At 38.0% G+C, this 72,089-nt stretch overlaps 3 protein-coding genes across 6 annotated transcripts; 1 reads left to right on the forward strand and 2 right to left on the reverse strand.

Moving 5' to 3' along the window:
* The first annotated feature begins 1,799 nt into the window (after nt 1–1,799).
* On the forward strand, nt 1,800–7,613 carry LOC144705780 (putative magnesium transporter NIPA4). 2 transcript variants are annotated; one of them, XM_078578604.1, is made up of 9 exons: nt 1,800–2,210; nt 4,554–4,610; nt 4,770–4,860; nt 4,942–5,102; nt 5,189–5,316; nt 5,408–5,545; nt 6,140–6,232; nt 6,983–7,088; nt 7,222–7,613. In XM_078578604.1, exons 1-9 carry the CDS (start codon nt 2,042–2,044, stop codon nt 7,335–7,337), a joined length of 1,059 nt encoding a protein of 352 aa, XP_078434730.1. In that variant the 5' UTR covers nt 1,800–2,041; the 3' UTR covers nt 7,338–7,613. The 2 variants fall into 2 exon arrangements, with proteins under 2 accessions (XP_078434730.1, XP_078434731.1); XM_078578605.1 differs by having other exon boundaries at nt 2,150–2,210; nt 4,538–4,610.
* A 1,167-nt stretch (nt 7,614–8,780) lies between these two features.
* Nucleotides 8,781–25,303, reverse strand: EFS (histone-lysine N-methyltransferase). Of its 2 annotated transcripts, XM_078578602.1 has the most exons (18): nt 25,165–25,303; nt 22,202–24,886; nt 21,960–22,116; nt 21,437–21,600; nt 21,201–21,280; nt 20,089–20,220; nt 19,892–20,008; nt 14,639–14,731; nt 13,720–13,797; nt 13,580–13,636; nt 12,931–13,465; nt 12,800–12,855; nt 11,626–11,705; nt 11,467–11,549; nt 11,300–11,379; nt 10,604–10,683; nt 9,639–9,684; nt 8,781–9,549 (listed from the first exon to the last, which is right to left on the reverse strand). In XM_078578602.1, the coding sequence occupies exons 2-18, from the start codon at nt 24,798–24,800 to the stop codon at nt 8,914–8,916; spliced, it is 5,073 nt and encodes a 1,690-aa protein (XP_078434728.1). In that variant the 5' UTR covers nt 24,801–24,886; nt 25,165–25,303; the 3' UTR covers nt 8,781–8,913. The 2 variants fall into 2 exon arrangements, with proteins under 2 accessions (XP_078434728.1, XP_078434729.1); XM_078578603.1 differs by lacking the exons at nt 8,781–9,549; nt 9,639–9,684 and having other exon boundaries at nt 10,604–10,731.
* A 31,882-nt stretch (nt 25,304–57,185) lies between these two features.
* On the reverse strand, nt 57,186–62,852 carry NADK2 (NAD kinase 2). Of its 2 annotated transcripts, XM_078577792.1 has the most exons (9): nt 62,697–62,849; nt 62,343–62,627; nt 60,305–62,053; nt 59,714–59,835; nt 59,482–59,623; nt 59,190–59,414; nt 58,950–59,024; nt 58,678–58,779; nt 57,186–57,532 (listed from the first exon to the last, which is right to left on the reverse strand). In XM_078577792.1, the coding sequence occupies exons 2-9, from the start codon at nt 62,550–62,552 to the stop codon at nt 57,329–57,331; spliced, it is 2,829 nt and encodes a 942-aa protein (XP_078433918.1). In that variant the 5' UTR covers nt 62,553–62,627; nt 62,697–62,849; the 3' UTR covers nt 57,186–57,328. The 2 variants fall into 2 exon arrangements, with proteins under 2 accessions (XP_078433918.1, XP_078433917.1); XM_078577791.1 differs by having other exon boundaries at nt 62,343–62,852.
* Between the last annotated feature and the right edge of the window lie 9,237 nt (nt 62,853–72,089).

Below are 72,089 nucleotides of genomic sequence, written 5' to 3' on the forward strand. Positions count from 1 at the left end.
ACAGTGTAGATTCTGAAAAATATGTTTATCTCAAGGAATGACCTTGGATCTTTCATAAAATATTTTCAGGCTAATCATAGATTATACAAAGATCTGAATTCATAGAACATTTAAACTAGTTTAATTATTTTTTCCTGGACAGTTGGACACATTATTGGCACCAACAGTTATAATTCACCTTTGTACTGTCTTGCCAACAATCTATCAACTTTGATGACTATATATATATATATATATATATATATATATATATATATATATATATATATATATATATGTTTGTGCATGTATCTACCCATTTGTTCATCATTCTATCTGCCTATCGATCTATCTGGTTATCTATCAATCTTTTTGTATCTTTATCTATTATTTATTTGGTTATACATCTATCCATCCATCCATATATCTATCTTCCTACATATCTAGTTATCTAGATCTGTTTGTTGTTTGTCTATCTGTCTATTAATTTCTGTTTGCATGTCTATATTTATGTTTATTTATGTTCTTCTATATATTTTTGTTATTTGTATAATACATTTATTGGTTCTTTAGCAAAATCATTTTCTCAAATACATGACTTTTTTCATCAATGAAAAAATCAGTTTTTTAGTACCCTTTTTCTTATTTATAAATTATAGTTGGGTGAGTAGTAGATCATGAATCAAATACTACTAGAACATTATGATTTAAATATAGAACATAGTGCTCCCCCTCTCCCATCTATTTATTTTGGCTTCCCTGTGTTGCCTTCCCTCATGGTTTGACTCCACCACTATTTCCACAGCCCAATCAATCTTACTGTTTAAATAAATAATAAATACAACTCATTATTCGAATTACCTTTCGCCGAGGATAATGAAAATTTTCCTCACTTGGGGAAACTTTTTGCTTTGAACAGCCTAACTTTCCTAATTTTATAGCTTTTCAAGTCAAGGCATTTGTTAAAACTATGGGTTCGAAAATGACAGGATTAATTGGAAGGAGGTTTTCTTTACCTGAAACAAAGGCACTTGAAATATTTCAATAAGGTTCGTCTTCATTTGAATTTACTTTCTCTCTCTCTGTCTAGCCATATATAGTGTTGAAATATTTTTCAGCAATCTTATTCCTAATCCTTACTACCCAAATGCCCAATATCAACATATTTCGTTCTGGTCATCTCTTCCTATATTTTTTTCTAACTCTCACCTGCTTCTCTCTCTACCAATGATGAGTGATGTGATGGGTAGCTGTAGCATTTTAAAAAATGCCAAACTCATCAAGGCACTTCAGTAGATGAGTAATGAGTCTCTCTCTTCCCATCTCTTGAAAGTCATAGTCTAATCTTCATCACGTACCTTATCTTGATTAAATATAATCTTCGTTACTCGATTGGAAATGTCACATAGAATATATACATACCTCATACAAGGAATATTAATTTGTCTACATCTATTAATGTGGGCCTATTTAATTTAAGTCATTAAGTTATCCACTAACTAGTTGGTTGGACGCGTTTATTTTTCCAAATATCTTCGATTTCATTCTCTGATTACTCAAACTTATGTAAACTAGCAGAATTTAAAAGAAAAAAGGCTATTGCTATAAAAAAAATCATTTATTAAACTAATAGTTTACTTATTTATTTATCTGGTTACTCAGAGCTTTATGAAAAAACTTTATCTGAGAGAGGAAATATCCCGGTTGTATTTTTAACTGTGAAAGTGAATTTAATTAAATGTAGTAATTTATTTTTATCTATCTCTCTTCTCTTCTGTCACTCTCCCGAGTCTATTGTGTATATGACTTTGAGTATTTATATCTCTCTCTCCAAAATTCTAGTCTTTGGGGCAGCGATCTTGATAGAAAAAATCGTCTCTATCCGCAATTCTTGAGCCAGATCTGGAGCAGAATTGGAGCGGCGTTGGATCTGCGCTGCAATTCCAGCTTTAATTTTGTGGCGGATGTAGTTCTTGAAGATGAATGTCGTCGGATGATGGAATTTGCGAGTTGAAATTCGCGAATTTATGATATTAACTGTAGGCGAATTGGAATTGGCGAGATGGAGGCGAAGTCGGCGGATAGTGGCGAGGGATGGACCTATCGAGGAATGTCCTCTGACAATATCAAGGGATTGGTCTTGGCTTTGTCGTCCAGCTTCTTCATCGGGGCCAGTTTCATCGTGAAGAAGAAGGGATTGAAGAAGGCCGGTGCATCGGGTGTAAGGGCAGGTACGTCTCTATAATTCGACGTGTTAATTTTTCTAGAATTGGAGGACACTTTTGGATCTGGTGAAATTTTGAATCGGAGATCCTTTTATCAGTGTTCCATGATTGGATTTGCGCTTGTTTATGTCTCCCAATTCTCTGGTCTGCTTCCTCCGACCTCGACAATGATGAGAGGATCCCTTGTAAGAAAGGCGTCGAGTAATTCAAAAATTCAGAATGAAAATACTCTAAATTGAGGGAAGATCTGAAAGGCTATGCTGTTGTTTCGCTGATCCGATTTTCCTGTGTATCTTCATGTAAAATACTAGATGTCCTTTTTGATAACTATGGAGTCAATCGTAATGACAATCTCTGGTTTTTCCAAAGCGGTATGGACTCTTGAAATGTCATGAAGTACCTTGTATGTACCTTCCTCCTCGATCCACAAAAAACAAGCTTGGGTTTCCTCATGTTTGTGGTGATATTGTACTTTACATTAAATTGATCTGGATTTTCAACATAGGAATCATGGGAATCATTGCCTCCCTGTTATCCTTTCACTTGCTTTTTCAGAAACCTCTGTAGACTGATTGCGAGTTGGTTATTTTATTTCTTTAAGATTGGCGCTGTTACCTCTGAATATCCTTCGGCTTTGTTCAAATTTCCCTCACAATGCTTCCCCCAAGAATTTCCTTTCATGAGCTCTGTTCAAAATTCCTCTTTTTTTTGAATTTTTTCATTTGCTTTGCTATTCCTCTTGTTCTTACAAGTTGATTCAATCATACTTTCAATTTCAAATGACTTTTGTTAGCCGAGTTTAGGATCTATGTTTCTATTCTGTGTTTAACCACCGAAAATTTTCTGCTGGGATATTCTGTATCCTATCAGAATGGTCCATTCATCTCCAACTCCAAACCCCATGTCATAGTCCGTTTGGATTTATCGTTACAAGAAAAATTTGTCATTTTTCATTGTGCCCGTCGCTGTAGGCTGCTAAGAGGACAATGACTATGACAAATTTATTATTTTCATCATCGCAGTCGTAGTTGTGGACAAGTGACAATGACGATGGCGACTTTGTCATCATCTCCATCATCCTGGTGTGGATGAATGATAAATATGATGACGACTCATAATTGCTCTCTTATCATAGTCATTGAGGAAGGTGAACCCCATAATACATCGCTTCCACGAGACATCCTGATACACCGTTATTAGTGTTACATGGTCGATGTACAATCATGGTAGTATTGTCTCTACTCATTCTTATTTAATATTCTAGGGTTTTGTCGTGGTAGGATCCTTGATGCTAACCTGAGAAACTAGATTGGATGGAAGAGATATGGCTGGTGGAAAAATGGCATGGTTTAAATGACATATAGATTCAAGAGGAATAGTCTTTGATTAGAACCAGGGTGTCCTTATCGCGAAAAGATGGGGGTTGAGGAGAACTGATGGTAGGATCATCACCAAGAACTCATAGAGAGAGGGTAAATGCCGGAAAGATCATTGACAGAGGGAGGTAAGCGGCGGGAAGAGCGTCGACGGAGAAGGAGAATTGGGAAGCAATAAATTCCATATATTTCTTCTCTGCCTTCCTAAAGAGGGCAGCCCTAATTATAGAGACATACATGTAGTGTGGAAATAATGAAAGTAACCCTAGCAGGTAAAATGACAAGAATTCCCGGCAAATAATGGGGATCATATCAGTCTTCAGAGTAGTCTAGTCCACAAGGCTCTGCAGGATCCATAAATCTCCTCGGTAGGAACTTCTATACTTCGTACTCTCTTCCTGGTTACCCCTCTCCATGTTGGAAATAGAATTCCTAACCTTCTTTTCTCCCTACTCTCAGAACCCTATTGTCCCTGCACCTGAGCATTCTGATACAAGCGTCTACCCTCTTGGGTCACTCGGGACATTTAGTCTTTTCCCATGCATATGTTTTCGTTTAAATTAGATAGCCCTCTGTTTAGGATTGTGGGTAAGATGAAATATAGAAGTTGTGTTAGTGTCCCCAATTTCCTTTTTCCCTGGCAAAGTCCATCCTTCCACCGCTATCTTTCTTTTTGCAGCATCCATGTTGTGAGATCTCTTCCTCTCCCTCTATCTCTTTCCATTAGGTTTAGGGTTTTTTTTATCTCGCATAGATCAAATTTCCCTATTTATTTTAACTTCTCTATTTTTTCTGAGAAATAGAAAAAAAGTTATTCTGATCGCTTGTTTGTTGAGGAACCTTAATATCCCTCTTGGAAAAGGTATTAGGGTACCTAAATTGTGGTTTATCGTCAATCTATTCTCGCGAGACTCTTTTGTAATCTTAGTAAACCTTTTTCTTCTATTTCATCATCAGATCATTTTTCCAACAGGATATGGTGGGTACTCTTATTTATATGAGCCTCTCTGGTGGGCAGGAATGATTACGAGTGAGTTTGTTCTATCTTAAACTTTTTTTTTGAAGAACTTACCTTTTAGATATAATGGAATTTCTCTTTCTGGTAACTTTTCCTCAATCTTGTCTTTTCAGTGGACTTTTTTCATAGGCTTTGGGATGTTTCGTACTTATGTGTTATCAATTTTCTCAGTGATAGTTGGGGAAATCGCTAACTTTGCTGCCTATGCTTTCGCGCCTGCAATCCTTGTTACTCCTCTTGGTGCGCTTAGCATAATAATCAGGCATGAAAATCAGTTATATATATCATATTAAGCTTTAGTCTCAGTGAATATACATTAAAAACTATTTACTTCATAGGACAGCGCTGCACTTGCTCATGTTATTTTGCATGAGAGGCTGCACATCTTTGGGATGCTCGGCTGTGCCTTGTGCGTTGTGGGCTCCACCACGATTGTCCTTCATGCACCTCAGGAACGTCAAATTGAGTCGGTCAGCGAAGTATGGGCTCTAGCCCTAGAACCAGGTTTGACTTAAAGACATTTATTTGACTATTCCTACCGTCTGTTTAAACTTATAATGATAGCTTCAATTTCCATCTTCTCTTTGCAGCTTTCCTCTTGTACACAGCCATCGTCATCATTGTTGTTTTAATAATTATATTCAAGTATATTCCACATTACGGGGAGACACATTTAATGGCATATATTGGCGTTTGTTCTCTAGTTGGTTCTCTATCAGTAAGCCCATGCATCTTCTCTATTATTAATCTTGTGTTGATAAACTCATTCTGTTGTCTTGATTTTTTATGTTTGGTTTATTTTTTGGCAGGTTATGGGCGTGAAGGCGTTGGGGATTGCCCTAAAGTTGACTTTTTCGGGGATGAATCAGTTGACTTACCCACAAACTTGGGTCTTTGCCATTGTTGTGGGCATTTGTGTGGTGACCCAGATGAATTATTTGAACAAGGTGGGAGAAAAGATCTTTGTTTTTCTTTACCAGCTTCAATGTTTTCTCTTCGTCAGCTGTTGTCACTGTTCAGAAATTATTCATCGAATTTGTTTATTTATATATTTTAAATTGTAAACATACCACTCTAAGACCCCCAAAAAAGGAATCTTCTCAATTGATTTGTTATGAGGTCTCTCTCTCTCTCTCTCTCTCTCTCTCTCTCTCTCTCTCTCTCTCTCCGGGCCTCATCGACATTCCATCTGCTGCATCGACCTTTATGCTTCGTCACAACTCAGTCACTAGCAATCCAAATCGAGGCAATGTATCTGCTGCTCACTGGATTTACATTTAACTTTTTTTTTTTTTTGAAATTATTTACATTAACTTTTCCTTCAGGGCTCCTGAAAAATGAAGAAAATATTATCCCTACGTTCAGATTTTGACTAGATCTCCCATCGACATATCTCAATGTTTCTCTCGTTTATTTTTCTATTTCTAACTTTTTCTTTTGTAATAATTCCATTTAACTCATCTACTTTGCCTTTTTTGTTTTTTTTCATTTTTTCTTTTCTTTTCTAATTGGTATTTTCACATATCTGTGTCAATCCGCAGGCCCTTGACACATTCAACACGGCTGTGGTTTCCCCCATCTACTTCGTGATGTTCACATCCCTGACCATTCTGGCCAGTGTAATAATGTTCAAGGTTAGCCAAAACTATTTCTCTTATATCAGACCTGCCCATTGAGGTCAATTTTTACAAACACTATCATAAAAAACATCCTTTCATGTCCCTTTTTCTCCACAGCCTCTAATCATTTTGTTTGTGTTCTCTCCGTCAATTTAGCCTCCTTCTTTCATTACACTCTTCACGCTTCTCAGAAATTGGTATCTGTGACGATCCCCGTCCCCTATCAGGGGTATTTTAGAGATTTTTGCATTTATTTTAGTTCCCTTCAAATACTTTTGGGTAATGTTCGTGGGAGGATGAGTCACCTGTCCGGATCTCGGAATAGACACGGAACAAAATCCCTTAAAGGCTCCTGTTCTGTTCCATTCCATTTCGTTCCATCATCAAACGCTGCTCAATTTCATTAATTTTACGCGTCCCCTGTCTAGTCCGTCATCCGTTCCGCTCACCTCCTCGGACGGGAACAGAACATAACGCGACAACAAGCCCTGCAACAGACGACTGAATGAAAACCTGTTCTTTCCTGATCTGTCCATCCCGTTCATCTACTAGCCCTGTCAGCCCTTAAACTATTTCAGTCATATATGTGTTCTGATTGTACATATTTTCTATTGTTAATGGTATCAGGTTGACCACCAATTAAGGGTGGTCTTCCTTATTTTCTTCAAAAAAAAAAAGTCTTTATCTCGTCTATAAGTAACACTAGGCTTGCTGTTTTCGGTTTTTGGATCAAGAATTTGATACTCACTCGCATTCGTCGCCCAGGATTGGGACCGACAGAGTCCAACCCAGATCGTCACGGAGATGTGCGGGTTCGTGACCATCCTCTCCGGCACATTTCTCCTACATAAAACAAAGGACATGGTCGACGGTATCGTCATCCTCTATCACCTTTTTTTCTCCAAAAAAAAAAGAAAAAAAATCCTCCATTTATCCATTTAAATAAATTCTTTGGACCCATCATCATAAAACATAGGATTAATTGAAAGAGTTGAAATTTTCAGGAGGGTCCCCTCCCATGCATGCTCGAAAACACGTAGATGACGACAATGACGATGACGGCTTCTCATTAGAGGGCATCCCCCTCAGATGCCAGGAATCAACAATGGGGACCCTTTGAATTTTATCAACATATTGAAGCAGAAACACACGTCTCCATTCATTATTATGGGGGGCAATATTATCTAATCAGGGCCCTCTAGAGAGAGAAAGAAGCCCCAGCCGGGTTTAAGTGAGATCAAAAATATTTGACTGTTTGTTTCACATTGGAAACTGGAAGAGCGAGCTGGATGGTTCTTGGGGCCCCTGCATAATGTTCATAGGAGTATCCTGCTTGTACCTGTATTTTGTAATTTTTTTTTCTCTTATTTTTTTATGAATTCCACTCGATTGGTTATTGTTTTTGCCGAAAGAGGGGTGATGTCTTCCGGACCGGCACAGTCGGATTCTGTATTCGAGGTATCTTTCTTTCTTTTTTTTATTTTTTATTTTTTTTGTCAGAAGGATGGTGAAATCTTGGCTTGGTTCCACCTAAGAGACCTTCCATGAGGAGAAGTCATTCCCTAGAACTCGAGGGTAGCTCTCTCTCTCTCTCTCTCTCTCTCTCTCTCTCTCTCTCTCTTTTTCTTTCTTTCACTCGCCCTCTCTCTCTTTTCTTTCTCTCGCGCTCTCTCTCTCTTTCTCTCTCTTTTTTTCTTTCTTTCACTTGCCTTCTCTCTCTCTTTCTCTCTCTTTTTTCTTTCTCTCGCCCTCTCTCTCTTTTTCCCTTTGCCTCTCGGCTTCTCTCTCTTTCTCTCCTTTTTTCTTTCTTTCACTCGCCCTCTCTCTCTTTCTCTCTCTTTTCTTTCTCTCGCTTACTCTCTCTCTTTTTCCCTTTGTTTCTCGGCTTCTCTCTCTTTCTCTCTCCTTTTCTCTTTACATCTTTCGTTCTCTCTCTTTCTCTCTCTTTTTTCTCTTTCTGTCTCTCTCCCTCTTTCCCTCCCTCTCTCTGCAACTCTCTCTTTCTCTCTCTTTTTCTCTTTCTGTCTCTCTCCCTCTTTCCCTCCCTCTCTCTGCCTCTCCCTCTCTCTCTCTCTCTCTCTCTCTCTCTCTTTTTCTCTTTCTGTCTCTCTCCCTCTTTCCCTCCCTCTCTCTGCAACTCTCTCTCTCTCTTCCTCTCTCTTTTTCTCTTTCTGTCTCTCTCCCTCTTCTCTCTCTCTGCAACTCTCTTTCTCCTTTCTCTCTCTCTCCCTCCCTCCTTCCCTGCAACTCTCTCTTTTTCTCTTTCTGTCTCTCTCCTCTTTCCCTCCCTCTCTCTCTCTCTCTTCCTCTCTCTTTTTCTCTTTCTGTCTCTCTCCCTCTTCCCCCCTCTCTCTCTTTCTCCTTTCTCTCTCTCTCCCTCCCTCCTTCCCTGCAACTCTCTTTCTCTTTCTCCTTTCTCTCTCTCTGCGACTCTCTTTCTCCTTTCTCTCTCTCTGCATCTCTCTCTCTCATGCTTCCCCCCCCATCTCTCTGCATCTCTCTATCTCTCTCATCCCCCCCCCCCCCTCTCTCTCTCTGCACCTCTCTCTCAGACTGAAAAAAATACGCATGAAGGGGGCATACATTTGCAGCCCCACAAATAATAATCAGTGTTCCCAGCACCAATTGGAACGAACCAATAACACAACAACTCGCGCCCCTCGATCCGCAGATCAACGGTCACGATCAAAGCCGCTCTATCCTGCCTTCTGTTGATTTCTCCGTGATTCTCCACTAACACTGACCAATTGGGTTTCACCACGTGGCACCGACTCTCCCGGAGACGACGGCACAAGCTCCCGACGCGGCATAGGTGGCAGAGGTGGGAACGGGTGGAACGGCATCCCCGGCCCCACCTGCCACATCAACACCCGTTGACTCGAGTCAACTGCCGTCCCGAGCTGCTCAGCCAGGGCCAGCGGAATCCCATACGACACTGTCAGGTGGGGCCGGAACCGGTCCTGAAGATCACCCGCCGCCGCTGACCGTCGGATTGCACTGAGATCGGTCTGGATCAACGACTGCAGTGGCCCAAACCCTGGTGGTGCCTCCTCGACCATTGACTCAGGCTCCAACATGGATGGGTTGACTTTGGTTGACTCGGACGGGCCCACTTCGTCCCAACGGCTCTTTCGCTTCCGAGGCCGGGGCAAGCTGGGGGTAAGATCGTCATTTCTATCCCGCCGCTGCGTGGGGTCCGCACTGCCTCGCCTTGGAGTGAACCGGTCAAACCGGTCAGAATAGGACCGGCCCGAGTCTCGGTTGGACGTTTTTGCCCTCCGGCTCGGCCGAGGAAGCCACTTGTTCCGGAAATTCCTTGCCATATGATGAACCTGCCGAAGGACGGGCCTGGTTTTGTTAAATATTTTTTAAGGCGGGGGAATGCGCAAGAAGGGTATATCTCAAAGACGAAGAGAAGTGCCTGCGGATCATTGTGGTAGGTCAATTCGATGATGGATTCCTTGAAACTGCAAAAATTAAGTGGCAATTGAAAGATTATAAGAAATGGGCATCTGATCTATCACATGGTAATAATAAATGAGATGAAAGAAAATTGGAAAAGTTGCAAAAAAAAGTTTATGATTATGGTTGTTGGCATGCACATGTCTCAAATAAATTGATTAATCTTTGTAACTGAAATGGCCAGAAAATGGATGTAGAGATAAAATGGGGAAAGATATTGACAGAGAGGGAGAAGAAGAGAGAATTAATGAGAAAAATTATGCTAAAAGAAGACTATGGGTTTATGATAAAGTACTGATGAAATACAACATCCTGCTCAAAAATGAAAAACAGCCTCCGAGCAAGTATTAGGGGGTAAAAATAAAGAAAACACTGGGAAAATATAAACAGAAATAACATGGAAACTGGAGAAAATAACCAAGTTTTTCATGGGATATTCATCATAAACTTCCTACTGAATATTATTTTTCTTGCTGAAAAAACCTCGGAAAAAGTAATCTACAATACCTCTTCAATATTCATAAAAGAAAAAAAATAGGAAGAGTAGTCCTAGAGAGAAGAACAAGGGACCACTGACCCCATCATTTCATTCGATTAAAAATGTAATTTTCTTCACAAACAGTAATGCAGTACCATAACTTCTGACAAAAAACGAAGAAACGTATTATTAATGCGTTTCTACATCCATACTGAAAAGAAGTCACTGAACTTAACCACTGGAGAACATCATTCAACACAGAGGAAGAGTCATAGCGAGAAAAACAGAAAGCGAAGATGATTAACAACATTACTTTCATTTAAATACGAAACAGAACTCCACAAAATGCCCGCAATTGGAATGCATTGATTTGTTTCTCTAGTTATGCAAGAATATGACAGAAAGAGTGAGGATCTGGATCTGATACCATCCAATCCCATAGTTACCTCTCTACTTCTGCATTTGATGGTAAACTTCTCATGTGATAAGGGGTAATTATCTGCTTAACGGCCAAAAACTCGAGCACCTGGGGGATGAAAAATATTCACATATAGCTCTCCCACATGTAACTACACTGAAAATTTAAAAAGTCCAAAAAAGTCACAATAAAATTCGAAATATGATGAACTGGTCTGACTTCAATATTTTCTATATGATCCTGAGTCAGATCAACAAGCAGAAGAAATCCCGAAAAAATGAGCTGGCCAAATCTGGAGATCTGGCAAACTAACACAGCAACTTAAGCATGCTCAACAGGAATTGAGACATAAGTAACCCTAGCTGTCATCTCTCTCTCTCTCTCTCTCTCTCTCTCTCTCTCTCTCTCTCTCTCTCTCTCTCTCTCTCTCTCTCTCTCTCTCTCTCTCTCTCTCTCTCTCTCTCGTAACTCCTCTCCTTGCTCTACAAACTCGAGAACGTTCTCTTGAGAGGAGCGACCCTTCCATCGGCGATCCTTCATCATCCACACCCATTCAAGTTCTTCTCACTCAATCTCTCTATCTAATGGACGTGAAAAAGTAGGGCAAACCTCACAATCGATAGATACACCCATCAGGGTTGTACCAGTTTTCTGTGAAACTAAGAAAATATTTTATGACATTGAAATTAGGCGAATTCTGCAAAAATTGTAAAAATCACATCACCTTAAGAAGCTTACGAATAACAGGAATTTTGTTAAAATTTCTCCTGTTTTGCTTCATGATGTTGTGCAACATCTGCAATCCTGATAAGCCAAAAGAACATTATATTACAACGTTCTTAATAAATTAAGCAATTTAAAAGTTGGGTTTGATAGCAGTAGAGACCATACCATTTTTGTTGACCACATCGACCAAGACGGTCCTTGATTTTGTCTTCAGGAGAGCGTCAAGAATCAATGAAAGATCCCTCGTGCTGAAAGATGACCAAAATAATAAGATAGAAAAAAATATTATAAGCTGACTGAAATCAGAGGGCTTATCGAAATTACCTTTGAGAGGCTTCGCTTTTCATGTCATCTCCTGATGTAGCGGAAAAGAACAAAAGCTTCAAGTAACCCTTCGTAGCATCCTGGTGATGGGAAAGAAAACCATAAGTGCCCAACAATTAACGGTTTACAAAATAAGTAAGATACGTCAATATCAAGTCAAATCAATAAAAGCTAGGCCAGATCAAAATTAGATCCATCTGATCAAAAAAGATAAACCCGGCCCTTACAATGAACAGGGTCCATATTATCGATGATGGCTGACCCCTAGTAAGAACATCTGAAAGACTTGGTTGTTTTTAAGCGTCATTCATATTTATAACTGGCGAAATAAATTAATTAAGCCATGACAATGGTAGGCATATAGGAGTACAATCCTGAGACCTCAAGTTATGCAGATCATCCATGTATAAAACTGGATAAATATATTATAATTCATAAAAATACAGGAATAAACAAATACAAGCCCTAGACTGGAAGCCGTCGAGACTTAAAACAAGACACCGGTTCCCAGACTCCATATCACGAGTATGTAACTCAAAATAAAAGTGTAAAATAAAACATCTGGAGCCCTGATGTTTAAAAGGTATCAGTAAAAAAAAGGATTCAAAAATTTAATAGAGCACCGAAACCCTAAACAGCGTAAATTATGCTATTTGAGATGTGGTAATAAATGAAATAAAAATCGCTCTGTGAGCTCCAGAGAGCGAAACATAGTCTTGTGATCTAGACTCCTAAACCATCTGATTCCTTAAAATCCAAACATCATAGCCCAAACATGATTGTTCACGATAAGTACTGTAAAAGAATAAATGTGTACGAACAAACAACCCATGTAGGATTCAGGATCCAGGAAGACGATGACCAATTGTCATACATCTGTCATTGTATCATCTCATCATTTGTCTTGTACAAAAATGGATGACGACGATGAGTTTGTCATGGTCTACCAATCCTAAACACAAGCCATGAAAAATTAAAATTCAACCTTCATTTCGCTGATTTCCGAACCCTAGACGTGCAATCCAAAACCCTAGAATTTATAATCTGCCATAAGTGACGGGAGCCTCCTAAATCCTAAACCCTAATCTGAAGCCTAAGAGCATGTTGTCATCAAAGCGAGAGCCCAAAAGCAAAATTTGAGGATTATAGGAAGAAATCAAAAAACATAAAATACCCTCTGTTTCTTGATGCCTCCACGAGAATCAAGCAGTTCATTGAGTTTTTCTTCCACTGCAAAGGGAAAATAATTTAAGACACTGAAAACGAGAAAAATGGAAAAATGACAGTGAACTACGACAACATTACCCCCTTCATGAACAGATTGGTATACTTCTTGTTGAGATTGCGACACTACTAATGTCGTTTTCTCTTTATGCGCCACATATTTCTTTGTCTTCAATCTTCCTTTTTTCACTCCAGAACTCACTCGAGATGATTTTAAATCAGCAGTTATTTTTGAGGACGAAGGTTTCTCAGAGTCTTTTGATACTGACGTCATGTCCTTCTCCGAAGATTGCTGGAGAGAAACTCTCAGAACGACATTATCGTTCACCAGTGAGGACAAGTCAACTGTAGGGTCAACATTATCTCCCGTCTGCACTTTCTCCTCAATTAAATGATCTGATTCAGAATTTGCCTCCTCCACTTCAATGTTGAGGTCTCCGTTTTCAGCTATCATCACAGGTTCTGGGTGTTCTTCGTCCGAGTCACTCTGAATGAGTACCTCGTTTGAGGGATCACCGCCGATGTAGCCACGACAATTGGTAGAGCTGCATAAGCACTTTTTGGCAGCCGCTCCAAAAACTCGGACATAGTTGTAATCAAATGTAACTTCTTCTCCCTAGAAAAGAACGGCATCGCCATCAAGATGAAATTGATGAATAGAACTAAACGGCACCATCAAGTTTAATTTCTGCAAAAATTAAGTTCATAGCCGGATTTATATGAAATGTACCTTTTTCAAGTCTCGCGTTGCAAAAAGCCCAACGCAAACTTCTCCATTTATCATCCACTGATTTAAATAACATTTCATCAGTAAATTCACTTGAAGAAGGCATTTGAAAAGGAATTTATGGGCCAGAATTAGATCAAGACCTTTTCTGTCCGACAGTTGGGATCACAGCTATGATTAATGAAACGCCCTAGGTTTCCTTTGGCACAAGCATCAATAACCTGAAATTTCACTTGAGGCAATAACTTCACTGAAGATAGAAAAACTACCCATAATTCTAGAACTCAAGAAATAATTTATTTAGACAAGTTAATTTTTTTTGAAGAAAATAGTCAACTTAAACTTTGGATCATTGACAGTTGGGTTAGGGTAAAAAAAAATCATGGGACTGTAAATCAGTGATCTTCATAAAAAATAAAGAATCAGATTACGCATGCAAGCCAGTCCAACTTCGATTAAACCTGAATTTAAATAATTTTAACGAAAATAGCATGCTCCCATTTATAATAGTTCTAGCTGTATCAGCGACAAAACAAGAACTTCTATCCACTGGCTTTGACCACAAATTAGAAACATTTTTCTAATACGATCCCCTTAGTATCTATGATTAATTTTGTAATTTCATCCTGTTAGGCAACCCTGCCTTAAAGAAGGCAGATGGGAAAGTATTCCCATCAAAATAGGCGACCCTTCCTTTAAGAGGGCAGATGGGGAAGTATAATCAAGTTGGTTTCTCTCTCTCGCCAACATGCGATGTTCATCCTGCCAGTAATCCTGATGAGAACTCAAGAGTTCTTACCAATTTCCCATCGACAGATGAATTGACCCAATTAGCACTTGGAAAAATGAGTAGAAGCGAGTATTGCACTACTCACGAACATATCCTTGAATGAACTTAAATTTATTAAGCTTTCTATCAAAATATTGTACCAAAGAATAAATTGCAATATGTTATAAAACAATATGGATAGATAAACCCCAAACATAGATGATTATATTGCAGGAGAATTCGTCAATAAGCAAAACACGACAGACTATATAAAAAAATTAATGAAGAGCGACCTCATTGCCGTTCAACGTCATGAAATAGAAATGCTTCTGACCCCTGAAGGCGTATTCTCTTTGACGGGCCTCATAACCAACCATATCGAGCACCTATTTTGAGAAAAGAAGTAGCAAAAGAAGATATTTTTAATCAAATAGAGTATTAGGCCAATAGATACGGTGAGCATGAAATATGCAAAGGCGACAAATGAAAAATAAAAGTTTAAAACTCAAGAGCATGATCAATCATTTGGAGAAGAGAATGATGATTTTTATGCCCTCCTAGAATTGTAAGCATGAGTCTGCTTGACACCTTTTTTGGAAAAAACCCTTTCCCTTAATATTTATTTCTATCCATAGAGATCTAATTTTAATCAACTCCAAGACACTTGTAAGTATACACAAACTCAATGTGTAAACCCATATTTATCGTGGGGAACCTTCTATGGAATCCACTTAGAGGTTTTTTCTTTTCCTTTACCCACATTTGTGTGGCACCTAAGGCGAGTTCAGACAAGCCAGGAGTAGGTACAGCTCTGCCAAAGAGAGACCAGCCAACAGCCAACAAGAATGAAGATATGATCTTGCACCGTTGTGAAGCAAGCACTCACTTGGATTGATTTGATTCCATTTGAAATGAGGATATGGAATATCACAAATTGATCGATCAAACAGAGATTCAGCAACTAAAAGAAAGATTGTTTCTTTTCCAATCCTTACTTTAGTTAAAGGGAATGAAAAGAAACAGAATCATATCGAGTCCCAATATGCCTTTCGGTTCTTCCTCACTATCTCCACTACTCAGGGAATGTGAGAAGCTGATAAATAATCATCTGCTTCCACTATCACTTATGTGAATTGGAAGAAAGTTTCAGCACCTACACTTAACGCATCACAAACCTGAAGTTACAGACTCAGTTTCTCAGCTCAAGCCATCATAACGATTTCAGGAACCTTATTGAACTGCTTTCTCAATTATTTGTCTACTGCCATCTCCTTGGCAGCTTTTGTAGGAATCGCTTCTTCTCACTAACTGATACGAGCATATCAAATTGTTGAGCATGAAAATTACAAGCCGATGTGGAAGGGCACATGCCATCACCCCACCAAAACGTTTACTTGGGAAGTACATGACGTTACCCTCCCCCCCCCCTCCTCCCCGATGCATCTGGGGAACATGAGCCGTTGCCTTGTTAGGGGGACCTCTCACATTATCAGAAACATCTAGAAGTCGGACCCTGCCACAACCGTGCTTGCCAAAGAAAGACATACCGTTTTTGTTTATTTCTGAATTTCCTCCTCGATTTGTTGCACTTTCTATTTTTTCTTCCCTCCAAAGGTTCTATGAGAACCTAGTCATGTTGTAGGTTTTGGTGATGATTTGAATAGAGGAAATCTTCAGTTATGTCTCAGTAGTTTCCACGCCCCCCCTTCCAACCAGTAGCCACTGTAGCCTTCAATTAGAGTGCACCTCGGCACATCCCCCTGTGTCATGTACACTGTTTACCTGCACGTCACCCGCACGCTGCAGGCAAACTGCTCTGTTCGCCGCTGCAGTTTGTGAACAAGCCATGGTCTGCCCATGTGGTGGCTACCGACAACCTTTCCTCATGTATGCGCTGCATGCAGGCCATGTACTGCTGCCATCTCATAACATGCCCACTGAGCATCAACCACTGACAGTTGCTTTTCTAGCCCAGCTTTGGTAGATAAAAAGAAAAATGGAGGATACAGAATCTGCAATGATTATCGAGCGTTGAATCGTATCACAGTGCCAAATCGTTATCCCATTCCCATAGTAGAGGAATTATTTGAAGAACTTTATGGAATGGCTGTGTTTTCAAAACTGGATTTAAAGTCCGGATACTACAAGATAAGGATGTATAGCAACGATATCTACAAGACAGCTTTCAAAACCCATCAAGGGCATTTCGAATTTAATGTGATGCCCTTTGGTCTGTCAAATGCTCCAGCAACATTCCAATCGTTGATGAACACCATATTCAAGCCATATTTGAAAAAAATTTGTGTTAGTATTCTTTGACGATATTATGATTTATACTCCAGACGACTGCCAGCATGAGCAACACTTGAAGTTGGTGTTCAAAATTCTCTCCAAGAATCATCGTTTCGTGAATCCACAAGAATGTCAGTTTGGGCACCAACACATCGAGTACTTGGGACACAGAATATCCTCCATAGGGGTGTCAACCGATCCATCCAAGATTGAAGCTGTTCAGAAGAGGAAAACTCCTACAAATATCAAACAATTAAGAGGATTTTAGGTTTGGCAGGTTACTATCGCAGGTTTGTCAAGAACTATGCATTAATTGCTCAACCATTGACAGCTTTACTGAAAAAGAATTCCTTCCAGTGGTCTGATGAAGCAGAAAAATCCATTAAAGCCCTCAAAAAGGCCTTATCAAATGCACTGGTATAATGGTTACCGAATATTTCATTACCCTTTACAGTCGAGACTGATGCATCTGACCAAGCTGTAGGCGCCGTACTCCAAGAGTCACAGCCCATTGCATACGCAGCAAACCACTACTCACACACGCTCAACAGAAATCGGCTTATGGAAGGGAGTTGATTGCAGTAGTATGGGCCGTACAAAAATGGAAACATTATTTGATGTTCCAGAAGTTTTATATACACACCGATCAATTTAGTTTGAAGTTTTTGTCCGGTCAGAAGGAAATTCCCTTGCATTACATAAATGGTTATCCAAATTGCCGGAGTTCAACTTTGAAATCAAGTATAAAACTGGAAAGAGAAATGTTGTGGCTGACGCTTTATCCAGGGCCCTAACTGAAATTGAGGAAGCACAATATTGATCATTAACCATGATCCGTTGGCTCGACAAGCCTACCATTGAACAAGAAATTGAGAGTGACTCCAAGCTGTCATCCATCAAAAGGGCAGTTTTGAAAGACCCTGCTTCACACCCCTCATACTCAGTTCGGCAAGGATTGCTTTGCTACAAATCAAGGATTATTATACCTCCAACATCATCACTTATTCCAATAATTTGACAGGAATTTCACTACTCAACTATCCAGGGACATGGTGGATTCCACTGCACTTTCAAAAGAATTAATCAACAATTTTTTTGGGCAGGGATGAGAAAATCTATTAACCCTATGTGAATAAGTGCCAGGTCTGCCAAAAACACAAGGCATCCACATTGGAACCCTCGGGTTTATTACAGCCACTACCTATTCCCAATCAAGTATGGGAAGACATCACGATGGATTTCGTAGGACTACCAACTTCAGATGGTTTTGACACCATTATGGTTACAGTGGACCGACTCACAAAATATGGCCATTACATTGCCATGAAACATCCATCGACTACCAAGACAGTAGCTGACATATTTTCGAAGGAAATAGTGCGACTACATGGGATTCCTAGTTCCATTGTATCGGATCGAGGAAGCATTTTCACCAGTCAATTCTGGAAGGAACTACATTGATTACAAGGTACTCAATTGAAGCTCAGTTTATCGTACCACCCTGAAACAGACAGTCAGACTGAAGTCACTAACAGGAGTCTGGAGTATTACCTAAGGTGTTTTACTTCTGAGAATCCAAGAAAACGGCACAGGTGGCTGCATTGGGCTGAGTACAACTATAACATTTCTCACCATTCAGGGATAAAGATGTCCCCATTTCAAGCCTTATATGGATGCCAACCACTGACATTACTTTGATATGGATCCCCTGCTACACCTTTTGACTCTCTGGACAAACTCTTAAGTGAACGAGATTCCACGTTACATTCACTCAAGTTGCACTTAAGTAAAGCTCAATCCCGAATGAAAGCACAAGCTGATAAACATCGACACGATGAACAATTTGAGGAAGGACAGATGGTATTATTAAAGATCAGACTCTATCGCATGAAGTCCCTGGCAAGACGACCTTTTGAAAAACTTTGTCCAAAGTACTTTAGACCCTATAAAATTCTTAAAAGAATTGGTCAGGTGGCATACAGACTTGAACTCCCAAGTGACGCAAATATCCACCCAGTATTTCATGCATCGTTACTCAAGTTCAGTGTTAGCAAAAGTCCAAGTTGGGAATGGCAGGTTTACCTGGAAGCGGTCCTGAAAACGAGATCCACTTCAGCGGGCCCAGAAGTGCTGATTCAATGGAAGAACATGACTGAAGCTGAAGACACCTGGGAGTCAGTATCCCAATTGCACAGGTCTTTACCTTCATTTCAATTTAAAGGCAAGTTTGCTGCCCAAGGATAGAGTATTGATACGTTCTTTTCAAGAACGTACAAGAGACGTGCCACCAAGAGGCAATGTTAAGTCAGGTCGCACATGCGACCCAACTATAAATAAGCCATGACGGGGCAAGCAAGGTAGTTATTCATATTTTGATTTGACAGCTTGAACTGCGGCTGGAGCGGAAAGCCGTCCGCAACCAGAAAGGGGAGAGAGGGAGCTAGGTTCCGATCTTCATTGTCATTTTCCACTCTTCTTATCTTCTCCATCTTCTCCTGAACTCTTGTACTCGTTCTCATCTTATCCTTGTGACAATTTGGAACTACGCATCTAGCACTGGTGATTGCGATTCAAGGAAACTTCTTGGGATATTACATTCAAGATACTTGATCGGTATCACCCAACAGCAGACATCCTCCCTTAAGTCATTAAGTCTTTTTTGTGATTCCTCTTTAGCACTCATAACGGCCCTCTGTTATGTGCTGGGTGAGTTGCCGGATCTCGAGTGTAAGGCTCGAGGACAGACAGTAGACAACTGTTTCAGACCGACGGAACAGGACTGAACGGCTTTCTATTCAGTCAACCATTACATTGCTGGTTGTTTTGTTCCGTTCCTGTCCGGGAGTTGGACGGAATTGATGATGAACAGGACGGCGTTATGATTAAAAATTAGACTCATTAGGCAGTGATTGATGTCTAAACAGAATGAACTCAGAAGGCATGGGAACCAGCAAGGGATTCTGAGCTCAGGACAGATGACCGATGGCGGATTGGATTCCATCCCATTCTATTCGGCATTTGTCCATGAGCTTTATTAAAATGTGTGACAAAGACAACAGTACCACTACGATACCCAAGATACATTCCACAACATTGTTATGTGTAACATCTAGATACTCTACCTACCCTGTAACATGTTTTACTTGTTTCCATATGTCAAGATTAGAAAGGCTTTATGTGAGCAAGAAGATAGTGTTTAATACATCAGCATACAAATAAAATTCCATATAAATACAAAACCATCAAAACATTACCTCCCCCACGTATTCAATTAGAAACTGCCCTTGTCTTGCGTCTTCCAACAACCTTAGCCCGAACCCTTTCTTTCCACAGCGAAAATACTTAAATTTTGCATATTCACGTTTCTGGAACTGCAACAGTTAATCACAAATATAATGAAGATGATTGTAACCCGCCAACAGTGTGAACTTTTGATACGATGAGGGCGGACCTGTTGATTTGAGCAAAGATTGCCACAAGGACAAGTTTCTGGTGTACACTCAATGTTAAGCATTCGGTTCAGGCATTCATCTCCACAACCCATGCTACCGTCTTGAGGAGGTTTACATTGGCAAACCATGACCTGACTCGTTCAGAGAGGAAACTCATTACGAATAGATAAAACCATTTTGAGGTAGAACCGTTCGGAAACATGTTCAATTAAGTTGAAGTAGGACAATATATATTCAAAAGAGGGGCAAACAATGGATAATTATTATTTTTCTAATGTGAGAGATAACATGATCCAAACATATCTTTAACGGATTAGCTCACATAAGCAACTAACACATTATAATGGCGCCTAAAACTAATCACTAGTGATTATTATTTTGCAGAGAGTGCCAGCTATCAAAAAAACCTTTTTATCTGATGAGTTATTCCTCTTTGATACCACCAGTTGGGATAAAATCACAATGATAGGCTCTTTGTTTTCTGTTAATGACAGCAGAAGACCAATTGCCCCTACATTTATGTTTTTAGTTTACTATTTTCTGTTTATCTGTAAATGTGGGCCCCATACATAAGAGGCCCACTAATTCACTAATCCGCTAGCACACTTATATGGGCCGGCCCATTTACTTGTAAGTCTCTGGGTTTTAAACCAGAGAAACCCAAGGAATGGGTTAATGAAGTTTCTTTTTTTTGTTTTCCTCTCTCGTTCTGACTGGCGGCTAGGTTAACAGCCGACCATGGAACAAGCTGACAGTTAACCATAAAGACTAAATAGAAACAGAAGGGCACAAATCTACTAATAAATGTAAAACTCAAGAAAGCATGCAGACCTGGAGAAGAAGCGAGAGGTCGAAAAAATATTGCATACGTGATTCTTGTAATTCAAAGAGTAATGAGAACGTAAATTTCCTGCCCATAATATCTATTTTCTTGCCTCATGGAAGTCACCATGAAACATGAGGTTCAGAAAGGCGTCATTATGTTCAAATTGACTATTCCAAGCTAGATCCCGAAACTATGTTAAAGAGAAGAAATTCTGCATTTAAGTCTGCCCAAAAGATCTTCCAGCAAAACAAATGATACTAAAACTAAAATACTAAAATCTCGAACCTCATCAATTGTCTGCAATTTACGAGCTCTGTGAAGAAATACGTTAGTTTTGATCTGAACCCACGCCGATTGTTGAAAAGCTGAAAATTTAAGAAAAGTTAAATATTACTTAGAAATACAGTCACAATTTTCTTTAGAAAAAATACATTCGGAAATTAAGTTCGCAAAAACTAAATAATACGTTAAATAAATGAACTTCAATTCTATTGTGTTTGCCATGATCAGAGTCAAGGTACCTGATGGCTTGAGATCAGATACCAAAGCAAACCGTTTCTCCTTGTAGACATCTTCCTCGCATGAATCATCTGATATTTCCAACTCAGCGTTGATCTCTGCATTTGACTTCGCCTGAGGCACAGAACAATCAGCAAATCCCTTGTCCTTATTGTCTTTACATGTCCTTCAACAGAAAAGAGGGAGCTGAATTTAGTCCAAAACCGAGGAGGTTAGGAATCTAAGAGTTTCTCTTTCCTTGTAGCAAATTCTCATTCAGACGACGTTAGGAATCTAATTGTCATTGTGAAATCAGATGCACATGGTCAAACAAAAACAAATGAAAAAGTAACCAATGCAAATAAACAGATTTGAACGAGTTAATTATTTCCAGAAAGAGGAGATCGAGTAAATTATAAGTTTCATGCACTGATAGACTATAAAATAACAATTAGTGGAAGCACTGAAGCACCACTGCACTGCACCACATTTTTTGGCTCATAGTAAACTCAAACATGCCAATGAAAGAAAACGCAAAGTCCTCACCATCTGCACCCTTTTTCATCAATGGCGTCAGCAAGTTCAACCGCAATAGACCGCCATTTATGACAATCATCACAACAGACCCATGCTGCTCGATCTCGTAAAGTTTGACTTTCTGAACCACGGTTTGATTCAGCTGCCAGTACCTCATTATTGCCACCTGGTCAAGGGTTTTAAACCAATAAAAGGTTGTTTAATAGCAATTGAATAAAAGAATTGACAATGGTAAAACATTAGAACCTCACCGCTTGCACCATCAGGGTTGCCTTCAGAAATCCTAATATTCAGTTCTGAATTAAGCTGAGAATTATTTTTTCTCTGTTCTTGATGGGCAACATGTGCCAGTGACTCGACTGTTATGGCCGACAGAACATGAGGAATTTTTTTATTGGATCTTCTCTTGCCAGCGGACTTTTTCGAACCACTTTTCTTTCCAATTGCACCTTTCTGAGTTCTGGCATCTGCAAAGTCTACTTTTAAACTCTGCTGCTGACTAGAAGAACAGGAGGGAAGGTTCTGTAGCATATTGCAACCTTTATTTACAATGGTTGGGTCTACTGCAGAAAACGATGAATTTTCAGGGGAAAATCTGACTTTGCACAACAGATGAGGCTTTTCAACCGCAGTGGACCCATCGTCTTTGATTCTTTGGCAATTACGTGTTTTCTTTGCAGCAGGTCTACCTTTCTTCTTTAGCCCTAAACTCTTCCTAGATGGCTTCTTGTTTTTTCTAAGGTCAGATGGCATTGTAGATGTTCCTTCAGAGGAATAACCAGAGAGACTGCATCCATTTTCCCCAGTTTTGGCATTGGCAACTCTCTTATCTCTTTTACTTTCGGTTTGCAGTTGCACACATCGAGGAGACACTGAAGTCGCTGCATCTGCATGAAAGTTCTCTTGTGCCGGAGACCTTGATTCACAAATATGGTAGCCAAAAGTGCCATCTTTCGATTTGATGTCATTGAGCACCACGCACTCACCTTTTGCATTTCCATCATCAACAGTGGGATGAACAACGCCTGAGTCAGGAGATCTATTTCCAGCATCTAAGAGCAATCTCTCAGAAAAAGATTCGACTGATTCTCCCTTTGCTCCTTGAAATCGAGTTCCAAGGCAATCACTTGCGATGTTCTCTCCAGAATTCTCTTGAGTGAGGCTGCTCTCCAGCTCCGGAACTTTGGTTTCATCTCCCTGCTCATTGGCCTCAAGCTTGCTTACTGTTTGACATGTTGACCTTTGATTTACAGGACTACACTGATCAGGAGCAAGAAAATTCTGAAAAAAAGTTTCAGGTTTTACTGAAATAGCTTCATTAACTGCAGGAGCAAGGGACTTCCCTCCTTTCTTCTTCTGACACATACCCCTCTTCAATTCCTTACGCTTTAGTTGGCAAGGCTTTTCAGAAACTTTAAATAGATCAAAGATATTTGGCAGAGCCCCCCAGACAGAAAGTCGTGCTTTTTTCAGGGAACGGCATCTTTTCTTGGTGACAACCCTTGACGAGATCCTTAACACTTCCATGAGCGACACACGGATTTTGGGTGCACTGTTGGATTTTTTCTTTAACTTCCTTGGCTTTGGTGCTTTCCCAATTAGCGTGGTAAGCTGGGTATTTCTAGATGATGCAGTACGGGCAGGATTTCTTCGTCTTTCCGTAAAAGGAAGGGGATCAAAATTGACACAGATATTAGATGAAGGAAGGGACGATGATTCTTCTGAAACTTTCTTCAAAGCCATGTCGCCAAGACCTAGACCTTCACAAGAAATATCCTCAATTGGTAATGCTTGTGGCACCTCTTTATTAGACTCTTCCAGCAATCCGTCAGTTTCTTTATCCAGAGCACTGAAAATTTGAAGGTTCTTTTCGTCTTCATTTGAGATCACAGTTTCCACATCAAGACCTTCATCAGAAACATCCTCAATTGGTAATGCTTGTGGCACCTCTTTATTAGACTCTTCCAGCAATCCGTCAGTTTCTTTATCCAGAGCACTGAAAATTTGAAGGTTCTTTTCGTCTTCATTTGAGATCACAGTTTCCACATCAAGACCTTCATCAGAAACATCCTCGACTGGTAATGCTTGCGGCACCTCTTTATTAAAGTCTTCCAGCTTAACGTCAGTTTCTCTATCCACAGAACTGAAAATTTGAGGGTTCTCTTCGTCATCATTTGAGATCGCAGTTTCCACATCTAGACCTTCATCAGAAACATCCTCAACTGGCAATGCTTGTGGCACCTCTTTATTAAAATCTTCCAGCATAACGTCAGTTTCTCTATCCACAGAATTGAAAATCTGAGGCTTCTTTTCGTTATCATTTAAGAACACAGTTCCCGCCCCTTCTCTAGTCAATTCATCGACTTTAAGAAGGATTTGAACTGGTTCCTCTGAAGTATTGTAAGCTACATCATTCCCTTCAGTTCCACAGCTGACTAGAACATCATCCTTGCCGTTCGGACACAGTTGAACAACTGCAATCTCTTTTGATGACTCAGTACAGACTTCAGTTGAAGACTGAGATGATGCTTCATTTGAAGAATTCCCTGGTCTGCTAAGGCCATTTATCCCAGCGGAAAATGTCTTTCTAGCGTATATTTCAACGCAATTCTTGACATCATTTAGAGCAGCGTGGTTTTCTATTGGAGGGCATGATTTTAGGGCTGCATTTGTTGACAAGGTATGTACTCCCATTGAATGTTCTTCGCTGGCATTCATCACATTAGAGTCGCAGTCAACACCGCTTCCAACAGTGCAAATCTGGAGACCTGCTTCTCTAACTGAAAACTCGGAGTTTGTTGCATCCGGCAAGGCAACTACCCGATACTGATCCAACCCCCCGTCCCACATTACCAGCACATCAAACAAATTCGCCGGGAGGAGAGTCAAAGAGCGATCAGGAACGAGAATCGCGCCATTGTCTAGGAATTAACGCCCTGCATCACATCAAAAAATTTATCCTCCAAACATTAAAATCATAGATCTACTTAAAAATCATAATTAACTAAAAAATACGACGAGTGTGCAGAAGAACCCTAGAACAAATATCGCCATCGACATGCATAGCCGCAAAACAGTCCAAATCGACGAGGAATGAGATTAAAAATAATTTCACATGTAAGGAGATCTAGAGCACGGGAAATTCCACAAATGCGTACACAATATCGTTCCCGGCGGATTAAAAAAGGGAAAATGCGATAGAATGGATAATTACCCCCACGAAAACAGCGCAAAAAACCCCTCTCTTGAATCCGCTCTAGAAATTCTACTTTTCGTACTACTTCTTCGTCTTCTCTTCTACTTCCCCGTCGAGAAGCGAAAATTCTTCCTCCCCGCGTCAGAAACACTGTTACGACTAGCGACGTCGTTTGGGAAGTATTGCTCGAATATAAATATTTAAATTATTTATTCACACACCCTGACTTTTCCAAATATACCATTCTAAGCCAGCATTCTATTAAAATTGTATTCGCAGAAAAATTTCCGTGCCGGGACGGCCCTCCTCTTCGTCATCGTCCCGTCCCGTCCCGTCTTTAATCGTCCTGGATGAGAAGATTGGAAAGTTTTTCTTTAGAGTTTGTCAGTCCATCTTCTGGACTTTTATGTAATTTGTATAAATATTTTGTCCAGGGGTTTTATTTTTACCCTTGGCTTTATCTGGGTAATCGCGTTGTCTGTTTCTTTCGTCATCAACGATGCTGTATCCGTGTTGAGATCTATATTGTTGGGCCTATCAAAAGCTTTTGGGGCCCATTAAGCTCCAAATTATTTATATTTTTGGACCCAGTCAAACAAGAAAGGACATTTTTCTCATAAAGTGTGAAAGAGGACACTTTTTGTTTGGTATTAGACAATCATGTCCCTTTCAATATTTTTGGACCTCAAAAATCATAGTTTTTTATTCATTCTAGGAAAGAGATTTGGGCTGCAGGAAGCCCAAAAGGTTGTTCAACTTAGATTATTAGGGAATAATAAATTCAAGATGTACCTTTTCAAGACAAAAGAGAATAGAATTCATATGTATTACAAAAGAGAATGAATTTTAAATTTAATAATAAAGAGAATAGAATTCATATGTATTGCCGGAGTATTATTTACAATCTAATAGATACCATAAGTCTATGCAGGAATGAAAACCTAAGCGCTTTAGGTCCATAGACTCTTTGAACCTGACTTAAAATTTGAATTTTATTGAGGGTTGTAATAGGAGTCAACCTCTCACTGTAGAGCCTTCCCAAAGACAGCAAAACACAATAGAAAAACTCTCAAATGGCCACAGGTAAATTTTTTATAAAATTTTGGGAAAATCCGCACACATAAACTGAAGATCATGTGTTATTTGGTCTATCAGATCAATACACCAGGGTCAATAATTTTGTAAGAGCCTACTTATACTACTTTTCCATCATGAAGCCCATGATGTTCAAAAATACAACATTGATGAAACCTAAAATGAGGCATGAAATTAAACATATTTGAAGGTCATTTTAGCATCATTTTATTAATGTTACCTCCATCTTTATATGAATTTTCATCCCATGTATTAAATATAGCATTTGGTTAAATAATACACTTTAATGTAATTTTTGAATAATTTACAAGTCCATTAAATTTATAAATTTTAATGAGTTAAATTATCTCTAGTGGTTATTCTACATTTTCCAGGATAAATAAAAAAAATAAAAAGAGAAAGGGGTTTTTTAGTTGTGAGTAGCCAAGCGCCAAGCGCCCACGGTAGAGCACTCAAGCCACCAATAGGTTGGCGAGTGCAGGAGCGCTCAAGCCCGCCTGCAACCAGCAAGCTCTGCACGCAAGCACAAGGAGTATCAAGAGTCCCACCAAACCCACAAAAAGGAGCCCACATAGGTCCACGGTAGTCAAGTGCACGAATGCACGCAGAAGGAGAAGTTATTTTTATTCAATATTGATGCCCACTCAGCATTTATATAGTACCTTTACTTTTTAAAGTTTTTTATATGGGATAATTGCTAATAAGTTCTTTTAAGTTGTGCGTTGGATTTAGCCGACAAGCGATAAGATGGATTGTGGCCCAACGGGCTGTGAACATAAGAAAAAATAGAGAGAAATCATGATCGGGGTTAGAGTCAACGTGGCTTGAAGCCCCTGTTATAACGGGCTGATTAAGGCGCGGGATATGATCTCAGTCGTCTGATCTTCTTAAATAATATCGGAAGATGAAATTTAAAATAGATGATTTTAATAATATTTATTTCAGAAAATTATGCTTTAAGGGCATTTTAGTAAAATCCTTTAATGTATGTTTTGATGAATGTCCAAAGTAATTCATGCCTCAACAAGGGTTGTGATGAAAAAAAAATAGGCCCTCATTCAATAAACGAAGATAAAATAGCGGCCTTAGGTTATATTAAAAGGCTACTTAGTGGTGAACAAGTCAAACCATGTATTTAGGACTTGCATTTTCTATGACATGAAGATAAACATATTATCTAACATTATTCAAATATTTATCTGAATTTGACTTTCATTTGATTGGTTCAAATTTCCCAATTACTACCTTCGAGTATTTAAGCCTGAATTTACTGATAATTTGAAAAAAATTAATTACATGAAAATATTACTATACAATGGTAATGTCTTGATTAAAATGACGTGGCAAACATACTGAAAAGTTTTAGATTATTTTAAAGTCAAAATCCTTGGCATAACGGCTAGTTTTTGCTCTTAACACTTGAGAGGTATTTTCAACTTATGGCAAAATAATAAATTAAAAAATTAAAACTAAAATGATAAATTTTTATATTGGCTAATCATAATCAATGGATATGACTGTTGGGCTGTTGAAAATTACTATTATGCCCTTTCATATCTCTAAGTCTATTTATACAGTTTTGAGCCCTAATTTCAAACTCTCTCCTTCATGCCCTTTCAAAATTGCAGTCCAAATGCAGAGAGATCTTTCAATCACTGGAAAAATTTTCTAGCAGTTTTTTAGCATTATTTGAAACATTTGTTGCTAAGATCAATCCAAGTCTATAGAACTTGGAACTGTGGTTTTTGGTGAAGGGTATTTCAAGATTCAAAAGACAGAAGGCTGGCTTCCAAAATTCATACATGCTTGACCTTGTGATAATTTTAAGAACTCGTAATTGTATCTTCTGTTTGATTTTGAAAGAGTTATATGGTTTGAACTTGGACGCGAAGGAATTGGACGATCAATTAAATGTGGAATGATTGATCTCTGGAGATTTATATGATTCAATTTTGAAAATTTTGTGTGATATAACATTGTGCAAAACTGAGCCACAAAACCGTTTAGGGGGAATTGTCTCATTTGGTGCAGGAATAAAAAAGATATTTGAGTTTTAAGCACTAAAGGTCACATATGAATCAGGAATTTCATCCAAAGAGAAAAATGGAGGATAGAACAACCACAAATAAGGAGGTATTCTTGCATGGAATTCATAATTACATTTATGAATATTTTTTCTCTGGATTTAATAAATTTATGATCTAAGAATATTCATGTTGAAATACATTAAATTAGACCTTATTTTGAATACTACTTAAGAAGTTGTCATACTACGTGTTGTTGAGGAGAAGATATTATTCAAAAATATATTGTTCTTGCTTGATCTTTGTGGTTATTGAGGTTGAGGCTTTGGGGGCTATTAGAAGAAGGCTTTTGGGGCCAAGTTGAAGTAGGTCAAGCAATGTTGTTCCATTGAAGACTTTGGGGGTGTAGGACGACAGAGCTTCATCAACCTTTTCCTTTTTTAGTATCCTTATTCAGTCTTATTTCTAATGATTTTCTTGGGGGGGCTGCTAACATGCATTTCTAGTGCCTTATATTATTATATTTACATTTTTTATGTACTAAATTACTCATATTTCCATGTTATCAAGCTTAAACTAATTAAATCTATTTTTAGAATAAATTTCTTAATTTTCTATATTTTTTGGGATTTTTCTAACAATATATTATAAAATAATATAATTTTGAGATGAAATATGATGTTTATGGAATTTTTTGACATCAAATTTGGAAATATATGATTTTTATGAGTCAAAATATATATTTATATTTATTTTTTGGCATTTTATTTTATTTAATATGAAATTTAAGTATTTTGGTTTTTTTATGGCATAGGGTGATGTGGCGCGCTGACGCGCCACCACGCCAAAGTCGAGAATGAGGTTTTTTTCCTTTGTTTTTTGTCCTTTTGTCATGTACACATGGCACAAAATACGAAAAGCCACGGAAAACGAAAACCACATAAAACAAAAAGCCACAGAAAACAAAAAAACACGGAATACGAAAAGCCATGGAATACAAAAAGCCACAAAATACGAAAAGCCACTGAATACCAAAATCCACAGAATAACAAGTGCTTTGACTTCTTAACAGGCACGAAACCGATGACATTGATGAGGAGAGACAAGAAAATAAAGGCTAGGATTGCTTCAACTTCAAACGGCCATAACTTTTGATCTACCGCTCCGATTGAGCTGAAATTTTCAGTGTTGCTTCATCTTCCCTCCTCTTTCTATCCATATCCTCTGATTTATAAATAGAGGCCTGGATCACTATAAAAATCATCTTGAACTTGCTTCCTACTTTTGTGGGCTGATTGAAAGATAACGAGTTTTGAGATCCATCAAGAGTGTTCTTGGTGTCCTGGGTGTGTAGGGAGAGGCATTAGAGAACAGGGGGTACTTACCGGCACTCGTAAATCACCGTGATCCTAGCAGAACATAAGGATATAAGGTAAGTATCTTTGCCTTAAATTGTCTCTTTCCCAATGCCATAGTTAATGTAATTAGGGTCTATCATTGTTCTTTCACTCTCATTTTACTCTCTTTTCTTATCTTTTCATCCTCAGCACCATACCTCTACAAATTCATTCACTATCCTTGTTCATACCATTGTCCATCACCGTGTCTGTCACATTCACTTTCTCTTTTCTTTAAGTTAAATTAACACATAACATACATATTTTTAATCAATATCACCAACTCATATCTTCGAATCTTTTCCTAATCTATCCTCTCATTGATCATCACTAGCATAAGAAATTAAATCCTTAATCATCATTCCCTGTGGAGACGATTCGTACTCATCACTAACTAAGTATTTTTAAGTACGGTTAAATATATTTTTATAGAATAATCTCAATCACCAACGACAAATTTTAAGCTTAGAATTGAGATTATCAGGGGCATTCATACAAACAGGGTTAGTGCGCATCATCACCTTAGACGGATACCCACGAACAACACTAAGGATTAGCCTATGCTGTCTAGAAAAATAATTGTGTCTCCCGTTTCCTCTACCTCGTTTCTTATGTAGAAAAATCCTAGGTTAATTAAAAAATAAAAAATAATATAAATAGAGAATCTAATCCACCCCCCTTCTTAGGTTATTCCTTAACCACTTAAGCTGACACACCTATTACTTATGTTTTAAATAACTAGTAATATACTCCTCGTGTATATTATCTAGGAAATAATGAGACCTAAAAAAATTACAAAGTGGTTTACTAGATATATTGATGAATAAGGACCATTTAAAGGTCCTTGGCCCGCTTTATTGATATTCTATTTTATTGGTGATTAAAATCAGTCCGGTGGCATTTCATCTTTTTTTTCTTGTTCACAATGCTTTGGATTCTTCTCACATTTCCATTTATTTTTTGCAATTAAAATAATATCATTGATACAAAAATCATAGTTGGTTGTATGATACATGTTTTATATATACTTATTTAAAATTTAGACTGTGATTATTAATTAAAACTGAAGTTGGGCTTTACTTAATCACGTCCTAAATAGAATGATCAAGAAATTGTAACTCATGCCAAATCATGGTAGACATAGGAATTTCTCAAACCATTACATGATATCATTTTAAGTAAAAATAAATAGTACATGAATGGAATGGAACAAGCCATTGCCTAGTGTATACATAATTATGATGATAGTTAACATTTCTACATCAGGATTTCAAAATGTGAATATTAGTGTACCATATATCACTAGTAAAAAGGTCAAGATCAAATTTAGTTGATTTGAGTGATAAAAAATAATAGAAAAACCAATGTTTATAGTGTGGTTCATATTGGATGTTCAAAGGGAAGATATATTAATAGGAAGTTGTATTTGTTGTCATGTAACTAAATCAATTGTTCATAGTTAATACCAATATGTAATGGGATTTTTAAAATTATTAAGATATTTAGGTATTTTCTAAAAAAATTAAAAAGTTTATAAATCGAAAGTTATAAAATTATATTAAATGTAAATTAAACAGGCACACTGATGTAATTTATTGTGAAATTCTATTCATAAATGATGAATGCATTTATCAGCGAGAAAAATTAGGCATTAATTATGACCAAAAGATAAAAAGTAGAAATTGATAGAAAATACTAAATGATTACTTTATTGGACAGTCGAAATTAATCTTGAGCTCCAATAAATTGACCTTTGTCTTCATCAACGTGAAATCCCTGATTAGTCAAAACTTTTAAAATACATAACTTTAAATTAAGCGTCAAAATAAAAAAACTTTGATGGAAATAAAATTTTAATTTAACTTATTTGAATTTAGAAATTTGATATTGAGTTCAAATTAGATAACTTTGGATATAAATTAAATGAATATTGGACTTTGTTGATATAAAATTCTGTAAATCCTTTGAACTTCTAATCATCGATCAAAAGTGTTAGTTTAGGTGGCCAAGGAATAACCTAAGAGGGGGGTGAATTAGGTTCTCTAGTTATATTATATTTTTATTTTTATTTAGCCTAGGATTTTTCTACCAAAGAAATGAGGTAGGGGAAATGAGAGGTACAGTTATTTTTTTTAGACAGCTTAGGCTAATCCTTACTGTTGTTCTGGGGTATCAGTTTTAAGGTGAAGATGTGCCCTAACCGAGTGTGTATGAATGCCCCCAAAGCAAATCATTAGGAAGTAGGGATGAACAAAGATACCAAGAAAACAGAAAAGGTCAATGAAGCTTTGTCGTCCTCAACCCTCAAAGTCTTCAACGAAATGACATTGCTTGATCTACTTCAATTTGGTCCCCAACGCCTTCTTCTTATGGCCCCCAAAGCCGTAACCTCGGTGATCACAAAGATAAAACAATAAAAATATATTTCTTGATAATGTATTCTCCTCAACGACACTTAATATTGATGGCTACTTAAAATAGTATTCAAGACAATGACCAAATTTAAGTATTTCAATAAGAGCACTTTTATGTCAAAATTTTATTAATTTAAAGATAAATATTCATAAATATAACTATGACTTCCCTTCATTAATACCTCCTTGTTTGTTCTTTCTTCAGCCCTCTTCTCCTCCACATTTTCTTCTGGATGAAATTCTTGATTTGTGTTTGACCTTTGATGCTTAAAACTTAAACATCTTTTTCAATCCTGAAAACGAATCAAATGGTTCCACGTGGAAAAGTTTTGGAAAAAAATTTCGCACAACGGTTATCTCATACAAAGTGTTCAAAAATAAATCAGATAAATCTCTTGAGATCAATCTTTCAGCGTCCTTATTTTACCGCTCGATTCATTAGTGTCCAACTTTAAAACCCTATAACTCTTTCTAAACTCAACCAAATGATGCGATTAAAATTTTTATGGTTTTGTATGGATGTTATCAAAAATTCATATGTTGAACACAAGCTCAAAATCAGTATAAAAGGGATGCTAAAAATTATAAACGTATCACAGGGTCGAGGATGTGTGAAGTTCGGATCCCAGCCTTCTTTTCTTTGAATCTTAAAATACCCTGCACCAAAAACCATGATTCCAAGTTCTATGGACTTGGATTGATGTTAGAAACAAATAATCACTTCAAATAATGCAAAAAAAATGGCTTGAAAATTTCTCCAGGAATTGAGAGATCTCTTTAGCTTTTGGACTGCGATTTGAAATCAGGGCTCAAACTGTATATGGACTTAGAAATATGAAAGGGCATAATGGTAATATGTTAAAAGTATAACAGTCATATGCATTGATTATGATTAAGAAATATAAAATAATAATAATTTTAAATTTGAATTTTTTATATTTATAATTTTTCCATCAGTTCAAAACACCTTTCAAGAATTAAGAGCAAAACTAGCTGCTATGGCAATGATTTGAGTTTTAAAATAATATTAAACTTTTAGATATGTTTACAACATCATTTAAATAAGGATTGGATAATAATGTCATTATGTAATTCATTTTCATTAATCATGAATAAATTCAGCAATAAATACTTGAGGGTAATAAATAGAATTTTGGATAAGTTATTCAACAAATCAAATGAAGACAAATTCACACAAATGCTTGAACAATGTTAAAAACTATGTTTATCTTCATGTCAAAAAAAATACAACTCATAAATACATTATTTCACTTGGTCAGTGTATGGTGAAACTAAGTAGCCTTTTATTATATCTAAGGCTCCTATTTATCTTCACATACAATCAGTCCACTACTTGACTAAGGGCCTATTGTGCTTTGATCAAAACCCATATTGAAGCATGCATCACTTTGAACATTCATCAACACTCACATTAAAGCATTGTGCTAAAAATGCCATTAAAGCTTAGTCTTCAATCTCCCCCTTTTTGATGAATTTCAAAACATGCCACAATACTCATATTTTTCTCCCCCTTTTTGAAAGCGATAAAAAAGATCAGGATGGCTCCCCCTAATTTCTAGCTCCCCTACATTCTAGATCCCCCTAAAAAATAGCTTGCATACTCTAGAGATTTCCATCAGCAAGGGCAAGACAAATTGGAGATTAACAAATAGGAAAAGATTCACGACGATAATGGGAATTTTGGAGACACGGATCTTGGAGAATCCACAAAAAATAGAAAAAAAAATCTTCATGTGGCGTATGAATGACTGCAATAATGAATGATATAGAAAAATACATTTATATAAGTGAAATCAATCAAAAACTTTTATATGAATATATTAAAAACCAAGTAATTGTGTATATCACGAGTAGATTCCCCTAAAGTCTCAGTTTAATATGATCCTCAATAGGAGTAGGACCATCATATTTGAGTTAAGACCATCATAAGTTTGTATTCGTAGATCCAAATATAGTATCATAGATTTAGCCTAATATCAAGTCATTTTACTCTCTCTTAATAAAGAGAGTAGTATCTACACTAGCCCTCTTGTAGCCATGCAATGTACTCAATTTCTCATAGCATGCTTTAGGTGCTTGCTTAAGACCATAAAGGACTTTATGTAGCTTTAGGACCCAATCAGGTTTCTCTAGATCTTCAAAACCTGGTGATTGCTTCACATATACCTCTTCCTTAATCTCTGCATTAAGAAAGGCACTCTTTACATCCTTTTGGAATAGTTTAAAATTATTGGCACATATGAAGACCAATAATATGCTAATGGGGTCAAGTCTTGCCACTAGAGCCTATGTCTCCTCATAATCGACTCCTTCGATTTGGACATACCCTTGAGCAACAAGCCTCGCCCTATTTCTACTGATTTCTCATTTTTTCATTTAACTTGTTCTTAAACACCCACTTAGTGCTTATGACATTCTTACCCTTAGGTCTTGGTAATAGCTCGCAGACCTTACTCCTTTCGAATTGGGCTAACTCCTCATGCATAGCATTTACCCAATCTGGATCATTAGAGCCTCATCCACTTTCTTTGGCTCAATTTGAGATGTAAAGGCAACATCTACATTGTCTCTAAAGGTGGATCTAGTTCTAATTCGATCAATAGGACCGCGAAGAATGTTCTCTCGTGGGTGGTCCTTAGCTAGTCTGATTTTTCTTAGTTTCTCTCTAAGTTCAATCATCTCTTGATCTACTTTCTCGTCCTTATCATCAGGTTCTATAAAATCTATAATTCTTTCTCTCTCACTAATCTCGTCATTTATCGTCATCTCCTCCTCATTCTTATCATTATCTTCTAGACCATGAATCGCGTCATCTTCTTCGGCCTCTTTAAATTCCACAAATTTAACATGAATAGATTCTTCAACTTTTCTTGAATCCATGTTATACACTCGATAGGCTCTTGATGTCTCTGAATATCTGATTAAAATCCCCTCAAACTAGATGGATCAAATTTTCCTAGGTCCTTTCTATCGATATTCAAGATGTAGCATTTACATCCGAATGGTCAAAAGTATCCAAGTATAGGTTCCTCACCTTTCAATAACTCATATGGAGTCTTCTCCATATGAGGTCTAACAGGCACCCTGTTCTGAATGCAACACGCTGTGTTCACGGCTTCTGCCCATAGGGACTTCTTTACCATATATTCTTATAGCATAGTCCATGACATTTCAGTCAAAGATCGATTCTTCCTCTCAACCACCCATTTTTCTGGGGAGTTCTCGGGGCTGAGAATTTGACGCAACCTTAGTACACGAACATTATGGGATAGGACTTGAATCCACAAGCCTTGCTCTACTTAAAGGAGCTAAGTCCTGAATCAACATAACTAGCCGCTCCAAACCTTGAATGAATCCACAAGGGGTTGTACTTGAATCCACAAGCACAGAAGCACTCTCTAACAAAGAGAAAACTCAAAGGGGAGAAACAACATTTTCAACTAGATAATAGATTTCAATAATGCTCATTCGGGGTACATGGGGGCCTTATATAGGCCACAAGAAGTGTAGGGTCGTCCATAATGACTATACCCATGAAAAGATAAGTCAAAACATTGAGAAAAAAATAATTCTGACAATCTAAAAAAGAGGATAAGCAGCCTGACAGGCCTGAGCAGAGATATCCTGCAGATTTTGGGGCTTGTAGAAGCTGTCAGGAGATATTTATGTGGCTCAAGAAGATCCTAATGGGACAAAACAGAAGATATGCAGCTCTGCCAAGTTAGAGCAGAGATCTTGGCAGAAGAAGAATCTGGCACGGGATTCTGTCAAAAGATCTTGTCAGAGAAAATCCTATCAGAGAATTTTGAGGGGCTCTAGGTGTATTTCTGCAGATCCTGTCAGTTCTAGAAGAATCTCCTTCTTGGGCCACAAGTTGCCAATGGGCCTCAGAAAATGGGCTTTTGGGCAACATCAGAATTGATGTGTGATCCCATTCTCATCACAAAAATCAGTAAATAACATATTCTCAAATTATCTCCCATGGTCACTTCTAATCATCTTAATCTTAAAATCAAATTCATTTTGGATTCTCTTTGAAAATTTCTTGAAAATTTCAAATAATTCATTCTTATGTGCTAGAAAATACACCCAAGTATATCTTGAATAGTCATCCACTACGACTCGCCAGTATAACTTTTTACTCAGGCTTGGAGTCTGTTTTGGCCCAAATAGGTCCGTGTGTAGCAACTCAAGTGGTCTCTTAGTAGACACATAAAGCTTTCAGGGAAAACTTTGTTTCACTTGTTTGCTCTTAAAACATGTTGAGCACACTTTCTCAGTGTCTTCAAACTTGTTTGGTAGGCCTATAACTAATCCTTTGCTAATCAGCTTCGTTAGTTGAAGATGTCTTATATGACCTAGATGCTTATGCCATAGGTCGATAAGGCTCTCGTTGCCTCTCGCCATAAGGCATATGCCTTCTCTACTGATTGCATATATATCTATAACATAGATGTTTTGTAATCGCCTTCCACTAAAAAATAGTTCTCCAGTAGTGGAATTAAGGACATTACATGTGTCATTTGTGAATTCAACTTGTCAATTGCTATCACACAATTAGCTAATGCTAATTAAATTATGATGAAGCCCTTTCACATACAATACATTTCAGATCAAAACCTCATGATTCAAACTCATGTCTCCCATACCTAAAATATGTCCACATTTGTTGTCCCCAAAAGTTACTTTCCCTCCTTTTGTGTTCCTTATGCATGTCAGCCATGATGAGTCACCAGTCATGTATCTTGAGCAACCGCTATCTAAGTACCAGATCCTCTTTAACCGTGACCGACCTGAAATAAATCTAGGTCAATTTCCTAACCCATGTCATCCTAGCAAGTGGGCTAGGTGTAGTGGTTCTAGACATGGTGAAAATTGAGTTCCATATCATATTTCCTAGGTATGGTACGTGTAGGAGGGAACCTATATATATGAATAGATGTAGGGAGATGATGATACATGCTAGGATAAGTCCAAGGAGAAACATATCTACAAGAATAGCCATGTACATAGTGTTGTCTCGACATATGACCATAGTCATATCTATATGGCGTCACATTTCTTGGAACATGTGTTTGCAGATATGGATGCATAGTCTCACACGTATAAGAAACATAATTATCCATTTTGTTCTCTATCCATTCACTTTCATGAATGGGATATGACCTCCTAGGTTTTCTGATGGAGGACCATCCAAGCGAACCAGCGTCCAGCCGCAAGCAACCTCATCGCACAACCCGAGCCGACGTCAAGGATCCACAATTCAAATACACGGCGTGAGTTATTTTCTTCATTTATCATGAACCTATGTTGTTTTTGTTTCCTTTCTCTTTGTTTTCGCGGAACTACCCCACGTGTATTCGGGACCCCGCACTTGTTTTTTCTATCTATGTTGCTTTATGAACAGATGCCAGCCTCAAGGTGGCGTGGTTAGCCTAAACGCCACCCTAATGGGGCGGATTAGGGTCCCCTCCCCCACCCTATAAGAAGGGAGAGGTGCCCTACGCCAAGAACAAGGAATTTTGAAGAAGAAGAACATGTTTTCTTGAGAAGTTCCTTCCTTCAACCCCCCCCTCTTCCTCCTCATCTCCATTCCATCGCTCTTCTTCCTTTGCTCCCCTCCCCTCGTCCTTTGGAATAGTGTCCACGCTTGTTGCTCCTGTTCTGGCTTTCTTTGCTTTGTTCTCTTCTTCTCTTCACGCAGGAAGAACAACCCACACCCCTCCCAGCCTTGCCGACGCTTGTGATCGCCCACCGCCACCGGTTGCGTGAGCCACCGAGGGGGAAACACGAGATTTCCCTTCACCGGCCTCGAAGACGCCCAGCCTGTGTCGACGCCAGGGAAAGGGAACGACGATCATTTGCTGCTGCTGATCACCTTTGACGGCCAGGGTGCCTCCTCCTCGATCCTGTATCTGGTGATTCCGGTCCTCCCCTCCAGGATCCCGCCGAGATTGGCTCAGGCTTCTGTCCATGTGGGCTGCTGTGGACGACCTCTCCAACCCTGCTTCCCACCCCGCAATTTTCCCCTACTCTCCTTCCCCTAGCTCCCCCCCCTTGGACCGTCACTCATTATTCTTCCGACAACCTCTTTCCCCGATTTTGCCCTCTGAAACTTCCCCCGATCTTTCCACTCCTTCAATCCGCTCTTCCCTCTATCACGACCGCCCTAACCTCTTCTTGACACCCTCCACCCCTCCCTCTACCGACCTCCTCACCACATCTCTGTAACCACCCCCTTCTCTTCCCTACGATCTCCTTTCCTTCCTCCCTCTTGCCGTTTGTTTTCTTTGCTGCCCCCTTGTTGCCACCAACAGCCACATGACTCATCAAGAGGGGAGAAAGAGGAGCCTCGACTGATCCACGTCATCGAACTTCTCTGGGCGACGAGTGCCTTCGCTAACGCAAGGAGGGGAGGAGCCTCGGCTGACCGCCGTTGCTGACCGCCTCTAGGCGACGGGCACCCCGCCAACACTGGTGAAAGGAGATCCTCGGCCAATCAACATCGCCAATCGTCTTCGAGCGAACAAGTGTCCTCCCTGACTCTCAGATTCTTGCTAGTTGACGCCCCACCGCAGCAGGCTCCCGCGATGACTCCTGTGGGTCCTCACGATCCGTCTCTGTCGGTTCTCAGCATTGCTTGAGGTGTGGCGGTTGACTCAATCAGTTGAATGCCTAACACAAAGGATCTTCATTGAGGAATAGCATCGCCCACGGAGGCCGCTGCTGGCATCAACCTATTCACGTTGACTCTTCCCGGACATGGACTTGTCTCGCACCGCGACTGCTGGGATCTTGATCCACAGGTCAGCCTGTAAACCCCCTTATTTTGGTGTTGTTATTTCTTTCATTGTACCGACTCCACGTGAGCCGCCCTTTCTGATAACCCATGCCTATCTCTTTCACTTCCCCCCCTCCCCCCTCCCCGTTATGCCTTCTCCTCACCTACGTCCTTAGCTGGTTGGGGTAGTTGATAAGGAGCCCTTGGGACGGGAACAATCCAATAGCGACTAGCCACCCATAACTAATTTCTAGGTGAAGGCTTCAACCTTGACCGAGGCACCCCATCCGTCGGTCTCGAGTCACTCGCCGGCATTCAAAGCACCTGTCCCTTAGTAGCCCGACCTAACGAACCAGAAGAGCCAATTTCCACGTCGCGTCGGCCTAGTGTTCTCGTGTTTTTCTGCATCGGGTGCATTCTTATTGTCGTCATCCGTTCACTGATAATAGTTAGCCAAATTATTGTGTTGCAACACACGCCGATCGATCCCGGCCGTGGGCGTGTTGCATCATTTTCTTTCTTGAGTTCAGGTCTTCTTGAATGTTGGTTCTATATTCTCCAATGTCTTCTTTTTCTTCTCGTCCATCAATATGGATGCTGATATTATCTTCTTCTTTGGAGTGTGGGTTACCATTTTTTCCTCCTCCGCCTTCTTCACGGCTGTCATTGTCTTATCCATCTTACCCTTGTAGGAAGGGTCATATCCTAGCCCTTCTTTGATGAATGATGGTGTTTGAGATCCCAACATCATATTGAGGATCTTTGAGCTATCTGCATATTTTTGTAATTTCTTGCCTAAGTCATCTCTCTCAGTTCTATCCACTCTATGGGAAATCCTAAGTTCTTCTAGTTCTTCAATCAACTTATTGATTTCTTCATTGAGACAACCTATTTTTTTTCCTAATGTACGATTCTCCTTCAATAGTCTACTATTGTCCAGTTCTAGTTCATCAGTTTTGGTGTTCCGGTCAGCTTTGCTATCAACTACTTTAGGGGATAGACATGTATCAAGTTCTTCTCTTAATCTAGAATTTTCTTTTTCTAACTAGCTATCTCATTTGTAAATGATTCAATAATTTTCATCTTTTCTTTTCTTTCCATTCTAGATTTTTTCTTAGCATCCGAATATTTTCTTAAAACATCATCTATATATCTTCATCATCCATTAAATCAGCTTTAGAAGATGATTCATAAGAAAAATACCTGACGCTGATTTTGCCATGTGGCAGTCATCAGCATCTTCACTCTCAAATTCGGGCTCCTTCCCATTTGGTGCATGTTCTTCATCTTCTTCGCTCCATGTTGCTTGAAAGACTCTCTTCTTCTTCTTGTCTTCAAATCTTCTTTGTTGGTCACTTCCATCCTTTGTCTTACCTCTCCTTTATTCTTTCTTCTCCATTTCATGGCATTCAGATATGCTAAAACTTGTAATGCACAAAACTGGAGTAATTTTGATGGCCCATGCACAAACTATATGATTAATCCCCATGATACTAAAAAATTCAGGTGGAGTGATAGTCAAACATCATATTCCAATAAATCTCTCAAATACTGATGGATATCCTCATAGAGATTAGTAGAGGCCAGCTGATGAATTATGTTGAATTCAGTAACTTTATGTATTTATCTTTTATTTATATGGCCGGCCAAAGATACTCAAGCTATTAAGTTAATCAGATTTATTTGAATTCAGTCTCTTAATTAATCAATTTTAATTCATTGAACTTAAATTTTGTGTTTGTGATTAAAGTACAATAGATATGGTTAATAATATATATGATTATCAAACTATTCTATTCTTTTATTTGATTAATAAGTTAACATTTTTTCTTAATGAAATGATTCATTTATGTTATTTTATTGGGAATATATTCTATCATTAACTTAAAGTTAAATTGATAAAATCTGCCTTAGACATGTATAACCTTGTTAATCTTCCGAACTTAGATTATTTAAGAAATTTACTGAATAAGCTTTTTATCTATTAATGAATGAATAATGCATACGTTATTGACTATCCAAATATTTGGAATTCATATTTTGAGATTTCAGAGGGAGTCTTTATTTTAATACATTTTACACTTGACTTCTCATTATTTCATGGTTAATATATTATTCACGTATTGATGATTGACCTGGAGATTATTTTAAAAATCCTTGTCACATATGTGAATTTGATAAGTCTTTATTAGATTTATTTGTACATAGAATCATTATAACATTCTTTTGGTTTATTTATTTACAATTTGTTGGAGATAATTTCAATTTGTGTAATTAGGATCTTGAAAATTGACATTGAATAACAAATAATATTTTCATGGAATATGTCATATAATTTTATCCATCAATATTATTTGAAATTTCTGATTTCTGTACATACTTTGATGATTGGCGTTGAACTTCTAAATGACGACAGAACATTTTACTTATTGAGAAACCATAAATGGGGTTATATTATTTCATTTTAAGGCTCTGATTTATGCAAAAGTATTCACAAAGTCGCCCTCAGTACAGGGTAAGGGTCTAACCCACATGGAGCATTTAGTGAAAAGGCATTTTTGGTTTTGAGATTTGAATATGAACATTTTTATTTTAAAATAATTTCTATGCATTAATTCCATGAAAATGAAATAAAAATATATAAATAATATTTTTTAAAAGGAACTACATATTTATTTTATATTTATTAGATTCTACTACTTTAATATGATTGAATCATAAAATGAACTCAACATGATAAATTACCTTTCACCTTCAGTCTGGTGGTGCTAGGGTGTGGAGACGAGTGATGCGCATGCAGAACTGTTTGGCGGTGTAGACTTCTAGTTTATGTCCATTCTTGGATGACCAGATATGTCAAGCTTGCCTGTTTTGTACCTGTTCAGTTGGATGGCCAGTTCTAGTTTTCCTGGTTTAACTTGGCGTTGGCCAAGTCAAACCAATTAGATTGGAGGTTCCACTCAATTGAGATCTATAAGTTTAGGCAGAAACCATCATAACGGTTGGTCGTGGATGTTGCAGGTCAGTTGAGCATTAGTTGGTGGCGATGAGATGTGGAAACCTGTTGTGTTGGAAATTCCATATAACTTGAGTTACAGATTGAAATTTTTGACATGGTGTCTGCTATTTGAAAGCTTGTCATCTATAATGTCCTCTAAAATTCATGACCAAAAAAACTTAAGATAATATTTAAATGAAAAGGGAACGGATGGGATATGCATACATGTTTTGTGATGACACAATTACACATCTGATATATATTATTATTTGACAGCCTATTTTTGTTTTCCTTTTGTGAGCTGGGCCACATGGCGTGCCGTGAGCCATCGATTGAGAATGATGTATAAAAGTAAAGGCCAATCATTGCATGGAATTTTGAAGACATTAAAGAATAACCCAAAAACTTACTTCACGGAAACACTCTTCTCGATTTAAGGGCTGAGGATAGAAAAATAACACTCTTCATGGTGAGAGGATGTTTCTACATTTTATCCCAGTAACACTCTTCTTGATTAAGTTACTGGATTCTAGTGCCATGGATCAATACCTTGAAAATACTTTTCATGGAAATTCAAGACAAAATTTATTCCAAATAAATCTGTAAAATAAATCAAATTTATATAGCTTGTGGATAGCTTTTTCCACCCTTGACTTGCTCTCTTTGAGAGTATTCTAAAGATGTTTGTATGTTCGGCCTCTAGACGTATCCACGTGATCAAGGTGCTCTTCGATCTCCACTTCTAATTCTCCAACTCTTCTTCAAGCCCTTTTACATCCTCGCACCATGAAGACACTCTTATTGATTAAAGGGATAACATCAGAATAAAGAAAGGGGTGCAGCTCTGGCTGGCCTGGGTGCCAAAAATGGGTGACTCTCCCTATTTCTAATTTATTTCAAAAAATTCCATAAAACCATTTAAGCAAATATATCCACTAAAGGCCCTATAATATTACGTAGGTGACCTTCTAGGCACATGTATCATTCTTTTAAAAAACTTTAATGGCCTAATAACAATTATTATGGAGGATGAAGCTAGTTTACAAGATGTAGGTGGAGATTAATCAGATGCTAACAGATTTGAACTGGGTATCAACCATAAAAATGTGTAGAGAATGAAGAACTCTTGCGGACTTTTGGGCATAATTGTGCACTAGGGTGATGCTTGTTGGAAGTCTCACGGTTGCATCCTAACCTTTTGATAGCTTTAGGGAAAGCACAAAACTAGTCAATCAATGAGATTCATGTCAACTCTTTGGAGGAATTTGGGTTGGAGTCAAAGATCAATGTCATGATTATCCTTACCAAATTTTGCATAGTATACAAAAATTATTTGGTTTCCATTGGACGTATGCATAATGAGGACCAATTATGCTTCAAGCAATACAAGCAAAATTACGTTGGACTAAAATTGTGCAACAAAAACATGGCTTTTTGCGCCAAATGACATTTCGTGTGTTGCACACATATTGAGCATTTTCATTCAGGTATCCTTAAAGAGATTTGACATCCCTCTTATGGTGTCCATAGTGGAGGAAGAGAGCAATGTCACAAAGATTGTTGATCTTTATGATTTTGACTCTAAGCTTGAGGTGAGAGATAATGAGGAAAACTCATCACAGTTATGCAAGGGTCCCTTTTTGCAAGGTGTCCACCAAAATTAGAACAATTATTTGGGTCATTTATTCATCAATAAAGTGATGTCAACAATACGCAGATCTGCGCAAAATACACAAAATATAATTGATGTTAATTCAATTTGGCTACCTAACATTGTGAAGAAGCATTCATGAGATGCTTGAGGTAGCTATTTATGTGAAAAGAAATGAATCACTCTCGATAGAGAAGACAAGGAGAAGAAATAAATAAGAATGAAGGACTAGGTTGTATTAGTAAATCTCCATAGAGGCATGACACAGAGGAGAGTCTTATAGAGAAGAATAAGAGGAGAGGACAACTTTTTTCGTTTCCTTATTTGCTAACGTTTCTATTAAAATCGTATCGGTTTGTGTCCTATTCTGATTCATCGAAGAGTTAAGTAATATTTCCTTTTTTGTTTCTTTCTATAAATTATTTCAGGTACATGTCCTGTTATTGTTGGTTGGGAGTTATATCTCCTTTGATTGGTTGGATCGATTCTTCTGTATGGCTAGCTGGTTAAGCAGACATGATTGGCAGCACAGGTCAAGTCAAATACACAGTTCTAGGCCCATGTTGTGTGCCCTTCTATTGAGATTAAGGAGTAAAAACTCAATCTTGAAAGTATGAAGGGGGATGTGATTGATGGAAATGTCCTTCATTGGTTTGATTGATTCTGAATATTCAAGGAGTAAAAACTACTTGATTGATGCAGGGGTTGTCTTCCTCATATATGGTTTAAACTAGATCGATGTATCTGATGACGAGTGAGAGCTGCTTAAGGAATGTGCTATCCTCTTGGGTCTGTTTATGCACAGAAGCTACCAATTAAGCTGGTTAACCAAATTAGTCTATGGAGATGTCCTCCTTATATAAGTACTAATGCAACACAAATAACTTCATGAGGCGAGTCACCAAATCAACACTGGTCACTTGGAAATGGGACGTCTGGGACATGATAGGATGGATGACGATCCATGAAGGACGGTAACGTGATGAAAGTTTCTTCACATCGCCATCCCGTCACACGTCCACATATTTTGGAAAAATCTTTCATGTTCATGTCATGCGTCCCTCTTTGCGGCGTCCCTTCACGTCCCCATCACTAGACGGCATTACCATCACATGTGACGGGAAAAATAACATTGTTTGAGGGAGGAATACTGTTCTCTCCTTTGTTTTCTCTCTCTCGCCCTTGCTCTGTTTCTCCCCCTTGTTTTCTATCTCTCTCTCTCTCTCGCTCTACTTCTCTCCCTTGTTTTCTATCTCTCTCTCACTCTATTTCTCTCCCTTGTTTTCTCTCTCTCTCTCTGTCTATCACTCTCAGTTTCACACTTCCTCTTTATCTATCTCCCTCTCTCACGTATCTCTCTTTCATTTTTGCTTCTTAAATCTCTCTCTTTCTTTGTCTCTTTTTTAGTCTCCCTTGTTTTGTCTCGCTCTCTCTATCTATCACTCTCAGTTTCACTTGCACTCTGTATGTCTCTCTCTCTCTCTCTCTCTCTCTCTCTCTCTCTCTCTCTCTCTCTCTTTCTTGTATCTCTCTGTCAGTTTCACTTATTCAATCTCGCTCTCTCTGTGTCTCTCTCTGTTTCTCTCCTTTATTTTCTCTCTCTCTGTCTATCAGAGTACGAAGCTTTAAGAAGGATGTCCGACTCATGACTGTGAAGACTTGGAGGAAGAGAGTGTTGTGGGAACTGATAAGTGCTCGTTTCATTTCTTTGGTTTCTTCTTTGGTTTCTTAAATTTGCTTTTTATTCATACATATCTCTCTCTATATTAGTGAATTTACCTTCTTTCGCTTGATCACCATCACTAGTATAACTAACAGCATTGTAGTTTCCCCTTTATCAGTATAGATTACAACATGTTTGGCTTTTCATGATAGAATTTCACGATCTTCCATTAATTCTTCTTCATTTTCTTCCTCTTGTTCTTCAAAATCCTCTGTTAATTTGTGTGACCAACGTTGAACCTCTTTTCTGACTTCTTATATTCTAGGAAAATTCAATCAATTATCTTTCTCTCATTTGGTCTAATATGTACCCTTTCCTATGTACTCCCAATGAATGAATGAACCAATCTTCATACCTATATTTCTATATATCTGTGAATTTACCTTTTATTATCTATCAGTAAACCTCTGTCAATCAATTTACCATCTATCAAAAATTATACTGCTTGATTCATCTTTGAAATAAAGAAGGGTTCAGTTTCTATTACAATTCTTCCTATCAATCAGCCAATCTTCCCATCTTTAATTATCTCGGTGAATTTTTAGGATTTTTTGTTGAAAAAATTATTGTTTCGATAGTAGTCCAGAATGTTGATTTCTGGGGTGACTTGGTGACCAAGGAAAAATTATCCTCCTCATCAAGAAAAACTATGCATGTAGAGACCATTGAAAGAAAGATGCACAAGTATTTATAAGAATAACCCTTTTCTGATATTTGTTACTATTGACTTTGTGGAAAGCTTTGAGTTTTCTTCGGTGAAGAAGATGATTCATCCTCCACAGATTCAGTCTTCACCATTTCTCCCTAGAATATTTTATTTACGGGCTTCTCACTGTACTGAGTCTAACTCATATAAAAGTGACCAAAATAAAACTATTGAAAATATGCCGACAAAGTTGAAAAGCCGTTCAAGATTTTGGTGATTAAATTTGCGTTGAGGTCTATATAAAAAATCAAGCCTATGTCCCCACCAATCTAATTCAGAACTACTGATCAACTTCTTTTTTGTAGTGCCAACCTTGTTAATTGCAATTGAATTAGGAAATATTTAGGATCTGACAAGACATTGGTTAGGTCTATTCAAAAAACGAAAACAAGACATTGGTGACTCTAGAAAATTCAATCGATTATCTTTCTCTCACTTGTTGTAATACTTGCACTTTCCTATGCACTCCCAATGAATTAATCAATCGATCTTCATACATATATTTCTCCATATCTTTGAATTTACTTTTTATCTATCAGTAAATCTTTTTCACTCAATTTACCCATTTGTCACAAATTATTCTTGTTTATTGATCTTTGAAATGAAGAAAGGTTCACAATTTAAAATTCTGCCTATCAATCAATCAATATTCCCATCTCTAATTCTATCAATCAGAAATTACAGTTTCTGCTAATCTCTGTTGATTGATCTTTGACAGAAATGATAAAAGGGAGCAGAATAAGGCAAAGTTTGGTTAATTTCCAAGGCTTGTCCTCTAAACTCAGAGAAATTTTCCTTCTCCCAAAGGCTTGTCCTCTAAGCATAAGACAAATTTGGAAACATTCAGATTACTTTGGAATGTTTGATATTTAAAAAACCACAATACTTGCTTTTACGCGATGACCTTCTCCTGATATTATCATCATGTCGTGAAGTTCTAGATGGAGTTTTGAATATTTATTCTCTCTTATTGTTTCTTTCAGGGAAACTTATTCAATGTTCACTTTATGTTATGTATTATATGAACGTTTGAATTTAAGTAAATGAGGTTATTTTTTAATTAAGCGAAATGAGTATTTTTTTCATTTAGCTAGTATTCGATGGAATTTACATGTGGCAACATGTGCGTTGACTCGGCCAGCGAGTCATCGACAGACAAGGTTCAAAAAATCCCTCTGCCTTTGGTTGCGACATCTCGTAAAAAATGCAAAGGGAAGGCATAAATATTGAGATATTTCAAAGAGGTTGGGTCAGGCATATGGGTGTGCCTATTAGCTACGACCAAAAGGTTGACCCACTATAGAATAGGTTGAAGAGGTGCCAAGATGGGTCCACGAACATATTCTGGAGGCATTTGTAGTTTGGTTATTGTAGAATATATGCTAAGCTGAAGGGCATTTATTCTGATCAGCGCTCGATAGCTGAGGCGTACGGACAAGGCGATGTAGTGACAAAGACACTAGAGAAGCTGAAGGAGATTATAGCGCAATTTGTTTCTCTCACGGACTTCCCATGGGCCACCGTGGATAATGTTGGGTTCAAGATTATGTGGAAGTACGATGTTGAGACGACATTTGACCCGCCCAGATTGAAGGCAATAAAGGCTGCGACGCAGAAGCTATATGGGATCGTGAAAGGGAGGCTAATGGAGTTATTAGCAAATGTCCCCAAGGTCTCACTGAAAGTGGATGAGTGGACTGCTGAGAATTCATGTCGACTTTTGGTCATTACGGTTCATTGGGTGAATAACCAATGGAACTATGTGAAAGTGTGCATGCAGTAGGCGAGCTAGTGTGGAAACATGATGGTGAGAATATGAGCACAAGTGTGCTTCAAGCGTTGGATGACTTCGGTTTGACGATGAAAGTAGGTGACAACCCATCAAGCTTCATCTTGTAGTATATTTATTTACTGCATAACTCACCATTTTTTACTATAGGTTGGAGCTGACACTACAGACAATGCCTCATGCAACGGGTAGATGATATCACGACTAGCGAAGGAGCTTAAGCCGGTGAACGATCATTTCACAGCGGACCGACATGTTCCATGTGCTGTCCACATGCTGAATATCATTGTTCAAGTTTCCTTGAAGTCATTGCATGTAGCCGTGAATACACCTCCTAGGATTGTGGACAATTGCTTAGTTGACAAAGTACATGTTGCTGCATATGATGTTGACATGGATTTGGATGACATGCGTGAGGTCGCGGCGAGTCATGCAGACATGGTGACTCATGATATTGCCCTTTTCCATGGGGATGCAGTTGCCCGACAGACAGCCTTAGTAACAAGCATCCAAGCATCGACTCAACAATGTCAACAATACATGACAATGTGCAAAGACATGTAAAATAATCACAACCAAATCCCTTTAGACTGCCCAACAAGATGGAACAGTACGCATGACATGTTACATGTCACATTAGAGAAGCAAGAGGTCATCGATTTCATGGCTTTACAAATCTTGTTCATAATAGAGAAGGACTTGAGAGTCTCCCGTGAAGAGGGGGAAATGTTGGCTGACTTCTGCGACATCCTATGGCCATTTTACAGAGCAACAACTACGTTAGTGGCTCGAAGATAGGGAGAGTCATTTAAGTCGTCCATATTTTGAAGGCCTTGATGAGACATGTTGATATTGTCCTACATAAGATGTATATGTCTATAATCTTCACTTTCGAAAGAAAGCTCACCACTAGTCAAATCGTATCTATCAGACAAGCTTGTGAGGGTGTAAAGAGTAAGATATTGAAGTCTGAGTCAATTATATCGAAGAATCGTGCGACCACAACAACGGCCATTCTTGACCCTTTCAACAAGGGGTTGTCACTCGATCCTAGCATTAGTCATGATGCTTTCACATTTGTCCGACGACTAATGCCCCTTCATGGGGACCAAGATCTAATTTGTAATGACCATGAGGATGATGACTGGTTCACTGAACTCATCGATGGGGTAGCACCCCCCTAGGGAGAAGGAACGATGGGTACCTACTCTAACAGAGGAATTGGAAACTTATCTCCAATCAACAGAGAGGAAGGTCATAGAGACAACACTAGGATGGTGGGCACGCATAAGCGCACGGACTTACCCTTGTCTATCTACATTTGCACAATAGTTTGTTTCAGTATGTGCAACTAGTGCTCCAAGAGAGCATTTATTTTCCGCAGGACGTGCCATCGTCAATTTCAAGAGGGCATGTCTTACTGCTGAAAGCATTGAGCTCCTAGTCATAGTGAGGTGTTGGTTACGTAACGAGAATGCTGAATTGTGTGATGGAGATAATTTCAATGACTTTTCTGACGACGAAGACTAGTATGAGGTATTAATCTTATTTTTTATCATTACTTGTGTTATTTTATTTGCATTCGCATATCCTTAATTTGAGTGCTGTTGACCTTTTGTATTTCTCATTCTGTGACCTTATGTGAACTTGCTTGCTTGACTGGAATTCATATCCACATGCATATCTATGGTATTGAGATTAGGTCTAGTGAATTATCTCTTGTTAAACTTAAGGATATAATCATTCAAAGTGTTGATATCATGTAGAACAATTTTGAAGCATTGAGATTGATTACTTGACTGAAGACATACTTAGTGATGGATTTGATCATACGCTATGTGACTGTTCATCTTTATTATCATTATTGATTAAGAACAGTGTTTTGAATTATCATTTTGGACTATCATTGTGATTTCTGAACAAAGTGATTTAAATTTTGATACAGAAACATAGAAATACATGAGAGAGGAAAAAATGATCTACTTCAGATTTTAGTTTTGTCTAGTCAATTGAGCTCATATATTTGATCTATTGATATTCATCAGGAAGATTATTTGAACCATATTATCTCATTCATTGTTGTCTTTTTCTCAAACATAATGGAAGGGCAATGAGATTTCATGAAGTCTGCACAAGGGAGTTGGGGTGGACGCCAAGAACACCAAAGGCATAGTGATGAGAGCCGCAAGATGCCAAAATGCATGTTTAATTCTCTAAAACTCCCGTTGCCATATTTCCAACACAGAAGTGATGTATTTCATATTTCCAACACATACGAAATGCTGATGGATTTTTTAATTAAATTATGTGCTTCAAGCTGTCATAATCACCGCTCTTCATCTAGGCATCACCACTGGAAGTTACTATTTCATAAATATCGTGTATCCTCATAACTATTATATGTTTATTATATGCAAGCCTGCTGGGTCCATAGAGATGGAAGTAAAATTCGAGCATCAAACGATGGTGTATCATTCTATAATTTCTTGTAGATCATCACGGATATACATCATTTCCATGAAAATACAACCCATAATATCTTAACATAAAACATCCTAGGGTCTTTATCATATTCCATTTTTTTAAATCACGTAATATGTCACCAATAGCTTTCTCAATGATGATTTTGACAACAACCTATTGTTCCAATTTGAAGAAATGGCAATTAAAATATTGTTGCAGCCTTTCATTTGCATAGTTGATGCAAAACTATTCAAAAATGTTCTTCTGCAAGAATAAATAACCTCAGTAAGATGAATGATAACACCCTAAATTATGTGCTTAATTCATGTAGTTAGAAAATTTTTATGTATTTATAGAATTTAAAATAGGGTTGTTATCATGTATTCACATGTTAATTAATATTCTAAGTGAATTCTGATTTATCCTAATTCCATTAATTTTATGAATTTTATGCAATTTATTTAAGTTTGGAATAATTCTATTTAAAATGTCATGTTTAAAAATTGATTTTTATCTTAATTAATGTGGGGATGAATTACAGAATTCTATAGATTTTTTTGAATTTTATTGTATTTTTTGGGAATTTATTCGAGGAACAAATGAATTTTTAAATAGAAAAGGATATTATTATAAGGAAAATAAGAATTAAACATGACATTAAAAGGATAGAAGTAATTTCTAAAGTAGGAGGGACTATTGCTAAATTTTGATTGCAAATATGACCTTAAAACAATTCTTGGTCGCGTGTTGCAAGCATAAAAATCCAATAAAAATATTTGCATGGTCTGATAAATAAATCTGGAATTTTCTATGGTTTATTTAGGGACATATGGAGGAGAGAGAATCAGAGGGGCATATCTCCAATTATTTGTGTGCGATGTCCTTTTGCGTGTGTGAATTAATGCCGGGATTTTCTTATAAATGCCAAGAAATCGAGTTAGCGACTCCACGTGGTAAAATCTCCGCCATCAGAAACCTTAAATATAACAATTTTTAAGTTTTTTGGCCATTTTTAAAGTTTTTAAAAATCCATCACGGCCGTCATCCGTGACGGCCATCCCGTCACGTCACCTGTCCGAGTCCTCCTGTCACTGTCACGTCACCGTCACACCCAGTTTGCATCCGTCACTGCCACCGTCAGGGGCCCCAATTTCATCACCGTCACCGTGCTGTGTGACATGACGGATGACGGCTACCATTCCCTACTGGACACAGGATGGAGACTGCATCAGGAGGAGCATGCATTTTAAACTTGTCGTGTGCATCATCATGCAGTTAAACTTGATGACAATGAGAAGCTGATTAAGAAAAATTATTAAGTCTTAGCTGGTGCCATAATGGACCCATTTCACAAGGGCACATTGTATGCTAAGACATCGTACACAAAGGATGTGTCTTACATCCATTGCCTTCTACGAAGTGCACCACTAGACATACATCAAATAAACACAAACCTCAACAACTATTGTACTTGGTGTGGGTCAATCAAGCATTTATGACAAAACTCATAGGAGAACTTCAACATTTTCGTGTTTTACGTACTTGGTAGGAGGGATTATTCAGTAGAAATAGTTGAGTGGAGCACAGCATTCCAAAAAACTTCAATTTATTTTCAACAAAGTTTTAACTTAATTTAACCCTTCTTACACATAAAGATACACTCAAAAGATGGGGTAGCCATGGCATTCTCATCTGCTCGATGCTAGCAAAGGTTCCAAGTGAATTTTTGGTGGTGTCCACAACTAGTACACTACTATAAAAGGTTTTCTGGCTGACCAAGAGGTTTCATCTATTGTAATTTCCAACTAAGGCGTCGAGCACCAAGGCACTCTTGTATCTGAACTGATGCTGCTGAGGATCCAACACATAGTGGTCTGATATCAATCACGAAGGCAGTATCAATGTTCAACCAGAATTGACTAAAACTTATATTTAAATATCATGTAAGACAAGAGTAAAGATACTATTCCCATACTATCATCATTTTACACTTGAAGAACATTTTATATGTGTTCCTCCAATAAAGGAATGGTACATCTAGATACAATGCCTTAAAACACATAATCTCAAGATACATCATTGTTTTTATCAATCATACAACGCTTTAAAATATTACCCCACTTCCATTCTGATTTAAACATTTTTTTTGCTTAAAACATTATATGCTTGAGAGTTTTGTGTCAAACAGGTTTTGTATCTTAAATTTGAGATATTTGTCATATTTCTTGCTACTCTCACGTGATTTCAAATGTCGGATGAGAAATCTTGCAAGTACCACGGATCATTCCATTGATATTTGTTGATACCATACTACAACCACTTTAGGAAGTGAAACCCTAACTTCAATGTAGCACCCACATACCACATTATAGTGTGACACTCCTACAATGCCTTTCCAAGCAACCTTGAGATTCTAGTGTTCTCATCATTTGCTTATATTCTAGTTGGCATTTTTCATAACTTTCCCTTTCATAAATTGCTTTGACTTTTGCTCTTGTGGGGTTGAAAACATAATCAAGTATATCACATACTTCTTTGGCCCTTGCTCCATATTCTGCCTATGGCACTACTCTTTCATAACTTTCACCATTTTGTAGGTGTTTAGTCATTACAAATTTTCAGGACAAGATATACATGTAAGGAGATAGGGCATGGGCCAAAATATTTACACCACAACTCAAGCTGCTAGGTGAGAATCAATGACTGAAGAATAGTCTCAGAAGATATGATTGGCTATGTTTGTCCACTATGTACTAAAGAGAATCGCGCACTAACCACCATCCACTCTCAAAAGAGAAACCAAGGAATTTTCATCATGATAGAGGTTCTAGGTTCTCTGCTTCTCCCCTTTCCCTTATCAGGTGGTTCACCACACTCTTCCAGGGATGCTAGATCTCTTGGTCAGTCTACATCTAAGAAATACTTGACTTGGGTGTTTAGTAAGGGAACGTGTATATGCATTTCAATGTGTTTGATATGCAGCACACAGCATGATAATAATATATTTGCAATGAGTCTAACTAGGTTCTCTACATCCATACATCAATTATGCTTGTAAAAAATGTGCAAGAAAACAAGGAGGGGTAGAAAGAACATAAGATGTTAAGCTCCTCAATTGCAGGACTGCTTTGCTTCTACCTGGTTGGCTTGGTTAACGGTTCACGGCATGTCCCTATGAGCTCACCTCCTCGGTATTTTATTCGAGGAAACGAAAATTCTAACTATAAAATGAAATATATCTAAGAACTTGGAATATACTAAATATAGTGTGTTGAGTTGTCTCCCAGAAAGCACTGATTTTATAAACTTCAACCAGACTTCATAGAAGTTCATAAAAAAATTTCTATGCCCATGTGGATGTGCATGTACTTCAAAGTTGACTTTCGAGATCCATTGACTTCAAAAATGTATGATTTCAATATCAGTGGGAAGCAAACCCTCTGAATGATGTTCAAAAAATTCAAAAGTCTGCCTTACAAATTGATCTCCAATATACTTTAAAGGTTCAAGCCAATATTCAGAATTATGATCTTCAAGTGTTTCCTCTAAATTTGGCTTCTTGTCTGACTCAAGACAAGGAGAGTCTAAACATGTATTCTCTACTCAACATGTATGATCCTCCAACTCAAATGTGCCTTCCCTTTCATTTACAATTATCATGGAGGGTTCATCAAAATCCTCATAAAATGGAATTTCAATCACCAATTCCAATTCCCGGTAAAATTTCTAAAGTAACACAAGAGGAGTTTGAATGTGTGTTATGTCCTCTATATGTATGATCATCTAACTCATATACCCCTTTATTTTAATCAGTGATCATGATGGGGTATTCATCATTCTCCTTATGGAGTGGGGGCTCAATCTCCATATTTGCTCCAGCATGTTCCCTTGGGAGATCTTCTACGGTATGATAAGGGACACATTCTAGTTCATTTTCAACAATTTTGACTTCAAGATCATCCTAAAATTCCTCCCTAAAATAATCTTCAATATCTTCATAATTAAACTTCTGCATTCTCGTTGGAACATGTAGCTCATTCACATCACATCTCTTTAGATGTGGAGTAGGCCACAACTCACTGAGATATGCATGTAAATCATCAAGCAACATGAAAAGCTGATCTCTTCTATCAGCCGCACAAGTCAACAAATCCCATGAGTGTTCCATTATAGTGTTGCGGTCGGAGTAATCATCACCATGAAAATTATCATAGGTAGTGCTATAAAACGACTCATCTCTAGACTATAAATGTGGATAACAGTCTAGAGGAAAGACATGATATGCTAATTGCTGGCTATGATCTTCCTCGTAATGCCATAAGGTGTGGAGTAGTCGAGTGTAGGATCATCTTGTTGGATATATATAGATGTGTCGTATGAGTGTGATATCCATTAGTCATTTGATGAATCATACCCCTCCCGAGGTGAACCATTCTCTGAATAATCATTCTTCCAACTATTGTCTTCATCCACATGAGAGGGTAGGCACATAGGGGTTTTCAATAACATCTCTTTTGAAAATTTAGGATATAAAATTATAAAAACTAGAAATTTAGAGAACATAAAATATATGATCATCGATGGCCATTGATGTAGTGGGACGACATTGGGGGTCCTCCCATACCATCAGATTGCCTTGGTAGTCCCCCACCCAGCTGGCCGAAAACTTTCGCTTGGAGATAGTGGTGACGGCCGCATAGAGATGGACGGAGCTGCCCCTAACTGTCCGATCTCCTTTGCATGGGGTCCGATGGCTGCCATTAAATTGCAGTCATGGACTCCCTTAAGGTTGGCATACCCCCCCATAGCCACATCAACGTCCTCATCCGTGGCCTCATCAGCCATTTTCGCAATTCTGATTCACCGATCATGGGACCCACCGTCCTCATCAGTGGATATAGCCAATCAGAAACCTGCAAAAGAAAATGGAAAAAATTAATAAGAATAAGAATATCTCACCAACCAATATTCCTTAAGAAGATCAGATGGTTGAGATTATATCAGTATACTTAAATCGACTCGTTATGATACGGGCTTCGGGCCAAACTAGTCGGAAGCCCGATATAATTCATTTTAGTTTTCTAAATATTGCGGCTTGTTGGCCCGTGATCCTCGTTGTTGCTTCTTGGCCGAGCCCCACACGGAGCTGAAAGATAACTATATAAAATGATAACTATATAATCCCATATTAGAAAATGTTAGGAAAATGATAACTATGTAAAGCCTATTAGAGATAACATGTTATATCCTCCGCTCATGAGTGCGGGCTATGTTGGGCTTATGTGTGGGTTCCCTCCTTGGTGGGCACCTTGTTAGATTGCTAGGGCTTGTGTTGGGTGCTACTGACTGCGGGTAGGCTTGAGTGCCCTGTGCTCACCCAAGCTCAGCCCTTGTTGCCCCTTATATATAGATTATTTCTTCTTCTCGCTCTCTCATTTGTTTCTTTAACTTTGATTTCATCCCTGCAAAATATAAACTGACATACTAGAGGGACCATTAAAATCATTACATTTAACAATTTTTTAAACACATTTCTACTAATAAATAATTGGATTTGTAGAATATGTACAAATTATATTAAAATTTTCTGTTTTACTAAATACTCTATCCAATGCACGAGATGAATATTCTTGCAAATATGAAAATAACATTACTAGAATGATGCCAAAATAGCCTTAAAGTATGTATAATTGTATGCCTCATTTTGGGTTCATCAGGGTTTGATGGAATGAACTACTTTGTGGCCTCAGTCATATCTTAGAAGGTGGCTTCTTGCTTCCCATCACACCTGTGGTCTTTACTTTTTGCATGCCTTTAAAGAATTCTAGATTGGGATATATCTTCTCGATCCCCCACCAATGAGAGGAATTGTCTTTGTGGGTTAAAAACACACCCTTCCCATTCTAGGGCCTATCTTCCCTACATTCCTCTTTTGTCCTTTCAACCTTACATTTTCTCATGCCCTTTGCTGTCAATTGCCTCCGTCTCCATTGGGAGTGGGCCATATCAAGTTATCGTGTACTATTGACCATCTTTGCTTTGCATCATCTCTGTCGGGAAAATAATTCATGGCATCAGAGTAAGAAAGGTTGCTTTAAACTCATATAAAACTCTTAACTCTTTAATTGCCCAAAATGAATCTTTCATATATACTTCCATCCTTGAAACAGTAAGCAATATTGATATTGAATCTTATACTGGTTGAGTTTTTTTATTTTAAGGATGACAGATAGCCGATAAGTATACGGTTAGTAGCACCCTACATTCAAGTGTTCCAGATCAAATAACTTATGGTTTCATGAAAGCTTTGAGAAACCCCTCAGACTCTGATTATTGTACCCGTTGAAGCCCAAACAATCAAAGGTGATCATTTTTGTACTGTACGAAGGATATGGCAATAACTACAGTATAATGTAGAATTCCTTAAACCAATAAAGAGGAGAAGATAACCCGGATTTTTTACCCATTCATGTGTTACAGTGGACCGAGCTTATGAGACTGAGCAAAGTTTCATAAAGTTGCAAAATATTATTATTTTGCCCATTTGAAGCCTATATGAAGCCGAAACCACCTTCTGGACCCTGTACCGCTGTCAGGGTCGTAAGTCAAGAAAGACAGATGCGAGTGCCAACTCACACTTAAATAAGTCCAAGGACTGCTAGAAAGAAGAGAGGGGTGAGGGCGGAAAAGGTTTTGTGGGGGCCTTGGTCATCAGGCGAGGCAGAGTCATGAAGTCATGTTTGTGGGTGTGAACTTGTGTCTGAACTCTTATTCTCATTTCTTCCATGTTGGATTCAGTTTGGAGGTGTTATCAGAATCCCAAATTATAAGGATAGCATATTTGCTGCGCTAAAACAGAGAAGACAATTTGACAATATATTATGATAATTCTGTACACATCAATAGACTGAGATTACAAATTTTTTTGTTCCACTCATGAGTTCCAGTTGAACTACCTTATGAGGTGGGTCAAGGTCTGAGAAAGTGGTCAAATTTGATTATTGGGCCCATTTGAAGCCCACAAAGCCCACACGAATAATTATTTTTGTACAATATGAAACAGAAGACAGTTACTAAGAGATATTGGAGAATTCTGTACACATCAATGGAGAGATGAGGATCAGAGTGCTTTCTGGTCCATCCGCTCGTTCCAATTGAGGCAGCGGATAAGGCTATGGAACCAGTCACCCGTCTGGTCGGACTTGTTGACTGTGGGGAGAGGGTGCTGACTCATGTATATACGGACTGAATCCCCTCTCGAGAGCTGCTGCCTCCGTTTCCCGTCAAATGAAACCCATGCATTGCTACGCGCATCAGAGGGAATCTGCACCATTCATACAACCCAATGTGTCATCTTTAGATAGAGAGAGAGAGAGAGCAAGTTTTTATGGGCACTTTGGAAACTAATCAGGAAAAAAGAGTGGAAGTGAAAGAGGAAGGGAGAAAAGAGCATGTGTGTGTTTATGTGCATTCAGGAAAATAAGAGTAAAGAGACGGGGAGTATGAGAGTTTTTGTGCATTGGGAATAAGGTCCGAGAAAGTAAGTGAAGAGAGAGAGAGAGACAGAGATAGATAGATATATAGAGATAGATAGACAGAAAGATGGATAGAGTGATAGGGATCGAGCATGAGAGTGTATGTTTCCGCAAATTCAGGATAAGAATGAAGAAAAAGAGTAAGGTAAGATAGAGTATGAGTGTGCGTTTGTATGCATTGAGAATAAGAATCAAGAAAAAACGAGTTAGGTTAGAGAGAGTATGAGTGTCCGTTTGTATGCATTGAGAGTAAGAATCAAGAAAAAACGAGTTAGGTTAGAGAGAGAGAGAGAGGGAGAGAGAGAGAACAAGATTTTTGTATGGGCACTTTGGAAACTGATCAGGGAAAAAGAATAGAAGTGAAAGAGGAAAAGATCATGTGTGTTTATGTGCATTCAGGAAAATAATCTAGAAAAAAAATTAAAGAGACAGGGAGTATGAGAGTTTTTGCATATTCAGAATAAGGTTCGAGAAAAATAGGTAAAGATCGAGACAGAGGTAGATAGATGTATACATAGAGAGAGATATATAGACAGAAAGATAGATAAAGTGACTGGGAGGGAGTATGAGAGTGTATGTTTCAGCGAATTCAGGATAAGAATAAAGAAAAAGAGTAAGGTAAGAGAGAGTATGATTGTGTGTTTATGTGCATCAAAGACAATAATTAAGGAAAAAGGATCAAGGTATGAGAGAAAGAAAAGACTATGATTGTGTGTTCACGTACATTCAAGATAAAAATCAATTAAAAAAAGTAAATATGAACGAGGGAAATTAAAATCTTTAACCTTGAATTGATGCAACCAGAGGGGAAGTATTATTTACTCTCACAGTTGGAGATGAAATAACTTAACGCCTAATTGGGTGGAAGGGATAAAGAAAGAGATAGAGATAGAGATAGAGAGATAGAGAGAGAGAGAGAGAGAGGAGAGCTGACCTTTAGCTCAAGCTGGGCCGAGTCTGGAAGAATTACGGGTCTAAATGACAATGAGTGGGGGCAGATTGGAGTGAAAAGTATGCAGGGAACATTGGGATGGACCTGGAAAACACGTGATAGAGTTTACTCAACCCATTCAGAAAACTCTGCATAAGTTTGCACTATCATGAGAGAAACCAAAGTGTCTAAATCAGATGCATGATTCAAATAGGAAAATCTAATATACAAATGGAGGATAACATCTTTTGTTCAAGGATAATCAAACTGCATACCATGGAGCCCCCTGCGGACGTGGAATATGCAGTACTTCCAGTGGGTGTCGCAATGATAACACCATCTCCTTGTACCTGAAATTTATGAGATTCGGTCAGCCAAGTTATCTATTTATCTATCTGTCTATATTTTTCCTTTTTTTATGTACATCTGCCTGTCCATTTTTCTATCTATTAGTCTAGGTATTAATCTATTAAAAATATATGTATTTACGAAAAACTAATGGGTGAGTATCTTACTTTTGTAATTAAACGGTTATGCTCATAACATTCGATTTTGGAAAGATAAGGATTCGAGCCCCGGTCCACGACAATCTCATTTAGAATGTCAAATACTTTTCCTGGAATGGCTTTCCCGTTTCGGAAAATTTCACACCGAAGACGCATACGAAGAGTAATATAGACCCCGTCTAGCGTGTTGTTACCATGGATGACTGCACTCAAATCTTCTTTAAATTCCTTGAACTACACATGGATGAAAAAGTCAGTATAAATTCAAAGTGAAGAGATTGAGATCATATCAGATACTAACATCATGCGATGTGAGAAACCCAAGTGATCCAAGGTTGAAAGAGACAACAGGAGGAACTGCTCCTCTGAACAAATTAGATGCATGCAGGATAACACCATCACCACCAAGACACGTCACAAAGTCAACTCTCTCGTGGAGATCGCTGCACTTGTGAAAAAATAAAACATGGGTTAAGCCTTCATATGATAATGAATTTCTTAAGAATTATATGATATTTAGGGGCTTACAATACCTGGTATCTTGATTGTAAAAAGTTTGTATAAACCCAAACCCCGGAATCTGAGCAAAAGTGTCATGCACATCTGGTTCAACGACGACATTCATCTTCTCTTGAAAATACAAGTATGATGCCACCTAAATATAAAAAGCACATAATTTGTTGATCATGTAATTAAATTTTGTATGTCTGACTAGAAGACAATAGGTTGGCAAGTCCTGTTGGAGTTGGCGATGGACATTGGCATTGAATGATGACAAAGTCAATGCTGATGACATTGATGTTGACGGTTGACATTGAAACCATCATCGACCATTCATAAGAATGGAACATTGCAGTCGTTAATGTCATCATTAACTAGGGCAGTTGATGGGGCGACAATCACTCTAACGAGAATTTGACCACGATTGATGATGGACATCGACCGTTGGCATCAACCGTCAGCGTCAACCATAATTGATAACCCCATCAATCACAATAAAATCATCAACGTCACATGGGTTGACGATGTAGATGGTTGACAGATGATTGCCACTTGCGAAACCCCAGAAGATGGCTCATGAAACAAGAAACCACAGTTTGAAGTAAAATGAAAAATGTACTCACCTGCTTGGCTTCTTCCATGAGTTCTGGACCAAACTTCTTAAGCAAAAGTACAGTCTTCGGGGTTGACTTCCACATCAGCATCTGCTGTTGGGTGCTAGGGTGAGTGAAAGCTAACGAAGTCTCTTGAACCTTTTCTCTGGTGCATGAAAATCCATCTGTCCGGACTAAATACATTTCAGCCTTTTTTCTGGATTGAACTCTTACGACACCAGTTGCCGATGCACACATACTCCCATCAGTGATTTCCAAACCCTCATTACTTTTCCCTTCTTTAACACTGACCACAGCAGATGGAACTTCCTTCCTTGAGTCCTGCTTACTCTCCTTAGCTTTGGGTTCTGACAAGATTTGACTTCCTCCAACAAGAGAACCATTATTTGAAGCAGATGTCACGGCATTGTTTGAGCTAGAGTTTTTCTCAGGAAGAGGAATTTCCTGAAACTTGGGTTTTCCATTTAAGTCTTTTACCTCTGACTGTGCAACTTTGCCTTCTGGCTTTGAAACAGTCATTTGCTTTCCCGACTGTGTAGAATCATAAATTCTTTTTCTCCGGGTGTCAAAGAACGTTTGAGGAGAGACTTTCCTGTTCCTTAAGAACTCAGACATGTTCTTTCGAGAAAAAACATCAACATTAGGCATCTGCGCCCTAAACGGGTCAACTTTCATCGTAAAGTGTGACTGTTGACCTCCCCTGTCTTCTTTTTCTTTCTCCTCTTGAATCTTTCCTTCGATTGAATGATCCTGGTGTATAATGCCATTTTCACTTTGGACTATATCTGAATCGTCGGAAGATAAACTACTTTTACCGTTACCATAACTCAATTGAGAGCTAGAGCGTGCGGTATACTGCCTCCATCGTGAAACCATTGCAGAAGTTCGGCCAACACCTTCTTGACTATGAAGATAGATTGGTCGTTTCGTAGAGTCTGAAACCAGAGTAGCAAACTGCTCGATCTGATCTATGGATGGGGCCGTCCCGATTTCAACTGGGATATGAACAATCTGTAATTTTTCATATGATGTGGCACTTTCAACAGCCAATTGATAGTAGTCATCCTTCACGTATTCAACTCTGAGATCAACGATTGTTTTGAAACCATTGTCCATGAGCCACGTCAACCCTTCATTGGTCACCTGACCGCCTTTCCAGAATGCTACGTCCTGTTTTTCTAACTTTTTGTTGCCTTCTTTTGCAGATGAGAAATAAACCGGGCTCCAGTTGGCAAAAACTCTGTGAGGGGGATCACTTTCTATCCGAGAAAACCCAGAATCATAGCATAAATTCTTCAATTGCTGCAATTTCTTCCAAATTTCAGTGCTTCTGGCATCAAAAGGTGTTATGTAGTTTGCCAGTGCGAGGTGCAAGCTTTCACAGTACCTCTTCATCTCCTCCCTGAATAAAGCAAGTGGTGGTAGCCTACCACTATCTGCGATATTTACATCTTTGTTGCGGAAGGAATTACCAAGGGTTGATCTCCCGGATAAAACTTCTTCTCTACCTTGATTTAGTAAAACGACCATGCAACCGAGTAAGGCTACTATTTTCTCCTCAATTGATGGGAGATCTTCAGAAGGAATGTTGTAAGATATTCTGCATTCTCCTGTATCTGGGTTGCACAAACTCCGCATTATCGTACTGTGAAGCTGCTCTGAAGCTCTGAAGATTCTACAGTACGCTTCAATTTCGGCTATTTCCCCAGGAATAGGGCCGATTCTCAGCTGCTGAGAGAAATCCTGCGACTGAAATGTCTAAATTGATACAAAATATCGGGAGTTAGTCTTGAAAAATAATAACTCAGCGTATCTCTGTTTGAAAAACAACAATTGATCATCTGGATTTTATTGATTCATCACTTCTTTTTCAGTAAATAAATGATGATCAAATCGTTCTTATTCGGAGAACTTCAGAGCTTCGTTTTTGGAATTATTGATAAACCATAGTGGCTCTTCTTCTGCAATTTACCATGATTCATTTACAATATAAACAATCGGGGAAAACCCTAGGACGAAAATTGAGATTTTATTGTAGAAGAATGACCTGCGAATCGAGTCCGAATTGAGTGGAGAAGAAATTGGAGAGGCTGGCACGAGCGGAGACCATTCGGGAAGCGACGTTCTTCCCTCGCTGCCTGCCCTCGCTAACATGGCAACGGCGAACGTCCCAACAGAAGTCGAAATTCTTCCCTCCATAACGGAAAAAGAGCCCGAAAGGCAAATTTGTTCCCAATCCAGAGGCCACTCTACTCATCTCGAGAGTCCTCAGGAACTATCAGAATAACCATGGACCGGAAATGACACTTTCTCGTCGATCTTCGATCAATTTCTGCTTTCCATCGGCGAATTACGAGCACGAAAGAAGTTGAAAACCAAAAAATTATACCGAATCACATACAATTGCCGCTGATTCAACTCTTCAGAGGGATCGAATAGGAGAGATTATCTTGAATTTTCGCAGCGAATCCACGGAGAAATCGAGCGCGCCGCGCGTACACGCCAGTCGGCAACGACCTCATCAGCCTCTTCTCTTCTTCTTCTTCGTGTGGCCAAAAAGCCTTCGATTAATCTTTTTTAAAAAATAATACAAACTTTATCATATCATATAATATACCAAACTCCCACTTTCGAAATATCCACGCGTAAATAAGTATTAAAAGTATTTTAAAATATTGTGAGCCATAATTTTTTCCTAACAAGTCCATATCTAAGTGGGGTCAGAGAACCGTTTAACAGCAAGTACCGTTATCTTTATTGAGATTTTTATGGTTTGAAATTGATTTTTGTTGAAACATACATTGTTATGACTTGAGAGAATATTTTTATTTCCTAAAATAAACAATTTTTTAAAAACTAGTAATGAAGTTTAAATATTTCTTCTGACAGAATATTTTTTAAAATAGATGCGAGGGGTTTTAGAGAGACCATTCAACATGATGATATGGTCTATTAAAGCAGAATCCATTAAAAGCCCAAATGGATCTTAATCTTCTTTCCAATGATGGAAAGTGAAATGTACTGACAACAAGTGATGACAACATTGATGTCGACAAACAGACAATCAAATCAGGATGATAGAGTTTTAGTTACCAGGTGTCAATGTTGTCCGTCTGTGGAGCCCCTAAACTTCTTAGTCGTTCATGTCAACGGCCATCGAGGTCACAACTAGACTCTGTTCTTTACCATCGTTTGGGACTTGCAAACTACCAATCATTTGTTCATGATCTTCTCGTGTAGAATTATCTAGAGAGAGAGATGGACAAAGAGAGAGAGAGAGAGAGATATTGACGTAGAGAAATGGATGTAAATAGTGATGTGCCTCAATGTACTTACCTAAAAGTAAGTGAAATGTATGTACCTGACAAGTGGAAGTAGAATGTTGCATTAACACTGAGACAAAACCCTAACATATAGATATTCAAAAGTGAGATAACTAAGTATTTAGAGGAAGAAATAAAGAAAAATAACTTACTAAAATGCAACATTCAATCCCCCATAGACCCTTACTATGGGGTGTTGTAAGGCCCCAAAGTAGGCTGCATTTCCTGCATGGAGCCCTGCACACTTATGGTGAGGATATGTCGGTGTACTTGGATTCAGAATAGGGGATCTGAGTCCTTAAGCGTGAAATACCACATGCATCGGGGTGGTGACATCCGTCCTTGATCTTTGAAGCCAAGGCCCTTTCGGTGCTCGTGCTCGTCGTGTGCAAAGGCGGTAAATCAGAGCAGGCCAATCGTGTGTTGGGCGCGCGGGGTTGCCAAAATTACACGCGCGTGGGCGTCGGGCGCTGAAAGCACCCGTCAGGCATGCAGGCTGAGTGGTAGAGGCGCGGGTGTCGTCTGCGGGCAATGCGCTTGCATCGTGCGCTGGGGGGACGGGGCACGCACGCTACGCGCACTGTGTGTGCGGGGCGCGGGTGACACACCATTCGTACAAGAACAATGTAGGAACATGACTTGAATCCACAATCCTTGCACTACTTGAAAAAGAGCCAAGTCCTGAATCCACTTAACTAGCTTCTCCAACCCTTGAGTCCACAAGGGATTGTGCTTGAATCCACAAACACTAAAGCACTCTCTAGCAAAGAGAACACTCATGGGGAAAAGCAACAGTTTCAACAAAACAATAGACTTCAATAAGAATTCTTCAAGGTTACATGGGGGCCTTATATAGGCCACAACAAGTACAGAGTCGTCCATAATGATTCTACCCATGAAAGGACGACTCAAAACATTGTAACCTCTTGATCCTAAAACTTGTAACCTCATGATCTTTCAGGATATCCAACTAAATAACAATTGTTCAAGAGCCAAAACTGTTGAAGTTCTTAAATTCTTGGATGTTTTGGACGTGGTTTTCAACCTGTCCAAAACTCATAAGTGTTCCTTTGAGTTGCCTTAGTCGGAACACTATATAAAATATAGGCTCTCAATTAGGTAAAAATGTTTGATTAATCATACTTCTTACCATGTCTTTGAGTGCTTGGTTTCATCTTTAAGAAACACCATTCATGCTAGGAGATCATGGCTTGGCGTATTCAGGAAACATTCCCCTCTCTTGTAAACATTTTGTGAATGGTCCTATATGTTGTTCTCCCAAGCCATCATTTCTGCCATAGTATTATCCACCACGGTCACAACGAATGCATTTTATTTTTTTGCCTAGTTGATTTTCAACTTCACCTTATAACTTCTGAATGTGACCATTGCTTGAGATTTCTCATGGATGAGAAATAAGCATCCATATCGGGAATAATCATCTATGTATGTGATAAAATATCGTTGACCATTCCAAAATGTCATAAGGAAGGATCCAAAATATCCATGACTAAAAACTTTAAGACTTCCGAAGCACGACTAGAACATGTTATCCCTGTATTTGTCCATTTTCCCTTGATGCATTTGACATGTACTAAAGTCTTTAAAATCCAGGGAATTAAGAATTCCTTTTGACAGGATCCTTGCAATTATCTCTTGAGAAATGTGGCTCAACTTTTTATGCCATAAAGATGATGAATTCTCATTACCCAACTTGTGTTTTGTACAATAAGAAATTTTTTGTAAGGAATGATCTAACGAATATGTGATTGTGTCAACTAAATACAAGTTACCATAAGACACCAACATCTAGTACCTATTAGCACTGAATTTGAAGCAGGCTAAACTTTCTATCTCCAAATGAACAATAACTAGATTTGCCCAATACAAAAATATATATTAATTTATGTCCAAAATATGTTAAAATAAAATTCTTATTCTAGTAAAAATGATAGCCAGCCTTTAACTGTACCTAAAAAATGCCAACAACATTGACCTCCATCGCTTGTCCATCACCTTGATATATGAATCGTTAATCTTCATTAAGCTTGGAATGTTTGATCCAGCCCTGATTTGAGTCATACTATGTGCGTCTTGGTATTGAAGCAATGCTAACTTCCAAAAAAAAGGAGAAATATGAACCTTTATTCTTTGACCGACCAATATATTTAGCTCATTCTTTCTTCATGTGTCCACCAAGCTTGCAAAAGAAGCAAACATGTTCCTTATGTTGCATCTAGGTGAACCATCATCAGCTTGCTTTCCCTTGAAATTACCATTATCCTTGATCTTTCCCTTGGAGGCAACCAATGAGATGAGCACTTTCACACTGCTCAGACTTCAATATGTATTCTTCTGCAAACAACAGGAAATGAGCTCATTGAGAGACCACGGGTCCCTCTAACAGTTATAGCTCATTTTAAACTAACTGAATTTTTTTGGGAGATAAATGAGATTCATGTAAAAAATCTATTCTTCATGCAGTTTCAGACTTAGAGCCTTAAGCTTGGAACAAGCATGAGACACTTTAATTATGCATTCTCTCCTGTTTCCTTTATCTGTATACCTCATGGTAGTTGGGAAATTGGGGCACCAATATCAGATCTATCAATTTTTTAGTAACTCTTTTCAAGCTCTTGAAGAATAACTGTAGCCTAAGTTGCCTCTTCACCTACCGCATCCCTCAAGGATTTAGGAATTTTGCACTTTATATATGTCAAACTCCTGTGATTTGATTTTTCCATTTATCAAAGACATTCTTTTCCTCAATCGATGATGAGTCTTTGATGCCCTTTGGTTGATCATTCCTTAATGCAAAGTCAATGTCGATAGAACCCAAACAAAGTGTCATAAATTCCTTCAATTTCTTAAACTTTGGGCCGTTGAGCATTAGAAAGGAATCCCCATGTAAGAAGATATTTGAAACCAAAGTTGTGTGTAAGCAAAGAATAAAAATTCTCTCATAAATATAGATTTTAATATAATGCATAATTTAAATATGACACTTCCCATCTCAAGAGACCCAACGCACAATCAATATTCATATTTGGAGACAATACTGACTTGTAAGTGATCCCCTTGTCGCAATAATCAAATTTGTACTATAGAAATGTCATTCGAAGAGCCTTCCTTTGGGGGGGCTCAATGCCATCACTGGATCTTAGAGATTGTCAAATTTACTACCACTGATGTGAGAATATTTGGAAAAATACTCATTTTCCTTTGGGCCAAAAATTATCCACATAAATAGCAGCACATCCTTCTGAGTATTAAATAGTCATACTTTCATAAACATAAGTTCTCTTTGCAACAAGTAAATTGAAATTATATTATGAAAATACCAGAACAATACCACAGTTTAATTAGTTATGTGTGCAATTTGTTTGGCCAAACTTTTATTTTCATTTGGGCCAATAAGTACCCATCTTGTGCACATAGCCAAGCCCTTAGGACTTCATGGGCGGTCTGATTTCCATTTAGAGTATGGGCCCAAAAAGAAGAAAAAAATTCCGTCCATATTCTTTGCAGTTTCTTAAAGAGACTGCTCGACCACGAGAAGAAAATCTGGCCCATTGGGCCTCTTTACTTAATTGAATTGTCTTGTGCAAGTGGTCACTTAAAGATCACGGATCACTTAAAGTAATTAATTATTTATATCTTATTAACTGCACATGGATATTTTCTATTTGGTGACAATTTCAAAACTGTCCATGTTCTCATCCATCACGACAACAAGTTGGCACTGCCATAGTTGGCCACCACTGAAACCTGCCACCATTCCTTGTGCCCATAAGTTGCATTGTTGCCTTCAAGCTCCTTATCAGGATTTCCCTTCTCTGATACCATCATTCATCATCAATACACAGTGAGATAATGAGAAACTCAGGCCAATCTTCAAAAACAATTACAAACAACAAGCAATGACCATTTGTCATGTGGTAAAATTTTTTTTGCTCAACACAAATACTTTTTCTAAAACATTTTTTTGGGATGGGTTTGAAAATGGGTGACCACCGAATGCCAACATGGAACAACAAAAAAGTGACATATTAAACTCTAGAAGACTACCAGATCTTGGCATAAAAGAAACAAAAATCAGTGTATTCATCTTAGAGTAAATTCTATCGAAAGGACTACGTCACCCATCTTAGAGTAAACTTTTATGCAAATGGGGGTTTTAGGGTTGCATGTACTGCTTAATCCATGGACCATAACCATTCTTTTATAGGACCACATCGGCATATCACATTACAGAACTACCCATCATGGTTATGTAACGGACACGATTTCTGCACATATTTCATAATAGAATGAAGAATGCCTTAATCCCAACCTTTATAAAATCACATTTTATGGGATGAATGAATATAATGGTAATCAAAGATACACAGGGAAATGTGTGTAAGCCCATGTATGAGATCCAACACATCCAACTCCTGGAATTACACAAAGATAACATAGAGATTGATATAGAGAGAATGATAAACTCAAAATTAGGGTTAAAGTTAAGTCATTGTGAAATTGAGTTTAATCAAATATTTATAAACCTATACTCATAAATAATTTGATTAACTAGTGACAAGTAAGGGTTGTCTCCACATGGAATGCACGTTAAGAAGGAACTCTGTTAATCGGGTGAAGTCGAGAAAATGCATGGAATTACGTATAGCTTATGAGCTAGTAAATGGGTAAAAATGGCCATTACGATAGAGATAGGATGAATTTAAAAAGATAGATGAATGATAGTAATAATAGTGGATCTCCGCATAAGAGGAGAGGATAAAGGGAGACGTGAATGGTGGCATGAGACAATGATGCGAGACAAGATGGGAGTGAATGAGAAGGGGTATCCAACTCAGGGTTTATGTATTAGGGTTTATAATGTAGGAATATGGGAAGATAAGACAGGATCATGATGGCAGTGATGGTAGTGACGTGCCGGTAGTGGATGTGGTGATGGAGTTGGTGAAAATAATGTAGAATGATGATTAAAATGGGAGAGATAGTGATATGTGTTTTCTAAAAGGGAAAGAGAGAAGTAGGAGGCAAGATGATGATAGATAAGGAGGATAACAGGTGAAGATGGGAGTGGGTGGGTGATGTTGATGGATGCAAATGATGGATGTTGATGTTGATGGATGAAAATGATGGATGAAGTACCTAAGTGTGTTAAAAAAGATTGTGTAAGGCAAGAGACTAACATTAGATCCATATATTCCATCGGGATCAAGGCATCCTCCTATTGGGGATCAACCTCCCCGCTTCTCTGTTGAACCTCTCTAAGCAATAGAGACACCAAGAAACACTTGATGGACCTTCAAAACATTACTTTATTTCAATCTCCCTTTCTAGGAGGAGGTGATTTTAAATATGTTTTTTACAAAAAACAATGGCTCTATTTATAGATCCAACGATAGATGCATAGAGGATGTACAGATGAACGCACCCTTTAAATTTCAGCTCAACGTGGTCTCTGGATTGACGAACATCAAGCTTGGAAGTTGAACAATTCCTAGCCATGGATTTAAACCAAAAATTTCTTTGTCCTTATCCTCATTAGCACTATCAAATCGTCCTGTAAGGGTTTTGTCTCGTCCTAACATTTAATGTGATGATTGGCTTAGATTCTTCATCGTCATCCACAATCAACACCTCTTATCGCGCCATGTGTCACCATAGGGAAAAATATAAAATAGAAAAACACCAACATATCATTTAAATATATTATTTAATATATTGCTTGCAACTGACATTGTGGCGTGCCACTAAGTGCCACGTCAGTCGTTTCATTTTTTAATCCAATAAGAATTGCACACATGCGCGCCACGTGTAGACGTGCACGCCACAATGTGCACCATGTGTCGCTAACACTTCGTACGGGGCAGCCATTGTTGACTGGTCGAAAAAAGAAAAAATCAATTCTTTAATCCTCCCTCAATAACACCCTAAATTTGGTCTTTATTTCAAGCAAGTTAGCACAATTTTATGCATTCAACAAGATTAAAATGATGTTGTTATCATATGTTTACATGTAAGTAATGTTTCCAAGTGATTTCTGATTTTTCTCTAATTTTATGTTAATTTTATGAATTTTTAGGGATTTTTTAAGCTTGAAATAATTATTTTTAAATGAAGTGGCAGGTTTAAAATTTAATTTTAAGGTTAATTAGTGTGGGGATGAATTAGTGAATTTTTATTGGATTTTTCTGGGTTTCATTTGAGGAAGAAATGAATTTTTAAAGAGGAAAAGGATATATTTATAAGGAGAAAATGAGTTTTAAAGTAATTTTCCGTCTTCGAGGGGCTTGTTGTAAATTTGTGTTGCAATTATACCCTTAAAAACAGCTCTCGGTCGTGTGTGTAGGCGTAAAAATATTATTTAAACAATTATAGGGTTTTATTGCAATTACGCAGTATTTTTATGGTTTTTATGAGAGAAAAAAAGGAGTGAGAAATCGAAAAGGATATATATATAAATCTTTCTAGGGCAGCGTCCTTTTGCATGCGCACGTGTAATGGGGAACTTTTCTGCAAATTTCCAGGAAATTCTCTCTCCCGTGCAGTGCATACACAGCGCACGCACCGTTGATGATTGGGCGATTTTTTATTAGGAAACGCCAGTCCAAGGGAACACATACGTGCAAAGGCCTTTGTACGATGTTTATTTTTTCTATTTTTCTCTTTATTTTGATTTCAGGAATGGGGTACGTGGCACAACAAGAATGAACTCGCCATTTTTAGTTTAAAATTCGTCAACCAATGAGACAACGACACATCATTGCACGTTTAAAAATAAATTTAATAAATAAATGGATTTAAATCCAATGGCTAAAATTGGTTTAAATTCATTTATTTATAACTTTTGATCTTGAAGTCCGATTGAGATGATTTTTTTATGGATTTTCTTGTCTTGAGCTCTTCTTTCTATCTATATGTTAGATCATTCAGATCAAGTCCACATTGATAGATACAAATTAATTACTAAATGGGGGTAAAATGGTAATTTTCACAATGTAACCTAAGTATAAAGCTGAATTTCAAGAGGGGGAGCTCATTCTGGATAGTGCTCTATCACAGCTGCAAGACAGAGCGGAGCTCTAGCTTGGATCAACCTATTTGGTACCCTTTTTTCTTCTTTGTATTTGAACTTTTAGTGTATTTTGGATGATGTTTTAGTTTAATTTCTTCTTCATTCTTCTTGATCTTGGTCTGAACTTCTAAATCGCTAGGCTTGAGCAAAATGTACAAGCCCTTAATGAGATTGAGAGGAGAGATTGAGAGATTTACCTAGCTATTCCAAGTGCACATTAATAAAACTATAAAAAAAACTTCAACTTCTAGGAGGTTAAATTTCCCTTTTTATTATCTAATAGAGTAGTTATTTCTGAATTATCAAACCTACAAAACCAACCAAACCAAATCAAAGTTTCCCTCTCAAACTCTCTAATTGACCCCTTTGACCCTTCTCTTTGGATCCAAGAAGCCAATCTAGAGCCCCTTATTTCTTCTATTCCTCTCATCTCTTCTACCCCACTTTCTAACTTCCTTGTCTAATGTTGATTTAATCTTCATTGAAGATCAAATTAACTCTAATTAGGGTCAAATTACTCAAGCAGATCATCAAATTGGATTCCTTACTAGCTTCCCTTGGACGATACCTCTACTTATCATTATACATCTTAAGTAAGGTTTTATAAATTTTATTCTATAAGCCATAATTGACAACGATAATGGATTAAATTTGGTAAAATTGACCCCTATTTTTGGCTTATCAGTCTCTGTGTAACACTTATTAAAAAAGTAATTTTTATTGGGCCACGTCACCCTGCTTAGAAGAAGGTAAAAATAAAATTGTTAGTCTTAAATACCAATATGGTATTGTTAATTGCGACGCCATAATGGCTTAGTGAAATTATTGGCTAACACCAATCATAAACTTGGCATAATGATTTTGTCACCAATCATTAACCCTAACTCTGGTTGGCGTCGTTCGATGAATCGAACAGAGACATGTGGCGTCGCAAAAATAAAGGACCTAAAATATGTTCCAAAATTTATATTAAATAAAATGAAGGCCAAAATATATAAATAAATTTGTACTTAGAAAAATCATATCTTTACGAATATAATGTCAAAAAATTGCAGAACATTTATAATCTGAATCAAAAATTATATTCTTTAATTTCAGAAAAATCCCAGAAGAAATACGTAAGACTACAAAAAATTTAGAATATCATTCCAAAAATAAATTTAATCATTTTGAGCTTTCTCACATGCATATATAATTAATTTAATACAAATAAACATGTAGATTTGGTCAGATTAAGCTACTAAAATGCATGTTATTAGAGACCTTGTAAAATGTGAACTGAAATACATCATAAAACTCAACTCCCATCTTCAACCCTCCGTGGTTGTCATCATCAAGGAAGTCATTTACTCTGTTTCCTAGAATATGTGAAGACTAATGC

This window comes from Wolffia australiana, chromosome 7, assembly GCF_029677425.1.
Source record: "Wolffia australiana isolate 7733 chromosome 7, ASM2967742v1".
Taxonomy (NCBI): domain Eukaryota; kingdom Viridiplantae; phylum Streptophyta; class Magnoliopsida; order Alismatales; family Araceae; genus Wolffia; species Wolffia australiana.

Bases quoted from the DNA above. Each gene is read 5' to 3' on its own strand.
- LOC144705780 (XM_078578604.1), top strand. From the start codon at position 2,042: ATGGAGGCGAAGTCGGCGGATAGTGGCGAGGGATGGACCTATCGAGGA. The intron at 4,611-4,769 runs GTGAGTTTGTTC...CAATTTTCTCAG, and splicing joins GTGGGCAGGAATGATTACGA to TGATAGTTGGGGAAATCGCT. The intron at 6,233-6,982 runs GTTAGCCAAAAC...TTCGTCGCCCAG, and splicing joins CCAGTGTAATAATGTTCAAG to GATTGGGACCGACAGAGTCC.
- EFS (XM_078578602.1), bottom strand. From the start codon at position 24,800: ATGTGGGACGGGGGGTTGGATCAGTATCGGGTAGTTGCCTTGCCGGAT. The intron at 22,117-22,201 runs GTGAGGTTCTAA...ACCCTTGACCAG, and splicing joins CAACCCTGATGGTGCAAGCG to GTGGCAATAATGAGGTACTG. The intron at 21,281-21,436 runs GTACCTTGACTC...TTAAATTTTCAG, and splicing joins ATCTGATCTCAAGCCATCAG to CTTTTCAACAATCGGCGTGG.
- NADK2 (XM_078577791.1), bottom strand. From the start codon at position 62,552: ATGAGTAGAGTGGCCTCTGGATTGGGAACAAATTTGCCTTTCGGGCTC. The intron at 59,836-60,304 runs GTGAGTACATTT...TTTTATATTTAG, and splicing joins TCATGGAAGAAGCCAAGCAG to GTGGCATCATACTTGTATTT. The intron at 59,415-59,481 runs GTTAGTATCTGA...ATCCATGTGTAG, and splicing joins GGTTTCTCACATCGCATGAT to TTCAAGGAATTTAAAGAAGA.